Genomic DNA, 63,392 nt, shown 5'->3' with positions numbered 1-63,392 from the left:
AGAGAGAGAGAGAGAGAGAGAGAAAGAGAGACGAAAAGGGAGAGGGAGAGAGAGAGAGAGAGGGAAAGGAGAGAGAAGTGGGAGAGAGAGAGTGAAGGGAGAGAGAGAAAGAGTATGTAAAAACTAATTTTAAAGTATAAATAAAACCAGTTTTAATTTAGTTTAAAACTAAACTGAACCATAAAAACTGGTTTTTAATAAACTGGTTTTCATAAAAACTATGGTTTCAGTTTAGTTTCAATTCAATTCAGTGAAACCAGTTTTTTTGCAAACCCCTAGTGATAATGCATAGAACAAACATTCTTCTCCTTCCTTTTCTTCAAAGAAATTTGTGCGATGATTGATCTTCATCCTGCAGTCTTTCTCCATATGTCCGAACCTTTTGCAATTGGGACATTATGGTTTTTCAGGATGCCAATAATCTTTCTCTAGGTGGTTGGATTTCTTGCATATGCCACATGGAAAATATTATTTTCTATTTTCAGTTTTATTTTCTATTTTCCTATATATGTCTGTCTTTTCAAAATTTTAGTTGTCTTTTTCCTCCTCTTCTTTTATTTAGATTCTGAGACTTTATATTGAACTTATACTGAAGTGCATTTTCTATTAAATCTTCATTGTCTCGACTTGCATGCTTGTTTAAAAGAGTGTAATGAGTTTATTAACTCTATTATTATTATCTTTGATAAATCCTTAGTATCTTTAATTGTAGAAAATTTAGGATCAAATTTGGATGATAAATTAATGAGTATTTTTTCCATTAACCTTTTATCGGACAAGTTCTCTCCATAAACTTTTATTTCAGTTACTAAACTCATTAATCTTGTATAGTAACCATTTATTTTCTCAGAATATGTCATTTTCATATTTGCATATTACTTTCTTAGAGATTAGAAGAGGATTGTGTGTATCTTTATGTCGCCTTTGAACTTTTGCTCAAATTTTTTTCACACTTTCTTAGTTAACAATATTCTTCTTATCCTTGAGAGAATTGTCTTTATCATGACTTGTTGAAGGAAGCATAGAGAAATATAATTTCTTTATTTCTCTTCTTTCAATTTCTTTTTTCTACAGCAAAAAGTGTTTTGCTTGATTATCTAGTATGGTGAATCCTTCGTGAACAACATCCATATGTCTTGTGCTTGTAGAAAGATTTTTATAATTTTATTTGAGAATACTATCTTTATAATTGTCTTCTGACAATATGAGCACGAGAATATTTATAGTTGGAATAGTCATGGTTATGAAAAATTTGTTTGGGTGGAATATAATATGATAAATATGTATAGTTGATAGATTAAGAAGAAAGATTCTACCCCAATAGATGACCAAATATAGCTCTAATGCTAATGGCACTGTTAGCTTTATGAATTAGTTTAAAATTGGTTTTGTGTACTATGAACTTGAATGTTGTTGCAAGAATAGTAAAGATAGTTTTGATGAAGAAGTAATTTTAAAAATAATGGTTTGAGAAAATTGATAGTTATAATATTGATGGATTGATAAGACAGTACAAAGGCTGATGAGACGTTATGTGTTTATTAGTTGATTATAATAAGTATTACAATAGCCTATTTATAGACCTCATAAATTAGTTATAGGTCCTAGAAATTAACTTAGATATATTTTAGATTTTTTTAAATATTATCCTAGATATTTTTAACACTTGAATTATTTATTTAATTTCTAAACTTCTCCATCATAATATCTAACTATTTATTTTTATTAAATAAAAAATTTCACAAATATTTAGCATAATCAATAGTAAGTAATATAGCCCAAATTTTTATATTTTTGTACAACCATTTACCAAATACAACTTCTTTTGTATTGATGGCTAAAACCAAAAAAAAAAAAGAAAAATTCTTTTGCGTTCGCTAAAAAAATTTAAGGACAAAAAACTCCAAAAGTTGAAGGTTATGGCTTATGTTTTAATTGATTTATCCCTTGTTATCTTGAAAGACTGATACTTTAAGATAAAAAGAAATAGAAAAACTGATATTTCAATTTGGTTCTCAAAGTGACAATTTGTAAACATCAAAATAATTAGAAGTTTAGAACTCAAAAGTTGAGACCAAAAGAAATAAATAATCAGAAGTTAATATTTGTTGTTGAGATCAAAACGATTTTATAATTTGGGAATTTCATTTTAAGGACTAAGTTAATTTTCAAATGATGTTTTGCTCATTTGTGTAAGCTTCTAGTTAAACATTTTGTAGTTGACGAATATTTAATATTTAATATAGAATAAAGTAAGAATTAGTTTTCTAAAAATTCGACTATAAACTAATTAATTCTTTAAGAAGATCTAGAGTTGTCTATGTGTTGTATTATCTACAATGATATATTTCATTATTATCACATGAGCATATGGAAATTATGTTATTTTAGAGAATAAATTATTGGTCATCTTCTGAGTTTTTAGTTGTAACTCTCATAAGTTACTCTATATTTACTAGGAAATTTAATAAATCAGGTAAAATTTCGTTTTAAAAATTGTTATCTCTATAATTCTATAACAATATTCCATAAATAAACTTAATAAATAATACGCATAAAAGTTGAATTTTATACGATAAAATGACAGAAGATATAACAATGTATTTACCGTTTAATTTGTTATCATAAAAAAATTAATTAATAACTCTTTTTTTAAAATTAATTAGTTTAAAGTCAAAATTCTAAGAACCTAATTATTACTTTATTTTTTAATATATTATAAACCTTGCTCACCAATCTAGAAGGTTGTGCAATATGGTACTACTTTCTGAGAGAGATGCCAGATCCTATACGCATAACTAGTATTGGGAAGTAGTGAAGAAAAAATAAATAAAATGAAGGACTGATCTACAAATCCCTTAAACCACAGGAGATGTCTCATAATTCGTGATATCAAAACTAAAATTAACATATGCACAGTACTCCATTTAACACAAGAACCGGACAATGACAAGGAGGATTATTGATTAGATGAGATCAAGGAGCGGGGTCCCAATCCCACAAATTAGAAAGGCCTCAGCTATGAAGCATGAAATGAATCATATCACAGCAAATGAGCATATAGTCCTAATAATTCCACTTCTTTCTTGGTACAGTTTAATGCAAGCCAAGCAATAAGTATAAAGTAAAATTATATAGCTGCAGGTGCAGGTGACATAGTTTCAACTTTCAAGGGCACTTGGGTCCTCCACGCTTGGTCTTCCAGTTGTTGTAGCAGGGGCAGACAGCCTTGTTGCCATAGTAGCCAGGAGGAACACAAAGGCACTTAGCACAACATTTTTGGCAGAAGAACATGCATGGCTTGTGGTACTGTGTCTGCCCACATCTTCTAGCACATTGAGATGGGCACTCTGATGATGATCCAATCAAATTCACAAACAATCAAACAACCATTAATTACCATTATTACTTAAAGCAAAATATATTAATTAGATTGTAACTCACGGTAGCTCTTCAGACTTCCGGGACCATAACTACCCTGTAAATTAAATCAATTATTAAAATATATATGACGATATTTGCAGCATTCTTTATTGATCTTGCCATTAAGTTACTAGAAAAGCATTAAATATGTTTTAAGAGCTTCCAAATCAAATGTTTGGATAAAAAGAACAACAAAAAAGAGAAGAGATATACTCACACTGTCCAAGTGATACTGAGCAGCCTCTTTTGCCATAACCTGCTGAGATATGAATTGGAGATTTAAAGCAAAATGTTATATACTTGAATTGCATAGTACAAAATAATAGCTACTGGCTAGAGATCATATATATAACGACTTGATAACATGATATATATATATATGCATTTTCACGGGAGTTATGTTAGGATGGTATAGGGACTAATAAGTAATAACTTATAACCTGAGCTGAGATCGCGGAAATGGCAATGAGTAGTGCCAGAAGCAGAAGAGAGACAAGCTTAGCCTTGGCCATGGCCATTGCACAAGATTGTATCTAGGAAGCTAACAATTAATAATAAGATGAGGGGTCCTCTAGTTTTAAGAGGCATCAATGGGTTTGGTGCGTTTGGTTTGGTTCAGACCAAGGTTTTAAAAATCGAACCGATGATTAAACTTTTTAGTTATTAGTTTATTTGTTTAACTGATTTAATTACGGTTTAATTGAAATAATCGTTTTATATTAAAATAATAAATAAAATATAAATAAATACACTAAAATATAATTATAGTTTAATATGAACCATTAAATGTCATCCAAAATAAAAATATTGAGCTAATATTAAATTTGGTCTCTAAACTTGTATACAAGCCTTAATTTAGTCTTTGAAGTTTTAATTGTTTTTCTTCGGTCCCCAAACTATGCAACCGTGACTCACATTAGTACTTCAAACAATTTATGGCATAAAAATGTTAATGAAGTGCTAACATGGATAACCAAATGCCATATTGGAACTTGTAAAACAACGTCGTGTTGGTTTTGGCGCTCAAATAGCCCAAAAATGACACCGGATCACTTGCTTTTGGAGGAAAAGTTTCAATAAATACCACTAACGATATATTTTTTTTTTTTTGCTATTTGAGTGCCAAAACAAAAATAACGTCGTTTTACAGAGTCCAACGTGGCATCCGACTTCTATGTCAGTATTCTGTTAATGTTTGTGCGTCGAAAATGATCCCGAGGACTAACATAAGTCACATTCACAAAGTTTGAGGACTAAATATAGGCAATTGAAACTTTAGAGACTAAATTGAGTCTTGCGTACATGTTAAGGGACCAAATTAAATATTATCTCAAAAATATTACATCAACTAAAATATTATAATCTCATCCAAATACAAATTTAATAGTCAAATAACAAAAGAAATATCTAAATATCAAATTCCAACATTAAAATTTGTCATCGAAATATCAAAATATCAAAATTTTAATATAAATTTAGTTTAAATTAAATATATTATATTAATATCTTAAAGATAAGTATAGTTTATTATATAAGAAAAAAATACATTATTATATGATATTTATTAGTTTAATAATATCTTAATTCCTAATTTTTTTTCTTAAAACAAATATGTTTTAGTAAATAAATATATTTTTAGAAGTAAATAAATATTGAAAGAAAGTTTGATGAAGGCAAAAAAAAGAAAAAAGAAAAAAAGAAACACCCCAAATGCGGCACAATAGCAACAGTTCGACAAAGAGAAAAAATCATAATCTGATGAGGCAAAATTGATACACTCAAAAATTGGCAAGTGTACTAAATCGCATCAACTAATACCATAGTGAGTAGATATCGTTCCCACGAGAATTAACAGATTGAATAAAAAAATGTCTAATTGAATCTCTAATAAGATCAATCAAACCTTGGCAAGAGGATTGTGAATCTTGAAGTAGAGCAAACAACAGTAAAGAGAGAATTGTTTGGACCGAAAAGAGGTTTAGAGATCTATGAAGGTAATCAAAGAATGGGAATGAGAATATAATGTTAAAGGCTTTGGAAATGTTAAATTCTTAGAAAAAGCAATGCTTATGTTTTTCTACTTTGATTCGTGTAGAAATCTTTTCACAGCAAATCATTTATACTCAAATTCCAATTCTTTGATAATTTAATTTCTCTTAACTTAATTAATCGCTAGAATCGACTAACTAAGAGAAGAGGTAAAGAACGGTTTTCGATTTTAAGCCACATAATATTCAAACATTATCCCTAGCTGGATTAAATATCACACATTTAAAGACTAGTTCTAAATAATTGAAGATTATGAGATGAGTTTCAAGCTAATTCCGATATTAAATTTCATAAAGTAATAATAGAATCCAAAACAGAATTAGAATATTTTCTAATACTTCTAACCATTAATGATGAAGAACGAAATTCAATCTTGAAAATGTAGAAAAGTATGAATCAAAATAAAGAAAAAATACTTGCATTACTAATCCGTAAAATAAAATAGAGCTCGTAATATTTAACAAGAGAGGTTTAGTTACTCATGATAGAAAAAAATAGCCTAAAACTAATGAGGTGCTGGATGGCACTAGTGACTATTCACTGATTAGAGATCAAAGATAATTCTTATGAATTGTGTTCACTTATTTATAATCTAACTTCCTAACTATTTGAAATTCAAAAACTAATCTTATTTTCCAAAGAAAAAGATAACAACTTATTCAAATTCTAATCTAATCTAAATCCTAACAACTAAATTCTATCTTTCTAGAAGAAGTTGTTGCTAACTAATCGTTTAAATCTTGAATCTTGAATTGAATTCAGAGCTTCATGGGAGTTGACTTGGTATTTGGCGCTAGGCTCCTCATTTGGGCACTAGGCTTGAAAACATTGGTGCTGGGCTTGATAAATTTTGAACCACTGGAAGTGAAAATTGTACTTGGAGCTGGGCTCCGAATCTTGGCGCTAGGCGCCCAGTACTTAAGAATTTGGTAGGGTTGGGCACCAGTCCACTTTGCCTTCTCCCAAGCACGAAGGTGCTGGGCTTGAGGATACTGAGCTAGCACTACTTCCTTGGAGTTGGGCGCCCATCTTGGAGCAAGGGCATTGGACGCCAGTCCTTGAAGCTGGGCTTTGGATTTTGGGCACCCAGCTTATAGTTTATGTGTTGGGCTTGGCCTCCTTAAGCTTGGTGCCAGCTTCTCTTGAAGTACACTTGTGTTTTCTTCTAAATTTTATCCTGATTTGCTTAATTATATCCTGAAAATAAAATCATTCTAACACAACTCCAAACATATGATTAATCATTAAAACTTCTCTAAAAACATAAGAATTTTGATTTAAATCTAAGAAAACCAATAAAAAAGAAACCTAAAAACAACTAAAGATACCTAGGCATCACAACACCAAACTTAAAACTTTGCTTGTCCTCAAACAAAAAAGAAAAGTAAACAGAGCTTATCTTAATGAAAATAATTGAAGAGTTTATAAATTCAAGTCCAAATCAAAGTAGGGTTTGCAATGAGCTCTCTAATTATAAACAGACTTCTCTTATCTTAATGAATCTTGCATACTTAGGAATCAAGAATATTCAAAAACTCAAATTCAAATTGTATTATGAGAATTCTTTTAGACTTGTATAATCCTTGAAGCAGTTTACTTTTCAATTCAACCGAGGGAAAGATGTTGAGGTTCTTGACTCTAAGTGTTTTGTCTTATGACAGCTCTTATCAGATTTTCAATCGATAATCCCGAGCTAGTTGGCCTAAGTTATCGGGTGATAAAACGTCCCTCGGATCTAATTACCCAAGTCTCTCCCTGACACAGTCACACCACAAGAACATAACTAGAAATTTGTTCATTCAGACATCGATGCCCAGAGCTTATTTAGACCCTAAATATTTTGTTTCAAGGCAACTCTTTAATGTGGACTTTAAATCGATAATCCCAAGCTAGTTGACCCAAGTTATCGGGTGATAAGGCACCCTTCGAATTTAATTGCCTAAGTCTCTCCTTAAAACACAAATATCACAGGAACATAACTAGGCTCCAATCATTGGTGCTTAGAGCCTTGCAACTTTGGGTTTTTCGATCTTTTCATACTTTTTTTTTCAAGTCACTGCTTCAAGGTCTTGGATATTCAGAATCTCATAATGTCTCAAAACTTTTGTTTCTAGAGATTCTGTCTTTCTTTTCCTTAAGATTCATTCAAATAATTTAAGTCCATGGAATATAATCATATTACTAATGACCATCACTTTTCAATTAGACTTCCTAGTTTATTATTCATTCCTTTTCATTAAAAAGCTACTTCCTTTACGTCAGTGGAATGTAGTGGACAAGTACTAGGAGTAATCACTTAAAGGAAAAACAAACAAAAGAAAGAAACTGAAAAGACAATAATGGGCCTTGCAAGTTTGATGGCGGTGTATTGCTCAATGGACACCCCAGCAGTCTCACAAAGATGATAATGAGGCCCGAGAAACTAAGCCTTGACCTTGAATTGGAGCTTTGTGCCATGGTTTTTATGTGAGGGAGAATGAGGTTCTCTACTCTAATCTCTCTCCTAATTATGATATAGTGGATTAAGATCGCTCAGTCTACTGTCACCTCGGAGTTATTGGAGGTAGGAACAAGTTAATGTTGGATAAAATCCAACCACACCATGGCGACATGGACGAGGTCCGACCTTCTTAATTGGTTCGGTATCCCCCTTGTATTAAGTTTCCATTGGGTCCCAGGGACACAAATATCATGGAGCACATCTTGCTCCCTTTTATCAGTCATCATCCTCATGTTGTGTCGGCAGAGCGAGGTGGAGGAGGAAGGCAAAGAACCTTTCGAATACTCCGAGGCCCATAGTAATTGGGTTGGCCTCGAACATAGCTCATATAAGCTAGTTCCTCATCTTGAGCCTCCTCTTCATGGCTCAGCCAAGTATTAGCATAGAATTTATGGACCAAAGTAAGGCCCATATTCTTCGGTGGACTTGTCAAGACAATCCACTTCTAGCATGAGATCTCGGCTTAAATTACCGGATCTTCTTCCAGTTTCAAGTCAAACTCACATCGAGAATTACGGCCTTCTATTTTACCATGTTCTATATTGATTTTCATGTAATTGGATTCAGAACTGGGTTATGTCAAAAGATAGAGTAGCCGGTTCCTTCCCTTTTTCTTTCCTCTTCTTGTACAAAGGCATTTTGAATTTTGTTTAACACTTGTAGTGATATCAACCACAACCACAACACCAAACTTAAAGTTTGGCCGTATAAAAAGAAAAATAGAATGTAAGTGAAGAAAGAAGATAATGTTTAAATGTGTTTATGCTATGTGATGGACGAAAAAATGCATGTGAATTTATAGTGGAATAGAATGTGAATGGTATGGTTATGAATGCTCGGTGGAGTGTGTAGTGTGCAAGTGTGTAGAAAGAATAAGTATACAACAAAAAATAAATTCCAATATTCAAACTATTAAGAGTTGAAAAAATAGAGTATGCAGAGGTAACATGCTAGACTTTCATGCATATGAATGAATAGAACTAGCTTGAAGTGATATATCATGCATGCTTAATAATGAATCCTTCGGACATAATAATTTATGGTGGTAGTGAAGAAGTTAAAAAGAAAATAGTATGCATGTGATGATTTTTAAAGAAAGCTTTTTACTAAAAAATTAAAAAACAGAAAACAAGAAGTTAAAGAAAATAGAATTAAATTTTTTTTTTTTGAGGAGGATGCATGTCCTAGGTAAGGTTGGCACTGGCCCTTCAAGAAACAATGAGGGATACTGGGCTTGGAAAGTGGGTGCTAGGTGCCACTTCAAAATTATGCCCCTAGGAGCGCTCAATGCTTGAGCGTTGGGCTCCCATATGTGGCGCTGGGTGCCATCCTCTTTGGGAGTTGGGCTTCACATTTATCCCTTTTTTTTTTAAGAAAAAATTTGAAAAATAGCGTAAACCAAAATGAGGAAAGTGAAAGAAAAATGCAAAAGATCAGAGAATAAAAAGAAAAATACAACTATAGAATGATAAATGAAAAAAGAAAGGAAAAATACTAACCATGGTTGGATCAAGGGCTCTTCTAATGTCATTAGCTTGACATATGAGTCTTCTAGGTTGGGAGTCAGATTACTTCATGGCATCTTCCTCCAATGTCATCCTCCATTAATTGTGCATTTTCCAGCTGCTCTTCCTCTTCCTTGTCTGTTACAAAATCAATGTGATGTAGAAGATCTTCAATGGCTCCTTTGTCCACAATCTCTTGGACTAGGGATTCAATTATGTCAATCCTCATACAATCTCTGATTCATTAGGGTGTTGCATGGCCTTGAAAACATTAAACACCATATGCTCATCATGCACTCTTAATGTTAGCTCACCCTTTTGGACGTCTATGAGTGCTTGTACAACGGCTAAGAATGGTCTTTCCAAGATTATGGAGGCATCCTCATCTTCTTTCATTTCAAGAATCACAAATTCATCCAGAAAAATTAACTTTCCGACCTTGACCAATGCATTTTTCACTATCCCATGTGAAAACTTTATTGATCGGTTGGCTAGTTGTAATGAGATTCTTGTTGGCTTTACTTTCTCAATTTATAGCCTCCTCATCATGGATAAAGGCATCAAATTGATGCTAGCCCCTAAATCACAAAGAACTTTGCCAATGGTGACATCCCCAATGGTACATGGTATGGAAACTATCGAGATCTTTTAACTTCTGTGGTAGTTTCTTTTGAATAATAACATTACACTCTTCGGTGAGGATTACCGTCTCTTCCTCTTTTAGGGTTCTTTTCTTGGACAATAGCTCTTTCATGAATATGGCATAGAGTGGCATTTGCTCTAGGGTTTTGGCAAAAGGGATGTTAATTTGTAGCTTTTTAAACACATATAAGAACTTGGAAAAGTTCTTCTCTTGATCTTGTTTCTTTAGCCTTTGAGGATATGGAATCTTCTGTTCATAACCCTTTACTATTTCCTTCTTGGTCTCTATTGGTGCAGGAGCATTTTCTTCCTATATGACCTCCTTCTTTATCTCTTTTAGAGGTTCTTCAGTTTTTTGCTCATCTTCCTCGGGAAGTTTCTTGTTGATCACTTTTTCGCTCCTTAGAGAGATAGCCTTGTATTCCTCCTTAGGGTTTGGGATGATGTCACTAGGAAAGGAATTTGTAGGCTTTTTCTGCTAATTGCTTGGCGATTTATCCCACTTGCACTTCTAGATTTCTAATTGAAGCTTCTTGATTTTTGAAATTTGCTTTTGTTTCTTCTATGAAGCTTCGATTTTGTTGCATGAAAGAGGTAGTGGATTGGAAAAGATTCTCAATAGCAAGCCCAAGAGATGATGGCTTTTGATAATTGGCTTGTTGTTGATAAGGGACATGGAAGTTTCTTTGTCCTTGATTTTTTTAACCAAAATTGGGATGATTCCTCCAGCCGGGATTGTAAGTTTTAAAGAATGGATCGCTCTTTGGTCTTGAGGAATATCCCATGAATTTTACTTGCTCAATGAGTGGATGGTCTTCCTTACTCAACTCACACTCCTTACTCGAGTGTCCTCCTCCACACAAATCACATGAGGGTTGAATTCTAATGGCTGAAACTTGTCCATGTCTGAGTTGTTTTATAAGTGCGGAAAGTTATTGAGTCATGAGTCTATTATGAGCTAGAATTGCATCCATTGTGTCCAATGCCAACACCCATTTCGTGGACCTTTCGAATGTGTACAGGAAATTATTCGCCGCCACTATTTCTATCAATTTCAATGCCTCTTCAAGAGTCTTTCTATGTAAAGAACCTCCAGCCGATGAATCAATCATCATTCTTAAGGCTTGAGAGACCCATTATAAAAGGTTTGGATTTGAAGCCACTTGGAAAAGGCATGGTGTGAACACTTTATGAGCATCTCTTTATACTGTTTCCAAGCTTCATAAAGTGATTCTCCCTCATTTTGAAAAAAAATTAATATCATTCCTCAACCAGGCTAACTTCTGCGAAGAAAAGTACTTAGTTAGGAATTTTCTAACCAAATCCTCCTAAAATGTGATGTTGTCCAAGGGTTGAGTTTGGAGTCATTGTGTGGCTCTATCTCTTAAAGATAATGGGAATAGCCTTAGTTAGATGGCTTCGAGACTAACCCCATTACTCTTCACTGTGTCACATAACTGCAAAAAGATAGCCATGTGTTTGTTTGGATTCTCTTGTGGGTTACAACCGAATTGGTCTCGCTATACCAATTGGATTAGTGATGGCTTCAGTTCAAAATTATTTGCTTGAACTGTGGGCATGAATACTATGCTACTTTTAGAGCTATCAGTGGTAGGTATACTGTAATTGCCAAGAGTCTTTGTCATATTATTATTCTCGTTTGCCATTCTTTCTTCTTCTTCTTTCCTAGTCCTTAATCTCTTCCTTACTTGTGCAAGCGTCTTCTCAATTTATGGACCAAAGAAAATACAACTCTCTTTCCCTTGCATGCACAAAAACAACAAGAAATCAAACATACTGTGTGGAATAAAGAAGAAGAAAAAAGAAAAATTACACAGAATAAAGAAAAGAAAAGAAAACAAGATAAAGTAAAATAAACAAGATCTAAATTAGTGATTTAACCGGACGTATATTTTCAATCTCAATTAATCTCTGGCAACGGCGCCAAAAACTTGATGAGGCAAAATTGATACGCTCGTAAATTGGCAAGTGCACTAGATTGCATCAAGTAATACCACGGTGAGTGGATATCATTTCCATGAGGATTAACAGATTGAATCAAGCAACTTCTAATTGAATTTCTAATTAGATCAATCAAACCTTAGCAAGAGGATTGTGACTTTTGAAGTAGAGCAAAGAACAATGAAGAGAGATTTATTGTGACCCAAAAGAGGTTTAGAGATTTAGGAAGGTAATCAAATAATGAAAATATTAAAGGCTTCGGAGATGTTAAATTCTTAGAAAAAGAAATGCTTGTGTTTTCCTAGTTTGACTCATGCAAAAATTTTTTCATAGCAAATCATTTATAATCAAATTCCGATTCCTTGGCATTTTAATTTCTCTTAACTTAATTAATCACCAATCCTTTGGTCAACTAATTAAGAGAAGAGGTGAAGAGCGGTTTCGATTTTAAGCCACACAATATTCAAAGACTATCCCTAGCTGAATTAAATATCACATATTCAAAGACTAGTTCTAAATAATTAAAGATTATGAAATGAGTTTTAAGCTAATTCCGATATTAAATCATCCAAAGTAATAACAGAATCCAAAACAGAATTAGAATATTTTCTAATACTTCTAACTATTAATGATGAAGAGCAAAACTCAATCTTGAAAAAGTAGAAAAGCATGAATCAAAATAAAGAAAACACTTGTATTGCTAATCCATAAAATAAAACAGAGCTCCTCAACTTTAACAAGAGAGGTTTAGTTACTCGTGGTAGAAAAGAAAGTAGCCTAAAACTAATGAGGTGCTGGGTGGATCCAGTGATGATTCGATGATTAAAGATCAAAGATAATTCTTGTGAACCTTGTTCACTTATTTATAATATAACTTCCTAACTAATTGAAATTCAAAAACTAATCTTATTTTCCAAAGAGAAAGATAACAACTTATTCAAATTCAAATCTAATCTAATCTAATCTAAATCCTAACAACCAAATCCTATCTTTCTAGAAGAAGTTGTTGCTAACTAATCATTTAAATCTTGAATGGAATTCATAGCTTCCTGGGAGTTGACTTGGTACTTGGCACTAGGCTGCTCATTTGGGCACTAGGTTTGAAGACATCGGCACTGGGCTTGATGGATTTTGAACCACTGGGAGTGAAAATTGCATTTGAAGCTGGGCTCCAAATCTTGGTGCTGGGTGCCGTGTACTTAAGAATTTGGTGGAGCTAGGCGCCACTCCCTAGAGTTGGGCGCCAGCCCACTTTGCCTTCTCCCAGGCACGAAGGCGATGGGCTTGAGAATAGGGAGCTGGCCGCCAGTCCTTGGAGCTAGGCTCCAAATTTTGGGCACCCAGCTTAGAGTTTAGGCACTGGGCTTGACCTCGTTGAGCCTGGTGCCAGCTTCTCTTGAAGTACACTTGTGTTTTCTTCTAAATTTCATCCTGATTGCTTAATTATATCCTGAAAACACAATTATTCTAATATAACTCCAAACATATGATTAGTCATCAAAACTTCACTAAATACATAAGAACTTTGATTTAAATCTAAGAAAACTAATAAAAAAACTAAAAATAACTAAAGGTGCCTAGGCATTAGCGTCAATCAAATGACCACCGACAACGCAATGGTGAAAAATGGCGACACGATGGATGGGCGACGAAGTTGGATCAGGCAATGAAGCATGCGATGCGACGTGAAGAAGTTGGCAAAGAACGGAAGAATGATGACCTTGAGAAGGACGCACGGCAACAACGATGAATGCTAAGGTTTCGGTTTTCACCTTTTTTCTTTCTTTGTGAGAGGGAGCTTGACACTAAACTTTGACGGTGAGAGAAGGAGGGAGGAGGAAGGTTCGAGGAAAATTTTTCTAGTTTTATATTTCTATTTTTTTTAATTCAAAACAATAACGTTTTTAGAAAACCGGTTGAGTCCCAATTCAGTCCAACTAATCGATTCCTAGATGATTATCGATTTCTCGCTAGTTTCCTGATCGTTGGTTATCCCTCACACACCAAACCGCTAATGTTTCCGTTTTCTAGTCGAATCGATTAGTCTGATTCGATTCTCAGAACTTTGATTTAAATAAAAACTTGTATGTACTATAAATATATGCACTTCAGTTTAGTTTGAAGGTAGCATATTATTGGATAAGTCGAGTGTTGGATTCTGTAATGCAATTATAGTATATACTTGTTGTTATTGTTGTTGTTGTTGTGAAATTAAGATGGATATATAGAATAGAGCTAGAAAATTATAGGAGAGAGTAAAAGAACATTATTATTAATTTCAATATATGTCACTCAATATAATATACCACATTCACACTAATATTTCATACACTATTCTTTTCAAAAGAGTTAAAAGACTACTTGAGATAGGTAGCTATATGTGTTCTCTCTATGTGTTATTCTTGGTGTGTTGAAACCTTCTCTTTAGCATCTATTTATAGATGATGGTTTTGAATTAAATAATAGTATGGTATTATTTACCTAACCCACTTACTAATTAGTGAAAATACATTATGGAAGTCCATTCCCCATTAATTGATAATGTTCCATAACACGTTATGAAAATTCATGTCCTATTAATTGATAAAGTTATATACTCCATTATGTATGATAATGCTCCATTATATGACATCTAATCATTTTATAACACTCTTTTATATGATTAGTGATATGCCTCATTAAAAATTTTGTAAAAAAAAATCATGTGGGATAAAAATCTGATTAAGGAAAAAAGAGTAATAACCTTTGTAATAAGAACTGTCTCGTTAAAAAATCTCATTAAGAAAAACTCAATTGGGATAAAAGCCTTATCAGGAATAGAGTAGTCTCTCACCCTCTTAGTAACATCATATAAGATCTTGAAAGTAACGCATTCCGATTTTGTCTACCAGATTTTCAAAGGAGGATGTCGGAAGTGACTTTGTAAATAAGTCTGTTAAATTATTACTTGAACAAATTTGTTAAACGTCAATTGTTTCTTGATTTTGAAGGTCGCGTGTGAGAAAGAACTTGAGAGAAATATGCTTTGTTTGGTCATCTTTGATGTATCCACTTTTGAGTTGAGCAATACATGTTACATTATCTTCATACAATGTTGTAGGGGTTGTCTTCTTATCAGACAACTCACATGATGATTGAATCCAAAAGCATTCAGGACTTGCCTCATCATGTATTGCAAGTATCTCGACTTGATTGGAAGATGTTATAGCTATAGTTTGCTTCATAGATTTCTATAATATAGTGTCACTAAATGTAAAAAAGTATTCTATTTGAGATCTACTTTTATAGGGATCAAATAGATAACCTGCATCTGCATAGCCAATCAATTGTGATCTAAATTCATAAAGGATAAAATAATTTCATATCAGTCGTTCCACAAATATATCGAAACACATTTTTTATTCCATTCCAATATCTTCTAATTAGAGAGAAACTGTATCTAGCTAATAAGTTTACAACAAATGCTATATCGGGACGTGTATTATTAGCAAAATACATTAGTTTTCCCAGCGCATTAAGATATGGTACTTTAGGACTGCATTTCCATCTTTTGGTAAAAAAGGATCCTTCTTTACATCTAGTGACCTGACAATTATTGGGATTCTTACTGAATGTGATTTGTTCATATAAAATTTCTTTAGAATTTTTTATGTGTAAGTCTTTTGATAAATAAACATCCTTTTGTTACATACTCAATCTGAAAGCCAAGACAAAATTTGGTTTTCCCAAGATCTTTAATCTCAAACTCTTCTTTTAGAGCATTTATGACCGTTGGGATATCTTCAAGAGTAAATCCAATGATATTTAAATCATTAACATATTCAGCAATTATAATGAATCCAAATGCATTTTTTCTTACATAAACACATGGACAAATATTATCATTTTTGAACACCTTGTTCATCAAATACTCTACAAGGCAGTTGTACCATATTTGTTTAGATTGCTTTAAATCATATAAAGATCTTTGTAATCTAATCAAGTATAATCCTCGAAAATTATCTTTAGATGATTCATATATCTTTAGTCCTTCAGGGACTTATATAGATATCACAATCTAATGACTTATATAGATAGGCCATGACCATATTCGTCAGGTGCATATTTAGCTTACGTATGCAGATAAACTAATCAAATATCTCAAAGTAATTGCATCAACTACAAGAGAGTAGGTTTCCTCATAGTTTGTATCAAGTCTTTGTGAGAAACCTTGTACTACAAGTCGATCTTTATAGTGTATAATTTCATTATTTTCATTTCGTTTTGGTACAAGTACCCATTTATATCCAACAAGTTTCATGGGGCGAAAAAAAAGAAAGAGAGGGATGGGATTTTTCTTGCTTTTGGCAACTGTAGGTCAAAAGACTCCACGTTTTACAAGTGAGTCTAATTCTTTTTTCATGGTTTTTTTTTTCTATTTTTGTCAATCAACCCTTCGTCAACATTCTTCGATGATTTTTTGTTCAAAATCCTCATTTTTATGTATAATATTTAGTGCTATATTATATGCAAATATGATGTTGACAATTTTTTCTCATCAGTTCCATTTGCCCCTGTAAATATATAGTTTATTGAAATCTCATCATTTTGTAATTTTCAGGTACCTAAATATCTTTCGATGTTTCAATTATAACATGAGTTTGAAGAACTACAAGTATCCTAACTATGTCTTTATCCTCCTCAATAGGAAGAGTATTTGCTTTTTTATCACAATTTTCTCCTCTTCTTTTGCAAGAATTTTTATTTTTAAAACTGACTAATCTACTACACTTTTGGCATGTGTCTGCATTATTAACCATATGTCCAACTGGGATATCAATTTAAATTGGAGCACTTTCAGCTAGTATATAAAATTATGTTATTCTTTTTGTATCAAAAAATGTATCAGGCAATTTATTTGTAATTTTCTATAAATGTATAATCTTTTGAACTTCTAATTCATATTACCTTGATCGAGGATCCAAATGTATTAATGATAATGCATTTTAATTTAGCTCTTTTGCCAGCTGTTTATTCTCTCCTTTTAATGTTAAAATATTGTCTCATTAAAATGACAATTTACAAATCAAATTTTAAATACATCTCATGTTTGATCCAATTTTTGTAGGACATATGGATAACTATTTAGAAGTTACATGTAAAATGTTGCTCAATCTTTATTCTACTTTTTTTCATTCTTTAAAAAAAATTTGGTTATTCATACAATAATAATAATAATAATAATAATAATAATAATAATAATAATAATAATAATAATAATAATAATAATAATAATAATAATAATAATAATAGAAGTAAAACCAACAAATTTTAATGATGAAAGGTCATTTTTTTAATAATACTTGCAAAAAATGATCAAAATCTAATTTCTAAAGCCCTTTTTGAGATTATATAATATTTTTGCTATACTTTTAAATATTTTAAAAACTTATTTGTCGTTTATATCTTTTAGAATTATGTTTGTACTTTTAATAATTTACCTATTTTATTATTCGTTTTTATGTGCTTGCATTGATCTATTTTTGTAGTTAAATACGTTATATATAGTTATAGTTTTCTCTATAAAAATGATATTTTTCTCATTTTTAATTTGGTACTTTTTTTAAATATCTATCTTTCTCATTTATTATAAAAAAATGTATTGTTAAATTATCAATTACATTTTTAACTTATAAAAATATTAACATTTATTATATTATTGTTAATTAATTAAGAGTTTTTTAATCATATTATCTTTAGAATATTTTTAATTTTAAATATTTCAATAATTGTGTGTTTAGACAAAGCTACATATATATGAAAAAAGTATAATTTGTCGGAGAATAATGTTAGATAATTAATTTTTTTTCTGTCAATAGTAGTCAATATTTTAAAAACTATTTTATTTATCTAAAATTTCTAATTCCTAAATCATAAATTATAAATCTACACATTAAAGTTAGTTAATATTAGCTAAATAAAAATTAATTCCCTATATTTTGTTTTTGTCAAAACTAGGCAAGCTTAAACATGCATGCTGTAGTGATTAGTATGGTTGTTGAGTGGGACTGGATATTGGTCCGAGGAAATAATGGAGAAATATAATTGAATTCATTGCAAATGGGTATATGATTAGAGACAAGATTTGAATGAAACGTAGATCACATGGGAAGGGGAATGTGGTTGAAAATTGGGACCCCAAAGGGATGAGGATACATATATCGTATAGTATAGTATCATATGATTAATTGTACAATAATAACTGAAAGGGAAAGAAAGAACGGTAAGCCATGTGCATCAGGCGGAAGGTGCACATGCCAAAGATAGAGAGCACACAGAGGCCAAATGTGTGACAGCGTTGCGCACGTTCCACTGTCACCACCACACCCAATTTCCAATGACCTTCACTATGTGCTCTTCAAGGTAGTAATTACTAATTAGGGGTTCGAAACCGGCCAAACGGCCTTTAAGGGCCTCTACTACGTGATTTAGTCCTTTGTTAGTTTGATTTGTCAAAAGAAAATATCACATTTAAGCCATTTTTTTTTTTTGCCAAATGGATTGAATAACCCAAATTCTAGGTATCACAACACATACACCCACACTTTGAGGTTTTATCAAACCTCATCCCAGTCTCAGCTGGGGTTCAAATTTGGTGCAGTTTGATTAAGAGGCAATATGATTGCTACTTAGTCTAGGCCTTCGCTGCGATTTAAGCCATTTCAAACGTTTAGATTTCGCCGAGACTGTGTTCCAATGACAAAATTGTTTGTCTCCAAAATTGACAAACTAGGCTTGAACTATGGTTGGACAAAAAAAAATCTTAAACTAGACCATTTTAAAAAAAATTAATATTAAATAAAAAAATCCAAACCAAATTAGTATGGTTTTTTGTAATTTGGTTTTTATTTTTAAACTATTTAAACAGTTTTAAATGATTCAGATCTAAAATAAAAATTCCCTAATCTGAATTTGAGACTGAGTCCACTTTTACAGTTCACCGTTCACACACACAGCCTCTTCTCTTTTCGCTTTCTTCTATCGTGTTGTATCTGTCGCTACTTCTCTGGTCGTTCTTTCACCGCTTTTGCTCTTGCTGCGGCCGCGTAAGCCTCTTAGGATCGTCGCCGCGCCGCCGCTCTGTTCTATCATCCACCTTTCCTCTTGGGGCACCAACACTCTGGATAAGTGTTGATAGCTTTGTGGCTTTAAAGATCGTGACTTGCAGAGAGTGAAGGAAGTAGGTAATGATGTTTGGACTTACTTTTATTGAGACTGAAAGCTTCTACCCTAATTATTACGATTGGTCTTGAAATTCATAAATTACGTGAAAATTAGGGGGTCTTTGGTTGTTTTGATATTGGTGCCCCTCTGATTGTAATGTGAAGGGCGTTGAGATGGAATCATGAAATACAACAAAATATAGAAATTTAAAGTTGTTTCTCTCTTTTTAAGTGGTGTTGTATTGATTTAAACATGCACCAAGAAGTTCAAACCTGAAAGATGTTTAAATTTATATGATATTTGCTAGTCTCCATCAAGAAAAACTATTAGCTTTCGATGGTACTTTTTTACTTTGGGGTGTTGAATGAAAATTTACAGCTCTTATAAGTTTTATTGATGGTTGGTGCAGTTTATAATGATAAATTGATAATTGATTGCTTACTAAACAAGAAAAAAATCAAAGTTAAAATCCTGTCACTTTGGCAAGGTCAAGTTTAAAGAAATTATTCATAATTTATTGTTGGAAAATCCTATCATTTATTGTTATTTTTGATGTGATGGACCGTGGTTCAAATGTTTGTAACGTGCTTTTGTTGTTGTCAATGGTAGAACCGTAGAAGTGATATATTTGTCAACTTTTCACCCATAAAAAATGCTCTGAAAATTCATGCTTTGTTGCAGTTCAATCTTATAGTTATATCCGTTGATGTATTTGTCAATAATCCAAAATAAGAATAATTAGATTCTTGGGAAATTTAAATTCATAATAATCCATTTTATTGATTGGTGTCCCACATCTTCAATAAAGTGTTATCATCGTCATATTTATCTTAGGTAATGGATTAAGTCATATGCTTGCTAATTCAATTTCTATTTTTGATTTGTTACCTATATGTAAAATTCAATTCACGTTCGTTTTTTTATTTTTAAATTCATGAATTATAAATTATTCTATTATTTATAGTGTATTGTTGTATTGTATTATTATTTGTTAGACTTTTCATGTTTATTTATCTAATTAAAATAAAAGAGTGAACATTAAAAAAAAAAAACAAGTTGGTGTTATTAATATTGTGTTATATTATATACAGAATAAGATGAGTACTAATATTGAGGCTATTCAACCATTTTTTTTATTATCAAATAGGAATAAAAATTGGTCAATTGTTTGGTATCAATTTAAAATAGAGAATGCTACCAGGAAAAATGCTAAATATAAATATTTTGGTAATTTAATACAATACGGGAATGAAACTAACTCAAAAGGTAGTCATTTGAAAAGATGCAAACGAAATTCTAACTGATTCAAACAAAAGAAGAAAAAACAATGACCATATTGAGTATAGATGAGCGTGGTGTTTCAAATTCACCTAATGCTCTCAAATTTGACCAAGAGACTTGAAGGGCACTTCTGGCAAAAATTTGTTGGGAAAGAGATACCATTTCGCTTTGTTGAGAGATTGAAATTCTGAAGTTTTGTGCATGTCCTATAAGTAAGGTTCAAAGTTTTTTCGCAGACTATATTAGCACGTGACATTAGAGATCTTTATACTGAAAAAAAAACGAAGTTGCAAGATTTTCTCTCAATAAATTGTGCTAGAGTATGTCTAACAACTGACACTTGGACTTTAATATAAAATTTTACTTATGAGATTGACAGTACACTTTGTGGATTTGTATTAGAAATTATGTAAAAAAATACTTAATTTTTTCCAGGTGATAAGCTATTCAAGAGAGGTCATGGGAGCAACAATTAAATATTGTTTAAATAAATGGAATTTGAATCGGATATTTAGTTGATAATACATCATCTAATGATAATGATATTGCAACTTACTATCTGAAGCAGCAATTAAGTTCTTGGAATAGCATTATTTTAAATGGTGAATTTATTTACATAAGGTGTTTTACACATATTCTACACTTAATTGTAAAAGAAGGGTAAAAAGAGATTAGTAAATCAGTCTTGAAGATTCGTAGTATAGATCTTTTTCATTTAAAGCTACTACGTTTTTAGAAAAAATTCAATATAAAGACTTATCTTGCATAGATGTTGAGACTAGGTAAAACTCTACCTTTTCAAATGTTAAAAGATAGCTTTGAAGCATCATAAAACATCTTAGTTACTTGTATTGAAAGACAACACATATACAAGAGAGTTGAGTGGAGGAAAAAGAAGAAGGTGTGCCTTCTGATTTAGATTTGGAGTATGATGAGTCAATTGTACCTTTTTTGCGAATGTTCAATGATGCCACTATACATATTTTTCCTTATATGTTACCGGTACTATGTATATGAAAGATGTATATGAAAGAAGTGTTTGCAATTAGACGATGTATTTATCATTCTTGTAATCATTCTGTTGATTTGAGTACTGTCCATGACAAAAAAGATGAGGGTTAAATATGAGAAGTACTTGGATAATCTTGATTTAGTGAATATGTTGTTATTGATTGTTGTCGTACTTAACTCAATGTAGAAGATTAAATAAGTTAATTATTTTTTGGATTACTTATTTGGAGAAGAAAAGGGGATCGAATTGAAGTAAAAATTGTCCAAGTGCATAAAGTTATTTAATCACCAATACCAAAGTTCCGAGGAAGCAAGTGAAACCGATATATAAGATATTCAAGCCAGCAACATTAATACCGATATTCATGGTACGAACTTTTTTCTGCAAGCAACTGATCGTAGAGCAAATACAAGATCTGAACTTGATAGATATTTACAAAAAGATTATGAGACGTACTCCCATAAATTCAATATCTTAAATTAATGGAATGTCAACTAACCCGATTTCTACGGCAACTTCGGAGCCTGCATTTAGTAATGGAGGGAGAGTCTTCAATCCATATTACAGTTCTTTAGCACCTAGAATAATGGAGGCCTTAGTGTGCACAGGCGATTGACTTAAAGAAGATTTTTTCTCGACTTTAGACGGTGATAATGGTAAAGTTCAACAAGTTGATTAAAATATATAATTTTATTCATATTTCTTCTCATTTTATTTTATTTTTATATTTTTTGTTATCTTGCTGTTTTAGAAGTTAAGTATTACTTATCAATTAAAAGTTAGATATCACTTAGAAAATAAAATTTGAACTAAGAAAAAGTTGCTTTTATAATTATTTTATTTTTTTGAAAGATATTTTTTTTCTAAGGACAATGATTGTTCTATAGCAACATCTATTAATCCTCTTGATGATGACTAGGTATGCATGGTATTCACATTTGTTTTGGAGAGATTTTTGGATGACATTTTTTGATATCTAGATTGGTTATTGTTATTAGATTTATAACGAATTAAATCATAGTTGTAATGAACTTACATAGTTTAAAAATATTTTAATATTAATTTTATCTTAAAAAATATTAAATTTTAAAATTTACAGCAAAATATCAATTTCAAAACTAAATTTTTGGTAGAAAATATACGGAGAAAATTGAATTTCTAAAAACTAGTTTTAAAATCGAATTTTTTATACAAAAATCTGATTTTAAAATTGGATTTTTTAAAAAAATCAAATTTAAAAGCGATTTTTAAGTAAAACCGGTTTTAAATTTTTAAATGATTTAAAAATTTAAAACCGATTTTACCCACAAATTGATTTTTTGTCCGAAAATTAAGAACCAGTTTTTAGAAATCTACTTTCCAAGTTATATTTTTTCTACCAAAAATTTAATTTTAAAATTAATGTTTTGCTGTAAAGTTTGAAATTCAATATTGTTTAAAGATAAAATTAATACTAAAGTCTTTTAAAATTATATAGGTTGATTATAAACTAGGATTTAATTCTTTATAAATCAAATGACAATAACTAATCAATATAATTAGGTAAAATATCAAAAAATGTTATTGAAAAACCTTCCCAAAACAAATGTGAATACTGTTACTAATCGTACCTAATCATCATTAAGATGATCAATAGATGCCGCCATAGAACAAGCACCATCATTAGAAAAAAATATATCTAACAAAAAAATAAAATAATTATCAAAGTAACTTTTTCTTATATCAAACTTTATTTTCTAAATAATACTTAACGTTTAATTGATAACTAATACTTAATTAACTTCTAAAATAACATAACTAATACTTAATTAACTTCTAAAATAGCAACATGACAAAAACATAAAAATAAAATAAAAAGAGAAGAAATATAAATAAAATTATATACCTTGATCGACTTGTTGATGAACTTCACCATTATCACCCTCTAAAGTTGAGAAAAAATCTTCTTTAAGCCAATTGCCTGTGCACACTAAGTTTTCCAGCACTACTATAGTAGAAACAAGTATAGCTAATACCTCACAAGCCATATTTTCAAGAATTGAGATCGAGTTAACCTTCCATCAATTTAAGATATCAAATTTATGGGAGTATAGCTCACAATCATCTTATCAATATCTATCAAGTTGGGTCTTGTATTTGTTCTATGACCGGTTGTTTGCAGAAAAAAACCCATACCATGAACATGGGTATTAATGTTACTGATTTGAACATCTTAGTATCAGCGTTACTTGCTTCCTCAGAACTTTGTTATTGGTGATAAAATAAACTTTATGCACTTGGACATCTTTGACTTTAATTCGGTCCCTTTCTCTTCTCAAAAATTAATCGACATACTCAATCTTTTTTATTGGGTTAAATATGATAGCAATCAATAACAACATATTTACTGAATTAGGATTATTCCAATACTTCTCATTCTTAACAATCTTTTTTACCATTGACAAAGTACTCAAATGAACAGAATGATAACAATAGTAACAAATACATCATCCAATTGCAAACACTTCTTCGATATACATATCACTAGTAATGTATAAGGTATCAGAGATATGTATAATGACATCATTGAACCCTCGCAAAATTGGTACAATTGACTCACATTTATATGTGTTGTCTTTTGATAGAAGTAACTCGAATGCTTTGTGATGCTTCAAAGCTCTCTCTAACATTTTAAAGATAGAATTTCACCTAGTCTCAACATCCATGCAAGGCAAGTCTTCATACTGAATCTATTCTAGTTCAAAAAATTTTTGAAACCTAGCGGCCCTAGATGGAGAAGATTTGACATATTTTACTGCAATATGAATCCTCAGGACTGGTTCACCAATATCTTTCCTTCCTTTTACAATTAAGTTTGGAATATGTGCACAACACCTTATATGAATAAATTCACCTTTCAAAATAATGCTATTCTAAGAACTTAATCGCTGCCTCAGATATTTAATTGCAACATCATTAGATGATGCATTATCAAGTGTCACACTAAATACCTGATTCAAATTCCAATTATTTAAACAAAATTCAATTGTCGCTCACATCATCTCTCTTAAATGGCTTGTTACTTAGCAAAAATTAAATATTTTTTTATATAATTTCTAATCCAAATCCACAAAATGTGTAAAATTTTGAATTGAAGTCTAAGTATTGGTTGTTAGACATACTCTATCACAATTTGTAGAAAAAAAATCTTGTAACTTTTTTTTTTCAGCATAATGAGCTCTAATATCACATGCTAATGTAGTCTGCAAAAAAATTTTGAATCTTGCTTGTAGGACATGCACATCGGAATTTCAGACTCTCAACAAACCAAAATGGTATGTCCTCCACAACAAACATTTTCAAAAGTGTTGTTCGAGCCTCTTTTTGGTCAAATTTGAGAGCGAACTAGATAAATTTGAAACACCACACTCATTTATACTCAGTGTGATTGTCTTTTTGTTTCTTTTGTTCGAATCGGTTAGAATTTAACATATTCTTAAATGACTACCCATTAAGCTGGTTTCATTTCCATATTGTATTAAGTTACCATAATATTTGCATTTAGACTTTTTCTCGATAACATTCTCTATTTCAAAATGATCCCAAACAATTGACCAATTTTTACAAACATTTGACAATAGAAAAGATGGTTGAGTACTAGTGGACAATCATGGTGCCTCAATATTATTGTTATCAGTTGTTCATATCCTGACCCAATGGATAAAAGACAAGCCCAATAAAGAGAAAAGGTCCGACTCACAGAGGGGGGCCTCCAATCTATACCCGACCTCTTTAAGGAGGTCGAATACCGTGAAAAGAGCCCAGCTCTGCTTGTCCAAGCAAGTAACTGCCTCCGCGAATCTTTTCTACTATCTCTATCTTCTCTAAAAGATATGTCTCAACAACTCCCAAGATAAAGGAAACAATCATCCACCCATAAAGGTGGAACTACTCCAACAAAGGTGGTTAGCATTCTACTATAAATACACTGACATTCCTGAACTATAATTTACGTTCTAATCTAAAAAAAACCTGCCTAAAACCCTAGTTGACTTAAGCATTGGAGTCTCTTGCAGTTACCACCTCCACCTCCTCACGAGGAATTCAGACGGCGGCACCTCGACACCAAATAAGTCGAACACTGTCTCATAAGGGATCTAGACCTCACGTTCAGGCTCATATTAATATTTCAGAAGACCAGAGGACCCTCGGAACATCAGTCATCTTGTTATGCATATAATATAAGGCCAATATTAATAAAGCCAACTTATTTTTCTTTTTCAGTGTTAACTCTCTTTTAATTTAATTAGACAAATAAAGAAGAAAAGTCTAACAGGCAATAATACAATATAAAAATACACTATAGCTAATACGATACTTTATAATTCATGAATTTAGAAATAAAAAAACCAACCAGGAACGTGATCTAAATTTTACATATAAGTATCTAATCAAAAACTGAAATTGAATTAGCAAGCAATGACTTACCTAAGGTAATTGCTAGCAAGAGCAAATAGGACAAGGTGATAACACTATTTGAAATGTAAGACAACAATCAATAAAATTGATTATTATGGATTTAAATTGCACCATGAATCTATCTCCGGTACTCTTTGGATTTAAATTACACCATGAATCTCATTATCCTTATTATGGATTATTGACAAATACACCAATGGATATAAGATTGAACTGCAACAAAGCATGAATTTTCAGAGCATTTTCGAGGGGTGAAAAGTTGACAAATGTATAACTTCTACCACAGACAACACCAATAGGCACATTACAAACATTTGAATCAAAGTCCATCACATCGTAAATAACATTAAATGATAGGATTGTTTTGCGATAAATTATGAATAATTCCTTTAAACTTGGCCTTGCCAAAGTCAAAGGATTTTAACTTTGATTTTTTTTTTTTGTTTAGTAAGCAATCCGTTATCATTATAAAATACACCAACCATCAGTAAAACTTATAAGAGCTATAAATTTTCATTCAACACACCAAAGTAAAAAAACACCATGGAAAGCTAATAGTTTCCCTTGATGAAGTCTAGCAAATATAAGGATGTCAATGAGGCGGGGCGGGAGATGCCTCCCCGTCCCCGTCCCCGCCCCCAGAATTGATCCCCGCCATGGGGGGATAATTATCCCCATCCCCGTTTCCTGCGTTTCCCGTGTTTTCTACAGGGACCCATTCCCCATCTCCCTATGTTCAACATTTATAATTTTATATGAAAATTATAGTAAAAATTTTAAAAACAAAAAATAAACTACAAAACATTATTACAAAGACACAAACATATTTTATCCAAGATTATAAGTCCAGAAATACAACATAGCAAATCATATTTCATAAAACATAATCAATCAGCAAAAACGGCAAAAACAAAGAGGGATAAACTATAAATCAGCAAAAACAACACATAATAGAGAAGATTATACAAAGAACACATAACAGATTATACAAATTAAGATTTTAAACTGCAATAAATCAGTAAAAAAGGCAAAAAACACAAAGGGATAAATTATAAACTTCAATAAATCAACAAAAAAACACATAACAGAGCATATTATTCAATATTCAGAAAACACAACTGATTATACAGAGGAGGAGTATGAAACCCTAACTATTTCATAATTATAAACCCTATATGTCTAATTGTTTCGGATACATAGAAGGAGAGAGAATCAAACCTGAAGTCAAGTGGATGGAGAGGAGGAAGAGGATTGGAAGAGGGGCAACCGGTGGCTGCTGCAATGTCAGCAGCGATGCTCTCCAGTAGACAACGAGCAGCGAAGAGAGGGCGGAGCAGTGGAATGCGACGGTGGAGAGGGGAGAATGGACGCGGCGACAGTGACGAGAATGGACGCAATCACGCAGACGCAGGAGTGGAGAGGGGAAGGACACCGTGCCTGAAAAGAGAGAACGACGCGGTGAAGCTGTGAGGGTGATGGCTTGGTAACGGTAAGCATTGAGCAGGAGGAGTGACCGGTGGCAATTGGCAAGGAGGGTTTGGTGCTATGGCTGTGACTATGGACACAGCTATGGGAGTTTTGAACTTTTCTGGAGAGTTGGGGTTTGGGGACGGTGCTAAGTGGAGTAGTAAGAGAGAAGGGAAGACATTCAATAAGGTAGGGTTAGGATTTTCAATAAGTGAAATTACTAAAAAGTTCCTATATTAGAAACAAATTAAGGGTATTTAAGTAAAACTCAAGAATTCGGAGAATTATCTGGGACGGGGTGGGGATCCCCACTGGAGTCCCCGCGCCTATCTTGGGAGGATTTTAGTCCCATCCCCATCCCCACTGGGAAAATTCCCCGCCTCCCCATTGGGCGCAGTCCCCACGGGGATCCCGCGCTTCGGAGAATTTTGATACCCTGCAAATACTATATAAATTTGAACATCTTTTAAGTCTGAATTTCTTGTTGCATATTTAAATCAATACAGTATCACTTAAAGAGAAAAGAAGAGCTTTAAATCTATGTTTTCTGCTCTATTCATGATTCCATCTCAATAACCTTCACATTACAACTAGCAATTAGGGGCACCAAAATCAAAACAAGCAAAGACCCCTAATTCCCACGTAATTTATGAATTTCAAGACTAATCCTAATAATTAGGGTAGAAGCTTTCAATCCCAATAAACATAAGTCCAAACATCATTACCTACCTCATTCTCTCCCTCCAAGTCTCATTTTCCGAAGCCACAAAGCTATCAACACTTTTCTAGAGCGTTGGTACCCCAAGAGGAAAGGCGGATGGCGGAACAGAGCGGCGGTGCAGCGACGATCCAAAGAGAAAGAAGAAGAGGCTGTGTGTGTTAATGGTGAACTGCAAAACCAAACTCAATGTCAAATTCATATTAGAATTTTTTTTTTTATTTTGGATCTAAATTTGGATCTGGTTCTGGATCCAGATCTGAAACAGTTTAAATGGTTTGGATTAAAAAACTAAACTACAAAATCCATATAATTTGGTTGACTTCTTTTTATTTATTACTGGTTTTAAATTTGGATCTTTTTGCCCAGCCCTAACAGTGTTATGACCAAAAACAAAACCATTAAGTGTAAGTTAACATGTCAAGCCAAATTTGTAAAGCAATTTAGGCAGTCAATTAAACTAGCCCAATCAATAAGCATACATATAGAGTCAATAGAACTATCTCAAACATAATTTTCATTACATGGAAGAGAGGATCTTTCTTGTGGGAATATTTCCGAGGAACAAAAACTGGAAGTCGCAAATTCTCGTGGAAGAAAGAACCTAAACTCTAAGCACCTCATAGAAAAAATAAATAAATCGTGATTTCAATTCCAAAGACCAAATTGACATGTTTGATTACTAAACAAAGTAAATGCTAACACATTGACACTATGTCACTAACAAAGCTTCTACCTTGGCTCACTACAATCTAAATGGCAATCCACATGCTTCATGCCTCTGATTTCTGGTGCAGAAGCTGCGTAGTCCAGCGATGCAACGAAGCCAACTGAACAATAAAATATTCTCTTTATATTCTGCATTGCAGACTAGACAGTAATGAAAATTCAGTATCACAACACACGTTTCATTCGGTTTCTTGCAATGTCTCTTTGTTGGAGATGTGTGGAAGAGTTAAATCTGGCATCTCCTCAATGTCCTCTGCAGGCTAATAAAGTAGAAATGCAAGTAGTATGCTTATAGGCTAAAAACATAAATAAGCTAAAAATGGCAAGGATATCTAAGGCCACTAGCTTACCTGCCATAGTTCCAATAGCCGCCAAAACAAAAAATCAACTATCATAACCAGGAAAAACAGCTTGCCTGCCCACACTCCGCAATAAAGGTATCTGACAGAACATAGACTATCAGTTTCTACTAGAACTAGCCCCTTCATTCCTTAAGTATGCTTTGATATCCAATTGACATCAATCTTTGAATGGAAGAGAAAAATCCAGAAATAATAATCAGCTTCATGTTCTGTTTCTTAATTTAGTAATCCAAAAATTTGTCCGCATAGCAAGAATAAATATAATAGTGTAGATACTAAATGAAAAACCTAATGATTCCTTGCTTTGCCAGCTACCAACCCAACTAAACTATGTTAGAAGCAGAACAAGTAATTTTATCCTCAAGTAATCAACAAATCACATAAAAAGAATAAAAACCAGATTTCCCTTTACAACTTTAAAGTGAAAAGTATACAATACCATTACAATGAAATTCAACATATAATGTTAAGAATGTACCGTGAGAGCCGTTCAAGTAGATTTTGATTGGGGCACTTCAAAGCACGATCATATACAATTTCAGTCCTTTTGGCAACATCATGCCAGTTATAGAGTTCCCTCATCTACAAAAAGGAAAAAAGAAAAAAAATTAAAAAAGAACTAGTTTTTACCAATTGAATCAGGGACGTATCCCTCAAACAACAATCACCCGGTGGTGCATGACTTGTGGATCAACTTTTGGCAGCATTGATATTGCCCTTTCAATCGCAAGCACCATATCACCAGGATCAGGTTCTGCCAAAATGATCATGTCATCTGGTAAAACCTATACAGCAAAGAAGTGAATCCATATCAATCCTTGCAAGACAGCATTCCAAAATTGTGGAATTGGAAAGAAACAGATTTTTGTAAGAAAAATTAAACTAATCAAAGAATAAAGAGCATTTATTCTCATACTGAACAGGTAAAAGAAGGAAAGTTGCACCCACCTCGGGAACTCCTCCAACACGTGTGCTAACTGTTAACAATCCACAACTAGCAGCCTCTAATATGGCTATACAGAAAGCTTCAGTTAAGGAACTGAAATAATTCAAACATTATTAATGAATGACAATAGATATGGATTGTAAAATGACCTGAATGTTGAAGCTCTCAAAATGAAAATAACATAAGCTTCCAACATTGCTTGAATTCCAAAATTAGACAACATGGTGACATGTACAATTCTAATATCATCATTGGAAAGCTTAAAAAGAGGAAAATATAAGGAAGCAGAACCTGTTTAAGAAGATGTGTCCTGATATTAGAACAGATCGGACTTGTGCATGTGGCACGGCTCCCAACATTTCAACTCGATCTTGAAGAGAATGTTTTTCTCTCATCTCCTCCAACCGCACACGCTTAGGTCCATCACCTCCAACAATGAAACGAACCTACAATTCCAATTATCATCAGAAAGCAATGTGCAAACTCCTTGGGAATGCTGTGGCCTCTCAAGGTTCTATAGGTACTCACATATTTAACATCCCACTACAGCTTTGAAAAGCAGGATTTAGACTTTTACACAAAAGCAATATAACTTATACGGAGCAATAATAGGGCAAGAACCATAGAGAAATTGAACCAAACAAAAACATTGCAATTTGAAGTACCGCAGAGAAAGGTCAAACCATTCCCACAAGGGACCTTAGCATGGAATTACACTCAAAATATGTCATCCAAGAAAAACCAAAAATTTTTTTCCTTTTTTTTTCTATCATCTACTCACATTGGGATGTAGACGGCATACATCTGGAATGACTTCAACAAGCAAATCTGCTCCCTTGCGATAAACCAACCGGCTAATAACAACAATAACAATCTCCGAGCGGCTCGGCTGCACCACCGCTGGCTTGAACATTGCAGTGTCCACAGCATTAGGTATAACAAAAACCTTCTCCGGGGGCAGCCCCGACCGCAACACTGTATTCTCCTTGCTCGTATGCGAAACACATATGGCCTGACTCACATCAGCCAATGTAAACTGCAAGACCTTGTTCATATGTATGCTTCCAGCATCCGAAAATCCATAGAGAGAATGATCCGTGAATACAACCCTGTACCCCATGGTTCTAGAATGCATGAGAGCTTCATGACAGAGAGTGGAAAATGCTTGATGTCCATGGACAATAGTGATTCTTTCTCGAATGAGAATGGTTCTAATAATGGGGAGTGAGGGAAATAGGGTTGGGAATGAGTTCTGCATAACAAAAGGCCTCCACGGAACATAGTAAACTTTCAAACCACCAGTCATGTATCTAACCCCAGATCGGTTTTCATATGCATGAGTTACAACCACTACCTGAATTCGATAATACTCGTATCATATATTTTTCTTTTAATTCATACAAATTACGAAAAAGAAATTAACAGCATAAGCAGTAGATCATTAACTAACAAATTGATTGAATTACAGAGAATGTGATTATGACCTTGTGGCCTAGCTTGAGTAAGCACTGAGAGAGATAATAGATGTGGTTCTCGACGCCACCAAAGTTGGGATAGAAAAAATCAGAGACCATCATGATTCTGTGCTTTTTTCTATCCATTGATTAACCTGCTAGGCCAGTCTTGACACTCGTTCGTTGGGATTATTGGAGAAGATGCCTGAGACTAAAATTTGATTGGGAGAATTAGAGAAACAAAACACACGTGAAGAGAAGATGAATAAGAAATAAGATTGTGAGTGAAGTGTCTCCCTGACCCAACCCAATCATAGAGTTTTTCATCCAATGGGGGATATAATTTATTTCATTTGGGCCTTGCTAGCGAATAAACACACGAGCCACCAGACCTGACACGGCGATCCATCTCTCTAGCGAATCTCGCCGGGAACAGCGCCTTGTCGAGCCTTGCGGAGAACGCAAAGTCGAACGCACCGTCGATGAACGGCGGGTTGTGAGGGTCAGCGCGCTGGACGAACGGCGGCGAACTAGTGGCTGGCGCCGGCGGAGACGCAGGGAACCTTGGAAGAGAGGAGAAGCAGCAGTTGGAGGCAGAGGAAGAAGGTGAGGCTGCTGAGGTCTAGGGTGAAAAATGAGGGTGTTTAACTTAATCTCCTCTCCTACTTGTATATTTGCTGTGGAACTTTCATCCAGGTGTCAACCTCACAAATTTTACTATTTTAGGAATAAAAAAAAAAGAAGGAATTAAAAAGGTAAACCACCGGGATCTTTTCCTCTCTCTGGCCTGCTTCCTCTCACTCTCTCTTTGGTTCCGCCCCGTTGCACTCCGAGCTGCGCCGGCATTCCTTCGTCGCCGTAGCACCCTACCGCATCGACGACATTGACACTTCTCTCTCTGCCTCTCTGGTCTGCTTCGTCGCACTTCATGTCGCGCCGGCTTTCCAAAAATGGCGAACACTTTCCATTTGTTAGATGACGACGCCGAGGACCCTTCACAGAAAATCGCCGCGGCGGCACCGGCGTCTCCACCCGAGAAGGGTTCAGCTGCGGCGGCTCAGCAGCAGAAGCAGCAAACTCAGTTGCCTTCTCAGGCTGGCGAGCATTCATGAAAATTGAATTTTGAAATTTGAAACTCAGCGGGGATTTTCCCAAAAGAATAGCTACATTGGATCCAGCAGCTACATTGGAAAGAGGGGAGAGTAAAAAAATGGAAGAAGAAAAGTAGTAGAGGGAGGAAGCAGAGAACGCGGGGGAGGAGGGAGCTCCTCTGCTGCCACAAGCGCCTGCTATTCGCCATGGTCACCGCCGGATAGAAAACCCTAAAGAGTTAAGTATTTTATCTTCACACCAGTGGATTTTAGAATTTACTTATCACATTTATTTCTTCAATTTTTATTTTTGAACTGTTTTGACCACTTCAAGAATGTTGGAATGCTTTTTCTCGGTGCCATCTCTGCTGCCGTCTTCATCTGGATACTCTATATTGGAAAAGGTTACTATTCTGAATTCCTGTCTATTGATTATAGTGTTGGATTGTGATTACAGCTGTTTTTATCTCTTGATTTACTTTTAGCACTATGTAGGGGAATGAAATAATGAACACCTAAATTTTTTAAATGGGTTTATGATGATTTGCGTTACATCCCTGATAGGTGTTGTTATTTTCGAATGGTTTCATAGTTGTCTATTTTATTTTCTTCTAACATTAATCCTCATGGTTTTTCTCATGAATTGGAAAACGGATTCAAGGCCTGTTTGCTGTGATATCAGTCTTTAATAAATTAATCTTCTCTTAGATATGAGTGTTCCATCTACTATAGTACTATGTAAGGCTCTGAATTGATATATATATAGTGAAAATGAAATTGTGATTGAATCAGAGTAAAAGAGCTTTGGTTCTGAGAATGTTGAATGTTATTACCGGAGGAGGAACCAATGGAAAAGTGTAGGAAAAAATCATTTGTATATATTCAGTTTCAAAGAATAGCTTGAGTAATATTGAATCTTTCCCCATTTCAAATCCAAGATTTGAATCTCTCTCTTGCTCTCATTCCTCATTTTGCTCTGCAGCTCTGAAGAAGTAGCTTCAAATTTTTTGGATTCATTTGGTGTTTATTTTCATTTGCTCCCCGTATTGGCACCGTCTACCTCTACCGCCTCAGATGATTTCCTCTCTGTCGAATACAAGAACTACAACAGCAACGCCAAAGTACAAGAACTACCAGCATAGGGTAGCCTGGTCCGACTCGCAGAAAGTACTAACCTTAACCTTACACAGTTCGCACTTCTTCATCATATCTACCTTCTCTGTTTTGAACCGTGTTCATCATGCCTCAACCTCAAAGAAGATACATTCAGGTGAGTTTTTTTCACTATTTTTCTTTTAAAAGCTTATATAATTGTTTACATCTACCAAATACTCTGTTATAAGGCTCTGAAATGGCAAATATATAGTGAAACACTACGTATTCTTTGCAATTGTGATTGAATCAGAGTAAAAGAGTTTTGATTTTGGTCAAAATTACCTATCTTTACTAACCCATGTTCCCACCGAAACAGATAAGAAGAAAGCTAGGGGCCTTCCACGAAATGGAAGCCAAGGTTGACAAAGAGATGGACGGTGTTTAAGGTTTTTATTTTCCCCTAAAATCAGATTTTCATTTATTTAAGTTGATTTGTTTCATCGTATCTGTTAATTTTTATTGAAGATGGAAACCTGACTTTTACCCTTCAGGAGGCAAATTGAGACAGTTAATTTCTTTTCTCAATATTTCTTTTCTATATGTGAAATCACTTGATATGTTGTGGTATGTAATTCTAAAGGTGTAAACTAGACAAAATTTAAATGGAAAAATATAAGCTGATTGTTGATAAGCTGTGATCTGTGGTTGGAAAGTGTGATGGAATTGACTGAGATTATAGTGTTGTGGTAACATGTCGGTAGATGAAGAGATTATGCAGAGTTCCTAACTAATGCTATTTCTACGTATTTTTAAAATTAAATATATTTTCTCATATCTAATTAATGAGCTTTGTTTTTTATAATTGCAGCTGGATTATTAGTATCAAGAAATTAAATATATTCTCATATCTAATTAATGAGCAACATTGTGCGTTGGATTGGACTGACAATAGCTTAGTGGTTAGTAGAATCACTACTTTTCTTGACAAATGATATTTGAGAAGAGAAAAAATCTCATTGATCTTGAGACAGATATGAGGAAGAATAATTTTACTAACTTATATGTTTAGTTGTAGATAATTACCAGCTAATTGAATTTAGCAAACAGCTTTCTTTTAACATAGTAATTCACAGAAATGTGTATTCAAGCTGTGTGTGTTGTCACTGTATGTCCTTCAAGATGTTATTTTACAGTTATAAGTTGGGTTTACCCATGACTCTTCACTAAACAAAGCTCAAAGCTGCAAGAATGCACATTTATGTCAGAAAAGGCAGTCAAATTATTAGCATAGCAAAGATGCGCGCCCTGGGAGAGGAACGAGAAATACCCAGGTAGGAATACAACAATCTTTCTATAAATCTTGGATTATGAATTTATGAAAAGTAAATTATATGATAGAATCTAGCATACGGAGTACATCATTTTCTGTAAGATACATTGACTATGTGGCTAATTTACAAGCATGGAGGATAAAACTTTTGAAACATAAAATTAAAATTAAATATCAAAATACATGGACCACTGCAATTGCAAAAATACATAGACCACTAAGTTGAACATTAGAATTTACTACCAAATTGTGAATATTTTGAGCTTTTTTTTTTTTTCATTTGTTTTAGACACTATCTTTTTGGCTTTTGAGATGATGCATGATGATAGGATACTATTTAGCATTTTTGAAGAAATGAATTTATATATAGAGAATATGATTTTATATGAAGAAATCTTAGACTATAAGACATGGTATTAACTAGCCTTTTAATTACATATATCTTACATTAGGATTGATTTACTTCTCTCCTTTTCTTTTCCCGTTCTCTTTTTTGTACTTCTTTGGACATCTGTTTGATTCTACAAAGCGATATCAATGCAAGTTTATAGATAGCTATATTAATCTGTAAAAATTAATTCAAAGCATCCAAACAATAGGAAAAATAAAAATGGTTAATATTCAAAATGATGCCTAAAGAGATCATGTATATGTTAATGAAGCTTTTCAAAAACTGTCTAAATTTAATTTACCAAATATATTAACGTAAGTCAAGTTTGTCTTTTAATTAACTTTTTATTAATACAAGTATTTTTTATTAAATTGAAAGTTAAAATTTTCAAAAATCCAATTAAATTATATATATAGTTTTTGTATAGCTGTAAGGTTAGTGATATGTAATGATATGGCAGCAGATGGGAGAATACACATATACGAGGGGAAGAAAAAATTGCTTGGTGCAATTTCCTTCTATGCAGTTTAATAACAAATTGTGCTCTGTAATCGTGTATTTCAATATTAAAAACAAAATAAAACTGATTAAATGGATTGCCAACGAAGTCTTCTTTGTATCCTCTGTTGTGTGTGTGATCGTAGTAATGCTACCGAATGTAGTAGGCCGATGCTGCTGTTAGAAGAGTGTCTGGTGAAGGAAAGATGGTGGCAAGTGGAAGATAGAGTGGTTCAGAAGAAGAGGAGAGGAAGGAGGAGCCAGTTGAGGGTGAGAACATGATCAAGCACCAAATGAAGACTGCTTTATAGTTGGAAGTTCTGTAGAAAACTTATGCTGGTAAGTGAAAGTATTTTAGCCATTTTTGAACAGTATTGTAATATTCCTTTTCTTTTGTTGGTTTTTTTCCACTGTTTTAGTGGGTTGTGAAGTTAATTTTTTGTTGAAACATGACACTGTTGTAGTGTTGTGCATTTCTTTGGTTCGGGGAGGCTTACCTTTCAGAGTTGTACATGCAAGTGCTCAATATTCATGGTAGGTAGATTTAGCATCTTAAAACAAATATTCCTATATCAGCAATTCCACTCATCTATTTAATTATTTTTTACAGATTTTTTAAAATAAAAAAAACTAAGATAACATTCTTAGCACACTTATATGTCCATATAGGACCAATGTACACAGAATTTTTTGTTGTTATTTTTCAGCACATCTGAAATTGTGCAATTCAGATTGAAAAAGTATTAATTGAAATTGTCTTAAATAAACAGTAATTTTCTATTATTAGAAAGTTAAAAAGTTAAACAAGCTTAGGCATTTCTGATGAATCTTCAATTGACTTTATTTATTTATTTTCTCGGTTTAAATACCTAAATGTTGTAGTATGAACTGTGTGATACTGTGGTCAATCAAAGAAGGGGAGGACCTTCATTGTTTTAAATACAAAATAAGGAGCAGCATTATAAAAAAGGTGAATAGGATGGACGAAATCCAAATAAACAAATAGGTTAACTAAAATTAATAAAGACTCTTACTGAATGGAAAGAAGTCAACAAATAAATCCGTGTGGGCAAAAAAACCTTTTTAAATTCGGCTGAAAACTTTTGCTACCTCTTTTTAAATTCGGAACTTCAACTAAGAAACAGATTCAATTCGTTGACTTACTATAGTCGTGTAAGTGATGTTGTGAAAATACTTTAGTGACGGTAACATCATTATTCCTTTTGCTTGATTCTTTAGGTTACACTTAGTAAGGATGAAAGTTATTACTTTATAAATGAGAATTGAAACTTAATTTGTAAACAGGACACTTGGTTGCTGACAAATGAATTTATGCCGGTATAGAAATTATCAAATGATCAATCGTAGTATAGTCTAAACCGACGCAAAATCCTTTATCAAACAAATCTACAATCTATATCCGAGAGTACTAGTCTCCCGAGTCGTTCTCCCTTGGAATTGCCAAAGTGTGCATCTTATTGATTTAGTAAGCCTTGTTGGAATTCTTTGAAGGTTTTAGCAAAGTAACGAGAAACAAACAATCAATTATCAAAAGACTTGGTTTAGGGTTGGCATTAGAAATTCTATCCTTATAGTCCATTCAATGTTGACAACAATTAGGCCTTGCTTCATTTAGTTATCCCCTAGGTATAGAGGGAGGTCAAATGAAAGCAATCAACTTGAGTCACAAGTCCTAGCTTCACCTTATGGGAATCTAGCTTTAGTGCACTCCAAGCCAACTAGCAATCCCTAATTCCAAATCAACTATTGATACAACTATTCAACTTCTTCCAAGGACCAAACCCTATGCCAAGTGTGAAAATTCTACTCCATAGCTAGTGTTGTCATTTTATCAAACATGTGATGAGCAATAAGGAAAGTCATAGTAAAATGAGAAGGAAAGTCAAATTGAAAGTATTGCAACACAAGGATCTAACAACAAGTCTCAAAGGAATCCAAAATTACAAAGTTGAATTCTACATCTATGAGAATTGATCAATTGCATCTACTACTTGAAATTGGAGAAGAAAATCTATGACATGAACAAAGTGGAGTGAGAATTGTAGTGGATCTCACCAAAAAGTCATTGAAAATTCAGAAATTGGATGAGGATGAACCCTAGTGAAGCTTGGAATCTCCCTCTTCTTTTCCCCAAAGTGTAACTAACTCTCCTCTCTCTCCAAAATATCTAGATCTAGAAAATGAACTAACTAAGTGTCCTCAACCCTTGTTCCTTTGGTCTTCTTAAGCTTTTCCCGCCAAGGTGTTTCTCCAAGAGTGGGATCCTTAACTGCCTCCACGCCTAAGTCACGTGACTTCTTAAAAAATCATATTCGCAAATCGGCGCGCACGCGCCGTTGAGACGTCTTGTAATGTGCGCGGAGGCGTGATGTACGCGTGCGCGCCCATGAAGATCCTGGCTTAGCCGCTTCTCAAGCCGGCTCTTGGCTTTGGCTCCACGTTGCCCTATCCGCGCGGGCGCGCAAGGTGCGCGCACGCGCCCATGCGGAGATTTCCAAAGCTTAATCCTCATGCTTCCTTCCTTTGTACCCGTCTTCCTTCTCTCTTTCGGTCCATTCCTACTCTATATCCTGAAACCACTTAACACACAAGTCACGGCATCGAATGGCATCAAGAGAAGATTAGAAATGTATCCATTTTAGTGCGAAATAAGCATGTTTTCATTCATGAGGCGAAACTAGGAAAGGAATGCAAAATCTTGTATTTTCATATAGAAAGTGTGTGGAATCATTGATAAAACCCCTGAAATCATCACAAGATAAATCCTCAAATTGGGGTTTGTCAACCTCCCCACACTTAGATTCTAGCATGTCCTCATGCTTAGAGAAATGCGAAGAAACACAGAAGACCGAGGGATTGCAAAAGTATAAGACTCATGAAGTGCAACCTACTTATATGCATGCAACTATGACTAGTGCCACTATCCACTTGGTTAGGAGCAAATTAGCCTTCTTAGGACATATGCGAGCACATGGGGTACGATGGTGGTCAAAGCATAGGACTTGCCACTTTCTAAGCATCAAATGCAATATGCGCAACCTTGCATGAGGAATGCTCGCGAGAGCCGGGAATCAAAGGATTGAGCATCGAACCCTCGTCGGAAGTGTTTGCACTCTAATTACTCGGTGTTTGGGGTTTATTCTCTCAATTCTCCCCTAATCATGCTTTCCAAGATTTGTTTTTCATCTAACAATCAACAATTATTCAGTGCATGCATACAATTATCATGAGGTCTTTTCCTAGGTTGTAATGGGGTTAGGGTCAAGGTATGGTCGTATATGGCTAGTGGACTTAGGATTTGAATCTTTGATTAACTTGAACTTTTCCCACCTAACCTATATAATGACCTATACAATTAAGTGCTAACCTAACTACCCATTCCTCACTTTTCCACATACTCATGCATTTTCTTTTCGTTTCACTATACTTATGCATTGATTCCTCTTGAGCTTCACGTTGGGGCTTTTTGTCCCCTTTTCATTATTTTTCCTCTTTCTCTTTTTTTTTTCTTTCTTTTTCTATTTTTTTTCTTTTCCATATTGTTTTTTTTTTCTTTTTTTTTTCTTTTGTTCTTTTGTTTTTCTCATTTTTTTTTCTATATACAAGAGCGTCAATGCATAAGGTTTTACATTTGATCAATACATGAGTATGTACCCAATTCCCAATATTTTCAATAATAATACAAAATACCCTCTTATTCACCCAATGTCCCAAGGTTCCCACACTTGAATGATACTCACACACACTAGCCTAAGCCAATCAAAGATCCAAATAAGGACTTTTATTGTTTTCCGCTTTAAGACTTGTAATGTGCTAAATTAAGAACAAAGTGGGTTAATCATAGGCTCAAATTTGGCTAACAAAGGAAGATAGAAGGTAAGGCCATTTGGGTGAGTGAGCTAACGAAGTGATGGCCTCAATCATGTAAATGCATGAATACACCAAATAATGGACATAAAGAATCAAACAAATCAAAGATCACAGTCATAGAGAGAGAATAATGCACACAAGAAGGAAAAATAAGTGGTTATAAGATGTAACCACACCATTAGGCTCAAATCTCACAAGCTTGTGTTCTTAACTTCAAACCCATGTTCCAAAATATAATTCTTCATGCAACTTTGGCATCCAAGCATTTAAAATTTGCAATGCCATGGTCGCCCCAAAGTGTTGGTTTCCTGAGAGAGAGTTTCATTGTTCCAACCAAGCAAACTTATCATGCGAATGGTGCCAACTAAAACCTAATCATGCAACCTATCCTAATTTATTCAGATTTATTCAGATGTTACCTACGGAGATCGGTCGGCCGACCTCCCCACACTTAAAACTTAGCACGGTCCTCCGTGCTAGAGGTTAGGCGCACGGGGTGGTTGAGCTCCGAGTGTGTCACATCTCCAATGCCATTGCTATCTCCGCTTGAAGTCGCGGTGGAGGTGGAGATATCGGGTTCCTCCATAGGCGGGGTGATTATGCTTAGAAGCCTCTTCACATGAGCATAGCGGCGTTGGTTACGCCTCTCATAGCGGTCTAATTTGTTGTGAAGGTCTTCAAGGCGTTGGGCGGCCGATTTTTGTGATGTAGATGAAGTGGTAGCGTGGCCAATTGGTGTGGGCATTTCAATGTCCTTGGTGGCTTCCGGAGGCTTAAGGCATCTCTTGGTCGGAATGATATCACCATTGACCGGTATTGAGGTTCGCCTATCTTTAGTCTCCCGGTTGACGCCGGCTTTCGCAACTAATGCCGTCACTAAAGCGGGGAATGGTAGATTTCCCTTGGCATGAATGCGCCCCATGGATTGGCGAATGGCATGCGGAACGTCGACCGGTTTCTCGGTCAAGATGCACCATATCAATAAGGCAAGCTCGGCGGTGATGGATGACCCATGTGTGCTTGGGAGCACGTAGTGAGCTAGAATTTGGGCCCATGCCGTGGCTTCTTGAGTGAGGTGGCGGACATCTAAACCCTTGGGTCTTCGCTTTATGGTCCCCCGAATCCAATATGCGTCGGGTAAAGCAATGATGCGGAGGATCGCACTCCAATCGAATGCGCGGTCAACGCATGTAGCCAAGACTTCTTGGTAGGCGTCATATGCATCCGTTGACGGTTCAATCCCAAGGACTTCTCGGATGGTTTCCACGGTGACCGACACTTGTTTTCGGCGCACAAATATTGATGTGAGATGAGGTGAGTGGAAGTTGGAGTAGAATTCCACCACCCATGAGAGATTGGCCTCCATTGGTTGCCTCAAGAGGAATCTCCAATGCCTCCGGTCAATGTGTGGCATCACAATCGGACTTAGGTGAGCCGGTAAGACCAGGAGGGGTTCCGGATGGTAATTCCTTTCAATCATTCTGGAGTAAACAAGTTCGCAGTAACGGTTGGGAAACTTGTTTGAATCCTTAGGAGGGTTGTCCTTCTCTAGAATGTCAACGGGGCCCTTGGTCTTCTTCAGGAGGGGCTTGGCGCACTCTATTGGAAGCGGGCTTCTTGGGGCCTTTCCCGTTGTCCTTTTTGATGACCATCCTGTGGAAGCAAGAAAGGGAAAATATCAAACTCAAAGAAGTGAAGGTACATGAGCTCTATGTAATGAAAAGTTATGCCATAAAATATGGGTATCTTTGTTACATGACAGCTGCAACATGTAACTAGGATAATGTGTGAAGAGCAAGGCAAATTATTTTCCTGTGGTGCAAGGGTAGTTTAAGCATGCAAGGAAGAGGCATGAGAAGCACACACCCTTAGGGACCATAAATGGAAGGCAAGCTAAGAAAATGGGAAAGAATGGTTTGTGGAAAGTGGGGATGCACTCAAAAGTGGTTGGTTGAGAGGCAAGGTAGTCGCAATGAGTCCAAAATTCAAGTGTGCCTTTCATCGAACACTTGGTGTGCATCCTTCAAGTAGTATGTGATTATGTGAAAATGAGAGCAATGTAACATTCCACAATCCATTATTAACGATTATAATGCATATTCATTGCAAGAAAAGTAAGTAACACCATTCATCTATTCATGTAAGTGAGTTTGGGACCTAAGTGCTCATGAAGAACAAAGAAGAAAGAAGGAAGTAACTAGAGAAAGGAGGAAGAGAGAAGAAAAAAGAAGAAAGAAGCTACCTAAAAGATGGTGCAACTAAATGAATGAGAACTACAAGAGATTAATGGACTAAGAGGGAGCCTAGTATAATACCTTGTGAGCTGGAGAAGGATATGGGAGAAGAAGAGCAGTGAAATGAGAATGAAGGGGTGAGTGTGCCCCCTTTTTGTTTAAAGAAGGTGTCGATCACCGGCGCGTGCGCGCGCGGTGCGCGCTCGCGCAGGGAGCGAGGTGGACTAGGGGCGCGCGTGCGCACAGTGCGCGTGCGCGTCCATGCGCTTGGGCTGGTGGCACAGGGGAGGCACAGGAGTGGCATAACTCTCTGGACGAAGTACCAGAGATGGCTTCAGTGCTTGTTGGCGCGCGCGCGTACAGTGCGCGCGCGTCCTCGTGGTTGTGCCCCAGGCATGAGAGGGGCCTGGAAGGGGCTCAACTCTCTGTGAAATGGCCCAGAGAGGAGTGCAGAATAAAAGGGCGCGTGCGCGGCTGCGGCGCGCGCGCGCAATTCGTGCTCGCCTTGCATGGACGCGTGCGCGCCAGGGGCGCGCACGCGGCAAAGGTGCTGGGCCGGTGGCTTAGTGTAAGCTTGAGAGTGGCTTAACTCTCTGTGGGATGTACTAGGGGGGTCAGCAAGGCAGTCGGCGCGGACGCGCACAGTGCGCTTGCGCGTCGATTGGTAGATTTTGCTCATGTGCGCGGACGCGCCATGTGCGCGCATGCGCAGAGGGGTGGTTTTTTTTTTTTTTTCTAATTTTGCAAATGTTTACACCACTTTTGACATTTCAAAACCCCCCCCCATACAGCCACTTAAGCACTATAGCAGGGCATTTTACTTGGTAAACTATCAAGGAAGTCAACAAATGAAGGGGAGTTTTCATTAAAATCTAGCTAACAAACATGAAGTCAAGTGTCTATGTACAAATCTCAAAGGAAGATCTTACCATGGTGGGGTGTCTCCCACCTAGCACTTTTGTTTAACGTCCTTAAGTTGGACTTTCAGTAGCTTATAGTGTTTATTCAAGAGTCGCATCCCTCAAGAGGAACACTTCAATTTCCTTGGCGTTCTTTCTTTGCTCACCATGATACAATTTGAGACGGTGCCCGTTTACCTTGAAGATGTTCGGGCTTGATGGGTGGCGCAAGTGGTAGACTCCATAAGGTTCTACTTTCTCCACTTGGTAGGGCCCATCCCACCTTGATCTAAGTTTTCCGGGTAGTAATCGCAACCTTGAATTGTAGAGAAGGACTAGGTCACCGGGTCCAAATTCTCTTCTCCTAATGTTCTTGTCATGGATGGCTTTCAACTTTTCCTTATAAAGTCTAGAGTTGTCGTAAGCTTCCAATCTCAAACATTCTAGTTCTGCCAATTGAAGTTTTCTCTCTACTCCAGCCCCACCCAAGCTCATATTACACTCCTTTACGGCCCAATAAGCTTTGTGTTCAATCTCCACCAGTAAGTGACATGCTTTACCATATACAAGCCGGAAGGGGCTCATGCCAATGGGTGTCTTGTAAGCCGTTCGATAGGCCCACAGTGCATCGGAGAGTTTAATGCTCCAATCTTTCCTATTCGGCTTTACAATCCTTTCTAACACATGCTTGATTTCCCGGTTAGAGACTTCGGCTTGGCCGTTTGTCTGAGGGTGGTAAGCCATGGCGACTTTGTGGATGATGCCATATTTTCTCATGAGGCCGTCTATTCTTTTGTTGCAAAAGTGGGATCCTTGGTCACTTATGATTGCTCTTGGGGCGCCAAAGCGACAAATGATATTGTTCCTCGCAAAAGAATACACAACATTAGCATCATTCGTTCGGGTGGGGATTGCCTCCACCCATTTTGACACATAATCGACGGCTAACAAGATGTAGAGAAAGCCATTGGAATTTGGAAATGGTCCCATGAAGTCGATTCCCCATACATCAAAGATTTCGCAAAAAAGCATATTTTGTTGGGGAATTTCGTCCTTCTTGGAAATATCTCCAAACCTAATACATTGGGGACAAGATTTGCAATAGAGAGAAGCATCTTTGAGGAGAGTTGGCCACCAAAATCCGCAATCAAGGATTTTTCTTGCCGTTCTTTGGGGCCCGTAGTGACCACCTCCTTCGGAAGCATGGCAAGCGCCCAAGATTGCTTGGAATTCGGTTTGAGGTATGCACCGTCGCATTATTTGGTCCGCTCCACACCTCCACAAATAGGGATCATCCCAAATATAGTATTTGGATTCGCTTTTCAGCTTATCCTTTTTGTTTTTGTCGAGATTGGGAGGGAAAGTGTGTGAAACTAAATAGTTTGCTATTGGGGCATACCAAGGAACCACTTCCGAGATTGCATGCAAAGCGTCTAAAGGGAAGGAATCATTGATAGGAGTGGTGTCGCCTTTTGTGTGTTCGAGGCGACTTAAATGGTCCGCCACTAGGTTTTGGGAACCGCTCCTATCTTTGATTTCCAAGTCAAATTCTTGTAATAAGAGCACCCAACGAATTAATCTCGGTTTTGATTCCTTTTTTGCCAACAAGTACTTTAGTGCCGCGTGATCCGAGTACACTACTACCTTGGAACCAAGAAGATAGGCTCGGAACTTGTCCAAAGCAAAAACAATAGCTAGGAGTTCCTTTTCGGTAGTAGTGTAGTTGGATTGGGCTCCGTCTAATGTTTTGGAAGCATAAGCTATGACATAGGGAATCTTACCCTCGCGTTGTGTTAACGCGGCTCCTATCGCATAATTCGAAGCATCACACATGATTTCAAAGGGTTGAGTCCAATTGGGTCCTCGTACAATAGGGGCTTGTGTCAATGCTACCTTGAGTTTGTCATATGCTTCCATACATTCCTTGCTCATCTCAAATTCGGTGTCTTTTTGTAGTAATCGGGAGAGAGGTAAGGCTACCTTGCTAAAGTCTTTGATGAATCTCCGGTAGAATCCTGCATGTCCAAGGAAAGAACGGACTTCCCTCTCGGAGGAGGGGTAAGGTAAACTGGATATGACATTTATCTTTGCCGGATCTACGGAGATGCCTTCCTTTGATACTATGTGTCCCAAAACAATGCCTTGTTTGACCATGAAATGACATTTTTCAAAATTTAAGACAAGGTTTGTTTTGGTGCATCTTTCTAATACTTTTTCAAGGTTATCTAAGCAATGCTCAAATGACTCACCATACACGCTAAAATCATCCATGAAAACTTCCATCGATTGCTCTAGAAAATCCGCAAATAAGCTCATCATGCATCTTTGAAACGTTGCCAGTGCATTGCATAGGCCAAATGGCATACGCTTGTAAGCATACGTTCCGAAGGGGCAAGTAAATGTGGTTTTTTCTTGGTCTTCTAGAGCAATATGAATTTGGAAGTATCCGGAGTAGCCATCAAGAAAACAATAGTATGATTTACCGGCTAACCGATCAAGCATTTGATCGATAAACGGTAGTGGAAAGTGATCTTTTCTTGTGGTCGCATTCAATCTTCGGTAGTCTATGCATACTCTCCAAGAATTCTGCACTCTTGTTGCTATAAGTTCACCACTTTCGTTTTTGATTGTTGTCACTCCGGACTTCTTTGGCACTACTTGGACCGGGCTTACCCATTCACTATCCGAGATAGGATAGATGATGTCCGCTTCAAGTAGCTTAGTGACTTCTTTCTTCACCACCTCAAGAATAGTTGGGTTAAGTCTCCTTTGAGGTTGTCGGACCGGTCTTGCTCCTTCTTCAAGAAATATGCGGTGCTCGCATACTTGGGGGCTTATTCCCACTAGATCCGCCAAGCTCCACCCAATTGCCCTTTTGTTTTTCCTCAATACATTAAGCAATTTTTCTTCTTGTTGAGGAGTTAATTCTTGTGCAATTATCACGGGTAGCTTTTGGGCTTCATCAAGGTATGAATACCTTAAGTGAGGTGGTAGTGGCTTCAATTCCATCCTCTTGTCATTCCTTGAAGTTTGAGTTTCCGGATGGTTTGTATGATGTGTGGTATTTAGTTCGCTTGACTTTTCATTTGCTTCGTCGACCATGCACTTCTCATCTAGTCTTGCAAGATGCACTTCGGCTACTATGTTGTCGATTGGGTCACACCGAAATAGAGAGTGGTTCTCCGGTGGATGCTTCATTGCTTCCTCTAAGCTAAAGCTTACAATTCTTCCATCTATTTCAAATGAGTAGTTCCCCGAGTAAGCATCAAGCTTAAATCTAGAAGTCCTCAAGAATGGCCTTCCAAGTAGGATAGATGATGCTCTTTCGGTTTCGCCTGACGGCATTTCAAGGACATAGAAGTCAATTGAAAATACCAACCCCTTTATATTCACCAATACATCTTCCGCAACACCCGCTACGGTTATTATGCTTTTATCCGCTAGGACAAATCTTGCCGTCGACCTTTTTAGTGGTGGCAACTTCAATACCCGGTAAACGGAGAGCGGCATGATGCTAACACATGCTCCGAGGTCACACATACAATCTCTAAATTGAACTCCATTGACGGTGCAAGTGACCATACAAGGGCCCGGGTCATCACACTTCTCCGGTAATGTTCCCATCAAAGCGGAAATAGAACTCCCCAATGGGATGGTTTCCAATTCAAGAATTCTATCCTTGTTTATGCATAAATCTTTGAGGAATTTGGCATATCTAGGAACTTGATGGATGGCATCAAAGAGGGGGATGGTTACCTCAACTTTCTTGAACATTTCTACCATTTTGGGGTCGAGTTCCATGCGCTTTTTAGCTTTCTTTGCAAGTGTTGGAAATGGAAGTGGTTGAGCAATTTCTTCTTCCAAGGTTCTTTTGGCCTTGGTTGTCTCCCTTGTTGGTTGGGCTTCATCCTCAACTATGGCTTGTGGTGTCTCCTCTTCCACTACCTCTTCTATGTCTATTCTCTCTTCCTCTTGGGCGGTTGTGATAGGACTTGGGTCCTTTGCTTCCTTTTCTTTTAGTTGTGTACCGGATCTAAGGGTGATGGCATTGATGCCCCCTTTTGGGTTTGGTTGAGGTTGAGAGGGAATGACACTTTGGATTGGGGGTTGAGGAGTGGGGGTCGATGGTGTGTCCATGCGTGCAAGAAGAGCTTGTAGTGTAGAGGTGAGGCCGGAAGCAAGTGTGTTTTGTAATTCCTTTTGGCCTTGGATAATGGTCCGGAGTGTTTCGTCTTGGTTGGAGGGGGTGGTTGCATATGTGAGTTGAGGAGTTTGTGATTGGTTGGGTGGTGGTCTTTGATGTGGTGGTTGATATGTTTGGTAGTTTCTTTGTGGGTTTTGTTGATTGTATGGTTGATTTTGGAAGTTGTATGGTCGGTTTTGTGAGAAATTTTGCGAGTTGTTATTCCATCTTTGACCTCCTCCATTGTTGTTGTTGTCCCTATTCCCTTGTTGATGATTGTCTTTCCAATTTTGATTATTGTGTCCACTTCCTTGGTTGTAGCCTCCTCCTTGATAAGGGTGTCCTTGGTTAGGATTACCTCCTTGGTAGTACCCTTGATTAGGGCGGTCATAGAAATTATGGGTAGCCACCAAAGTGTTATCTTCTTGAAGGCTTGGGCACTCATCCGTGTGGTGAGAGTAGCAAGAGCAAATGCCACACACTCTTTGAGGGACCAATTGTTGGTTGTGTTGTTGAGGTGGTGGAGGATGTTGTTGATATGATTGAGGTTGTTGTGGTTGTTGTTGGTTCAATTGGAGTTGCCTCAAAACGGATGTCATCTCATTCAAGGATTGAGTTAGAGCAGTGGCTTCACTACTAGTTGATACCTCGTTCACGGTCCTTGGACGGTTGACTCTTCGCCTCATATGTTGATTGGATTCGGCTAAGTCAATAATAAGTTGCCATGCCTCCTCCGCGGTTTTATATTTGGACAAAGAACCATTGCTAGAAGTGTCCAAGAGGGTTCTATCTTGCTCTCGCATCCCTTGACATATGTATCCAAGCAATACTTGAGTGTCGATCATGTGATTGGGGCATGCATCTAATAGTTTGCGAAACCGTTCCCAATACTCATAGAGTGGTTCCGTCTCACCTTGCACAATACAAGACATTTCCTTCCTTAGCCTATCCATCTTTTCCGGGGGCAAGAATTTATCCAAGAACCCCCTTCTAAGTAGGTCCCAATCGGAGGTAACTTCACTAGAGAGAGTGTAGAACCATTCTTTGGCCTTGTCTTCAAGAGAGAAAGGGAAAGCAAACAACCATATAGCAACTTCATCGGACCCTTCCCGTCTAGTAGTCGAGCATATGCGATGGAAGTCCTTGAGATGTCGAATAGGGTCTTGTGCGGGAAGCCCATGAAACTTGGGTAGGAGGTTGATCAAAGCGGTCTTCAATTCAAAGTTCGCATTCAAATTGGGGTGAGTTACATGAAGGGGTTGAAGGACATAATCCGGTGCACCCGCTTCCTTGATGGTAACTCTCCTTGGAGCGTCCATGGTATTAGTACCTAAAACAAAAGAAGAATTGTTAGTGAGATTGATGGGAGTATGATTAATGCCTTCTTTGAGTGACGGTTCAATGTTCACTTCTAGTAAGGTGGTTGAGGTGGTGAAAACCTCTTCCCCTTTTCCAAATCTTAGCCGCCTCCGAGCTTGTCTAATATGAAACAAAGTTCGTTCTATTTCCGGATCATAAGGGGCTAAGCTCGGATTCGGTTGTGAACGCGTCATGCAATGAAGGGGAAATGGAATTCATTGTAACGATGAGGGGTTAGTCAATTGAGTAGTTCACAATGAAGTGCAACTATGTACATATATACACGCTTAATCCAAAACAATAACATGGCACACTAAGCAAAATCCCCGGCAACGGCGCCATTTTGACAAATGAATTTATGCCGGTATAGAAATTATCAAATGATCAATCGTAGTATAGTCTAAACCGACGCAAAATCCTTTATCAAACAAATCTACAATCTATATACGAGAGTACTAGTCTCCCGAGTCGTTCTCTCTTGGAATTGCCAAAGTGTGCATCTTATTGATTTAGTAAGCCTTGTTGGAATTCTTTGAAGGTTTTAGCAAAGTAATGAGAAACAAACAATCAATTATCAAAAGACTTGGCTTAGGGTTGGCATTAGAAATTCTATCCTTATAGTCCATTCAATGTTGACAACAATTAGGCCTTGCTTCATTTAGTTATCCCCTAGGTATAGAGGGAGGTCAAATGAAAGCAATCAACTTGAGTCACAAGTCCTAGCTTCACCTTATGGGAATCTAGCTTTAGTGCACTCCAAGCCAACTAGCAATCCCTAATTCCAAATCAACTATTGATACAACTATTCAACTTCTTCCAAGGACCAAACCCTATGCCAAGTGTGAAAATTCTACTCCATAGCTAGTGTTGTCATTTTATCAAACATGTGATGAGCAATAAGGAAAGTCATAGTAAAATGAGAAGGAAAGTCAAATTGAAAGTATTGCAACACAAGGATCTAACAACAAGTCTCAAAGGAATCCAAAATTACAAAGTTGAATTCTAGATCTATGAGAATTGATCAATTGCATCTACTACTTGAAATTGGAGAAGAAAATCTATGACATGAACAAAGTGGAGTGAGAATTGTAGTGGATCTCACCAAAAAGTCATTGAAAATTCAGAAATTGGATGAGGATGAACCCTAGTGAAGCTTGGAATCTCCCTCTTCTTTTCCCCAAAGTGTAACTAACTCTCCTCTCTCTCCAAAATATCTAGATCTAGAAAATGAACTAACTAAGTGTCCTCAACCCTTGTTCCTTTGGTCTTCTTAAGCTTTTCCCGCCAAGGTGTTTCTCCAAGAGTGGGATCCTTAACTGCCTCCACGCCTAAGTCACGTGACTTCTTAAAAAATCATATTCGCAAATCGGCGCGCACGCGTCGTTGAGACGTCTTGTAATGTGCGCGGAGGCGTGATGTACGCGTGCGCGCCCATGAAGATCCTGGCTTAGCCGCTTCTCAAGCCGGCTCTTGGCTTTGGCTCCACGTTGCCCTATCCGCGCGGGTGCGCAAGGTGCGCGCACGCGCCCATGCGGAGATTTCCAAAGCTTAATCCTCATGCTTCCTTCCTTTGTACCCGTCTTCCTTCTCTCTTTCGGTCCATTCCTACTCTATATCCTGAAACCACTTAACACACAAGTCACGGCATCGAATGGCATCAAGAGAAGATTAGAAATGTATCCATTTTAGTGCGAAATAAGCATGTTTTCATTCATGAGGCGAAACTAGGAAAGGAATGCAAAATCTTATATTTTCATATAGAAAGTGTGTGGAATCATTGATAAAACCCCTGAAATCATCACAAGATAAATCCTCAAATTGGGGTTTGTCAGTTGCCTATCTTTTTCAACCTTTTTTTCTGAAATATCTGTAAAAGCTACTTGGATCCTTTTTTTTTCATTTCTTGAATATCTTGGTGAATAAGTGCATTGGTTTAGCTGCTGCTTCTATCTTTTTGATCTGTCAACTGAAGTATATCCACCTACTGGAGGAGGGGTTGAGAGTGTTTATATGTGGTACCCGTACTTTGTTATTTATTTTGTTTATTCGTGTCCATCTATATCTTAGGGATAATCATCTCCTTTTCCTTTCTGTTTCACGACTTATAAGGATTATACCATGCTTCAACTTCTGAAAAATTTGAGATTCGAGATTATTGATGCTGATATTCTGGACAAACAATGAAGTGAAAAAAAGCAAACAGAACTTCACAAATACAGAGTTTCAAGGTAATCAACCAAATATTTATCAGTGATAAGTTATCAATCTTTTATCATGAGTACATTGTAAGCTGGCTCCCAGAATCTTTTTAATTAAAGATTAATCTTTAAAAATTGTGTGGGTAAAGGGAAGGAGGTCATAACAGTTCATTTGATATGTTTTTTATAGTACTCCCATATCACATCAGATTGAAAGTGTCTACAACAAAAAAATTTTGCAGCAAGTAATATCAAAATCAGTTTCTATAATTCTTTAGTTAGTATCTAAGATCATAATTCACTTTTTTTTTATTTTTGACATTTTTATTGTTGATCCAATTTGGTATATTTAATTATATCTTACAAATGTGATATTTATTAAGTTCTGTATTAGTGGATTTTGTCTTTGATTTATTTTGTTTATTTACTTTTTTTTAGGGGTAACCAGGCTTCAAACATGACGCTATTCTTCTTTGGGAGCAAAATTATAATTATCTATTAAAAAAACTATTGAACATATAAATAGCAAGCGAAGGATTTAAGTTTTTCATTCTATTGATCTGTAAAAGGACATATCTTTTGTTATGATAGATGCATGATAAAAGTCCTTAAATTATTGAGTTTCATTTTAAATATTTTTATATTCCTATTTTTCATATTTGGATGGAAGGTAACAAAAATAATATTTATTGAATGTCTCTAAGATATTGAAATGGTAAAAAAACTAATTCGTTAATTTTATAAGATTTATATATGCTTTCTTACTTTTATTTATAAATAACAATATGAATTAACGAATTTCGGTAGTCGTTTGTTAAAGATTATGAAAAAAATTATATTATATTATAGTCTATATTAATTGCAAGGACAATTGGCCAATAGTTGATTTTAAAAAATTTTACTATACCAATTTTTCAAGCATAGAATTTTAGATGTATAAGTTTTTTTTGCAATGGTATACTGGTAAGTTTAGATAAAACAAGTTCATTCAGTTATATGTCTTAAGAATTTAAGAAGAGGTGAAAGTTTAACATAAATGATCTTTTGCTTCTAGAAATAAAGGAGAAAGAAAACTAAAAAACATTGACACATCAAATAAAGAAAAAAATAAAAGAGAAATAAAAAATAAAAAAACTAAAAAGAATACGAAAAGTGAAAAATTTGAACAAAGTATATATTTTTTTTTGTTCACTTTTATATTATTGTCAATAAAAAAGTTATTTTTTAGCCATGCTAAAAACATTCATTGATAATACTTTAATATAATTTAAATTCTATAAGATAGTTAGCTCATAAAAATTATATCCTTTGAAAGTTTGTGTGTGTAAATTGGTTAAAGTTGGTATCATGCATGATTATGTTTGTGAAACATTAATCATAAATGACGGTAAATTCTCTCATTTATATTTTTCTGTTATTGGATAAAAATTATAAATAATTTGTTCATTAACTTTTTTACGTCTATTTGTTATTAGGAGCAGAAAAGATGTAAGTTAAAAAATATTTATCAAATTAAACATCAATATAATAAAAAAAATTGAGAAAAAATGCTTTTGTATACTATTCTTTCAATAAATATATATGTTAATGTTTTTATATACAAACTATACATAAATATAGGAAAGTAAATTAAGTACAAAATTTGTGTGTAATACAAACTATACATTAAAAGGGTCTAATAATATAATTAAACGTTATTTATATTAGTTGGTATACGTATATTGTACGATTACAATATAAACTATTTTTATTAAAATTTTAATTTTTTTAAATTATATCACAGTAACAGAGTGTAACAATATTTATTTAAATATAAAAATATAATAACTTTGATTTAAGTAGAATTATTTTGGCTTCTAGAAATAGAAGATGCAATAATCTTACATATTAATATATTATACAATAAATTTTTAATTTTTTATACATCAAAATTTTTTTGAATTAAAAGTAACAACTATTATTATCAATAAATAAATACTAATAAATTTTTATAATAGAATAATATTTGGTCTGGGCGTAGCCCGGATTTTACACTAGTATATATTTAAGGTCAGGTTTGTGAGTCAAAGCAAGCCCGATTTCAGCCGGCCATAAACACCCTAATGAGAAAAACAGCCCTTTTAAAACCCTAAATCGTGAAACCTTCTTCTTCCTATATAACTGCAACTGCTACGATTCTCTCAAGAGACCAACTCACCTCCCCAACAATGGCCACTTCCGCCGCAACAACCGCCGCAGTGTCGCGCCAGCTCTCGCAGAAGGAGCAAGACATCCAAATGATGCTCGCAGCCGAGGTTCATCTCGGAACCAAAAACTGCGACTTCCAGATGGAACGCTACGTTTTCAAGCGCCGCAATGATGGTAACCCACGCTTCTTTTGATATTTTCTTTGGGGTTATACGACTAGTTTAGTTCTTGAAATCTAATGAAGAACACATATTTGTGTAGTTTCTTTCGGGTCTAGATACTCCTTGCTCTTCAATGGGTTTAGCATTGTTTCTTCTATTTATCTTTTCGTGTGTAGGGTTCTTTTTTTGGGAGACATTTTTATTAGTTTGTTATAGACTAGTGTTTGTCAATTGTTCTCGATTTGGTTTGTGCTATTGATTGAAAGGGTCAATTTAATTATTAATAAGGATTTTGACATGAATATGTGTACTTGCATTACCACATTGTTTCCAAAACAGCTTATTATCATAATTTTACCAATGAGTTTCTGATGAAAAAGCAACTTCTGTCCCAAAATTTATGAAACATATACATGCCTTTAATCTTTCCGATGCTTCCCTTTGCAGTAGGAAAATATTTTTATGGCTTGGTTGATTTTTCGTATTCCTTGTCCCCAGGTATTTACATAATTAACCTTGGCAAGACATGGGAGAAGCTCCAACTTGCTGCTAGGATTATTGTTGCCATCGAGAACCCGCAGGATATCATTGTTCAGTCTGCTAGGCCATATGGTCAGAGGGCAGTCTTGAAATTTGCCCAATACACGGGTGCGAATGCAATTGCTGGAAGGCACACTCCTGGAACATTCACTAATCAGATGCAGACATCCTATAACGAGCCTCGCCTACTCATTCTGACTGATCCAAGGACTGATCATCAGGTGCCACTTTTTTTAGACGTTTGAAACTTATTTTATTCACTTGTGTTGAGTGTAGTGGTGTATGTTGTTTCACAATTAACTGTCAATATGTTTTTATGGGAGTTTGAAATTCTGTTATTAGTTTATCTCATTTTGAGTTTGCTTTTCTATTTTTTTTTAAAAATATGTGCAGCCCATTAAGGAAGGTGCTCTTGGAAATATTCCAACCATTGCCTTCTGCGACACTGATTCTCCGATGCGCTATGTTGATGTTGGCATTCCTGCCAATAACAAGGGGAAGCACAGTATTGGTTGTCTGTTTTGGTTATTAGCAAGGATGGTTCTGCAGATGAGGGGTACTATTCGTCCAGGGCTTAAGTGGGATGTGATGGTAAACTAATTTTTGCTCTTACCGGGTTGAACTATTGTTATTTTGTAGCTCTTTTAGATTTATTGTGTTTCACAATGTTTGCATTGCAAATGTCTCATCTCGTATGCACTTATTTAGAACAATCTTTCTTGCAGTACATACAGGTGTAAAAAATTTGGGTAATTCACATGATAAAATAGTTTGGGGTTCAAAATTATGCAGATGTCCTAAACCAATTTTGTTACACGCCTGTCCTAAACACCTTTATGTAATTTACTACTCAGCATGCTAAATCGAATTCATCTAATTCGATTTATTGTTGGAGAAGCGTGTAATATGTAAATCGAATTAATCTTATTTGTCTTACCACTATTCGATCTACTATGTATATGTTGTATAGTGGTAAATCGAATCAGATTAATTCGATTTACATATTACATTTCGATTTACATAAAGGTGTTTAGGACAGACGTGTAGCGAAAATTGGTTTAGAACATCTGCGTAATTTTGAACCCCAAACTTTTTATTCATCTGAATTACCCAAAAAATTTTATATTTTATCAAAAGATCGTTGTCTTATTATGTTGTTTCCTTTGAACCTTAGCTAAATTATGTCAACTTTTCATGTGTAGGTGGATTTATTCTTCTATAGAGAACCTGAAGAGGCCAAGCAACAAGAGGAAGAGGAATTACCAGCTGCCCCAGAATATGCCATTCAAGATTTTGGTGCTGCTGGCATTGCCGGCTTCCCTGCAGCTGATGGGGAATGGGGGGCTGTTACAGCTGAACAATCCTGGACTGAACCAGTTCCTCAACAACCCATTGCAGCTGCTCCTGCTAACTGGGCCCCAGACGCTGGTAAGAATAATTGTTTCCACTCTGGATCTGTTAGTCACACACTTAAGTTCAATTTTATCTATTGAAATTTTCTATCTATCAAGTCTTTCTATTTGTTCTCCCATTAGTCTGTTAAATTTGATGCAACATAATTGTTGTATTTGCTTCTAATATGTTCTAGTCAAATAATTCTGGGCTGTTGTTGTGTTGAATCGTTCTCCCTCAATAGTCAATATGCAAGAAAATCGGTACACCTTAACGTAGTTCTGTCGGAAACTGTGATGGCAATATATTTGACCCAAGTTCTTTTGTATCCGCAGCTGCAGGTGATTGGGAGCCAGTTCCAGCTCCACAGGCTTCCGTTCCTACACCCGGAGGTGTTGCCCCCACTGGCTGGGAATAAGCACTCTTAAGATTTAAGCAGAACTCGTCAAAACTGTTCTGAAGAATTTTCTCTTCCTTTAGTGATGTATATTGACACGATTTTTAACAAAACTGTTATTTTAGAGTAAAATTTTGTTTTATGTTCTGGTTGATCCTTCAAAGATACTCAATATATTGAGAAAATTAGTGATCAATATCCGACATTCTTCGTTCTAATCAACATTACCTTTAAAGTAGCATGGACATAATTTAGAATACTGTTTAAAACAGCGCTCTCTGATATTGCATTGATGATCAATTTTCTTTGCTGAAGTATTTCTTGTATTTCTTTAGGGTGTCTTTGGAAATTCAAAGAATTGGAAATAATTTAATTTGTAAATCAATATAAGAATTGATTTGATTTTTAAATATATGAAATCTACAATATAATTAAGATCAAGTTTGAGGCAGCAGTTTTGGGGGTGTTTATTAGTGGTGATGAAAAAGTATGGGATAAATAAAAATTAAATTATTATATAAATATTTAAATCAACTTAATTTTTATTTTTAATTCATTTTATTTTGAACCATATGAAACTGATTTTAAAAATAGTTTCAAATACACTTTTAAGAAATGTACACTAACGAGCCAAAATTGATATGCTTGTATTATTGGCAAGTGCACCAAATCGCATTAAGTAATACTACGGTGAGTAGATATCGTTTATACGAGAATTAACGGATTAAAGCATGCAACGTCTAATTAAATTTTTAATTAGATCAATCAAACATTAACAAGAGGGTTGTGGATCTTGAGTTAGAAGCAAGAACAATGAAAAAGAAAATTGAGAGAGAACTGAGAGAAGGTCTAGAGAATTAGGAAGTAATCAAGGATAGAGAATGTTAAAAGTTTGGGAGATGTTATATTCTTAGAAAAAGCAATGCTTGTGTTTTCTTACTTTGACTCAAGCAAAATCTTTTTACAGCAAATTATTTATAATCAAATTCTAATTCCTTGACAATTTAATTTTTCTTAATTTAATTAATCGCCAATTTCTTGGTCAATTAATTAAGAAAAGAGGTGAAGAACGGTTTCGATTTAAAGCCACACAATTTTCAAAATACTATTCTTAGTCAAGTTAAAAATCATGAGAAAGAGTTTAGAGCTAATTCCAATATTAAATTTTCTAAAGTAATAACGGAATCCAAGACAGAATTATAATATTTTCTAATACTTCTAACCATTAAAAATGAAGAACGAAACTCAATATTGAAAAACTAGAAAAATATGAATCAAAATAAAAAAGACACTCGCATTACTAATCTATAAAAATAAAATAGAGCTCATACCCTTTAACAAGAGAGGTTTAGTTATTCATGGTAGAGAAAAAAACAACTAAAACTAAAGGAGATGTTCGATCAAAGATGGTGTCTATTTTGTGAATCTTGTTTACTTATTTATATCTAACTTCCTAACTAACTAAAACTTAAAAACTAATCTTATCTTTTAAAGAGAAAGATAACTTATTTAAATTCAAATCAAATCTAATCTAAATCCTAACAACCAAATCCTATCTTTCTAAAAGAGGTTGTTGCTAACTAATCATTTAAATCTTGAATCTTGACTTGAAGTGAAGCTTCTTAGGAGTTAGTTAGGCATTTGGCGCTAGACTTGGTGTACTTAGCACTGGGCTTTGAAGCACTTTGAATTGCTGGGAGTGAAAAGTGCACCTGGAGTTGGGTGCCCAATACTTAGAATTTTGGTGGAGCTGGGCGCCAGCCCACTTGTACTTTCTCCCAGGCACGAAGGTACTGGGCTTGGGGGTGTGGGAGCCGGGCACCAATCCTTGGAGCTAGGCTCCTGATTTGGGTGCCTAGCTTGGTGTTTTAGGCATTGGGCTCAGCCTCTTTGAGCCTCGCGCCACCAAACTTATTTTCTTGTTGATTTCATCTTGATTTGCTTAATTATATCCTGAAAACACAGTTATTCTAACACAACTCCAAACATATAACTAGTTATCAAAATTTCATTAAAAACATAAGAATTTTGATTAAAAACTAAGAAACTAATGAAAAAGAAGCATAAAAACTACTTAAAATAACTAGTTATCACAACACCAAACTTAAAACTTTACTTGTCCTCAAGCAAAAAAAGATAAACGGAGTTTAACTTAATGAAAAAGAATTGAAGAGTTCTTGAATTCAAGCCCACATCATAAGTGAGTTTTTGATGATCTCCCTGATTATAAATGGACTTTTCTTATCTTAATGAGTCTTGTATATTTAGGAATCAAGAATATTTGAAAAACTAAACTTCGGATTGTATTATGAAAATCCTTTTAGGATTATGTGATCCTTGAAGTAGTTTTCTTGCAATTTTAATCGGGAAGCGATGTTTGAAGTTCTTGACTTTAAGTGTTTTATCTTAAGGTAGCTCTTAGCAGGTTTTCAATTGATAATATGGACTAGTTAGCTCAAGTTATCGGGTGATAAAGCACCCCTCGAATCTAATTACTCAAACCTCTTCTTGACACAATCACACCACTAGCACATAATTAAAAATTTGTTTATCTAGACATAGATGTCCAAAGCTTCCTTGGACTCTAAATAGTTTGTTTCAAAGCAACTCTTTAATGCGGGCTTTCAATTGATAATCCCGAGCCAATTAGCCCAAGTCATCGGGTGATGAAGCACCCCTCGGATTTAATTTTCCAAGTCTCTCCTTGAAATATAAATATCACAGGAATATAACTGGGTTCTAGTCATTAGTGCTCAGAGCCTTATTGCTTTTGAATATTTATAATTTTTCCAACTTTTTCTCTCTTTCTTTGTTTCTCTCTCTTTTTTCTTTTTGTTTCAAGGATTTTGGATTTTTGGAATCTCATAATATGTCTCTAGAACTTTATTTTGAAGATTCTGTCTCCCTTTTCTTCAAGACCATTCAAATATTTCAATCCATGGAATATAATCATGCTATTATGGACCACCACATTTCAATGAAACTTCTTTGTTAATTATTAAATTTCTTTTATTAAGAACCACCCTCTTTACATCACTGGAGTACCTAAGAACAAGTACAAGTGATAAGCACAAAAAGAGAAAAAAAAAAAAAAGAAACAGAAACATAATGCAAAGAAAGAAAAGGAAAACAAAGGAAACAAAGATAAAGTAAAAGAAACAGAAAACGAAAGAAGAAAAACTAACTACCACACACAAATAAAACTACCAATTTCATCATACATCATCATCTTCATTCTCGGTCTCGACCGCTTTCTCCAGAGTTCTTGGTCGCCATCTTCTTAGTCTTACACTTGTCTCCTTCCATGGCCTCTGAGCTTCCTCTTCTCTTCTACTTCGTGTCTACTCTTGATGTAGATGTTCAAAAGGGAAAACTTGCTGTGGGTGTGAGTGCTGGACGGCAGCATAGAGATATCCTGTTCTATCTATAATGTCCAACCAGAATTGTTAGAATCCTCGATAAAACACCTCCACGTCAATCCCATGGGTTTGGGGTTCATTGGGCCCAACTTGAGGCTTAGGTGCAGGAGGAGGAGGTTGCTGCTATGGTTCTTCTTATTACCCCTCAACATGGTATCTTCTTGCTCTTCTTTCCATTACGGCCACGGTGATAGGCCTTGGAAGTTTGATAAGAATGTCTTGCTCAATGCACATCCCAACAACCTCACAAATACGGTGGATGAGGTCCGGAAATTCGAGCCTTGACCTTGAGTCGCAGCTTTGTGCCATAGTTCGGATGTAAGGGGGAATGAGGTTCTCCACTCTAATTTCTTTCCCAATTATGATCGAGTAGATAATGACAGCTCGGTCCACTGTCACCTCAGAGTTGTTAGAGGTAGGGACAAGTGAGTGTTGGATAAAATCCAGCCATCCCTTGGCGATAGGGATGAGGTCCGACCTCTTCAATTGGTTTGGCAGTCTCCTTGCATCAAATTTTCATTGTGTTCTAGAGACACAAATATCATTGAGCATATCTTGCTCTCTTCTGTTGTTCATCATCCTCAAGGTATATTCACAGCAGTTTGGATCGACTGAGCAAGATGGATGAGAAAAGCGAAGAACCCTTCGGATACTCTGAGGCCCATAATCAATGGGTTGGTCTCGAACATAGCTCTTATAGGCCGGTTCCTCACCTTGAGCCTCCTTTTCGTGGCTCAACCAAGCATTAGCATAAAATTCATAGACCAAGGTAAAGCCCATGTTCTTGGTGGATTTGCTAAGACTATCTATTTATGGCGGAAGATCTCAGCTTGAATTACCGGATACTCTTCCGATTTTAAATCAAATCTCACGTGGGAGATTATGGACTTGTGCTTCACCCACGTTCTATATTGGTTCTCATGAAACTGTATATTTTCTTCCCTTTTTTTTTCTTAAACAAAAATATTTTTGAGTTTTGTTTACAGTTAGAAAAGTATATGGCACAACTACAACACCAAACTTAAAGTTTGGCCATATGAAGAGAATGAAATATAAATGAAAAAAGAAGAAAATGCTAAGTATATTTGTTCTGTGTGATGAACGGATACATGCATGTGAATTTGTAATGGAATGGAGTATGCATTGTGTGGTTATGAAGCCTCGGTAAAGTGTGTGGTATGAAAGTGTGCAGAAAGAATAAGCATACAACAAAAACTAAATGCCAATGTCCTAACTATTGAAAGTTGAAAATATAGAGGTACAGAGGCAACATGCTCAGCTTTCAATGCATGTGAATGAACATAATTAATCTTGAAGTGATATATCATGCATACTTGATAATAAATTCTTTGGAAAAAATAATTTATTGTGGCAGTGAATAAAACAAAGAAACAGTAACTATGTATGTGATGAATTTTTAAAGAAAATTTTTACAAAAAAATTTAAAGAAAAAATGTTAAAGAAAATATTTTTCAGAGGATGCATGTTTCAGGTATGCTTGGTGCTGGGCACCAAGCCTCGGAGTTGGGTGTTGCCCTCCAAGAAAACAATGGGGGTGCTGAGCTTGAGGAGTGGGCGTAGGGCACCACTCCAATTTTGTGCCGTTGGGAGCCCTCCTTTGCTTTGGGCGCTAGGCTTCCATAAGTGGAGCTGGGCACCACCCTCTTCACCCTTTGAAGGAGTCTGACTTCCTCTTTGAGCGCTGGGCTTCACACTTATCCTTCTTTTTCTTTCTTTTTTTTTTTGAAAAACAATGTAAACCAAAAAGAAAAAGGTGATAGAAAATTGCAAAAGAACAAAGAAGAAGAGAAAGAAGAAGAATGCAACTATGAAATGCTTAAATGAAAAAGAAATGCAAAATACACTAACCGTGGTTGGGCCTCTCAACAAACACTCTTTTAACGTCACTAGTTTGACATTAAATCTTTTAGGTTGGGAGTTGGATTACTTTATGGCATCTTTCTCTAATGCCATCCTCCATTAGTTGTGCATTCTTTAGCACTTCTTCCTCATCTGTTTCAGAATCTATGAGTTGAAGAGGGTTTTTAAGAGCTCCTCTGTCTACAATCTCTTGAACTAGCGAGTCAATTATGTCAATCCTCATGCAACTCTCGGATTCACTAGGGTGTTTCATGGCTTTGAAAACATTAAAAACCACTTGTTTATTATGCACCCTTAGTGTTAGCTCATCCTTTTGAACTTTCATGAGTGCTCGTCCGGTAGCTAAGAATGGTCTTCATGTTTTCTCCTATCAAGGATCACAAATTTAGCTGGAAAAATGAACTTTCTGACTTTGACCAATGTGTTTTTCACTATCCCATGTGAAAACTTCATTAGTCGATCGGCTAGTTGCAATGAGATCCTTGTGGGTTTCACTTCTTCAATATATAATCTCTTCATCATGGAAAGGGACATCAAATTGATGCTAGCTCTTAGATCAGAAAGAGCATTACCAATAGTGACGTCCCTAATAGTGCAAGGAATTTGGAAACTACTGTGATCTTTTAACTTCTGTGGTAGTTTCCTTTGAATAATGACACTACGCTCTTTAGTGAGAATTATTTTTTCATCTTTCTTGAAAATTCTCTTCTTGGATAACAGCTCCTTCATGAATTTGGCATAAAGTGGCATTTGTTCTAGGAATTTAGCGAAAGAGATGTTGATTTGTAACTTTTTGAAGATCTTTATGAACTTAGAAAAGTTCTTTTCTTGATTTTGCTTCTGTAGCTTTGAGGATATAGAATCCTTGATTCATGACCTTTTGCCTTTTTCTTCTTGGCCTCTATTGGTGTAAGAGCTTTTTCTTCCTCTAGGTTCTCCTCCTTTATCTCTTTTGGAGGTTCTTCAGTTTTTTTCTCATCCTCCTTGAGAAGCTCCTTGTTGATCTCTCTTCTACTCCGTAAAAAATGACCTTGCATTCATCTCTAAGATTTAGGATTGTGTCAATAGGGAAGGAATTTGGAGGCTTCTTGCCAATTGCTTAAGAATTTGCTCCACTTGCACCTCTAGGTTTCTAATTGAAGCTTCTTGATTTTTACAGTTGGCTCTTATTTCTTGCAAGAAGCTTTGTGCTTGTTGCATGAAGGAGGCAATGAATTGGGAAAGCTTTTTGATGAGCAGATAATTTATACGCTTTTTGGCATTATTTTTACATAGTTTTCAGTATGATTTGATTAGTTTTTAGTATATTTTTATTAGTTTTTAAATAAAAATCATATTTCTAGACTTTACTATGAGTTTGTGTGTTTTTCTGTGATTTCAGGTAATTTCTAGCTGAAATTGAGGGACTTGAGCAAAAATCAGATTCAGAGGTTGAAGAAGGACTGCAGATGCTGTTGGATTCTGACCTCCCTGCACTCAAAATAGATTTTCTGGAGATACACAAGTCCAAATGGCACGCTCTCAATTGCGGTGGAAAGTAGACATCCAGGGCTTTCCAGAAATATATAATAGGTTGATACTTTGCCCGAGTTTAGATGATGCAAACTGGCATTCAACTCCAGCTCTCTGCCTTATTCTGGAGTCAAACGCCAGAAATAGGTTGCAAAGCAGAGTTAAACGCCAGAAACAGGTTACAAACTGGCGTTCAACTCCAAGGAAGACCTATACACATGAAAGCTTCAATGCTCAGCCCAAGCACACACCAAGTGGGCCCGGAAGTGGATTTCTGCATCATTTACTCATTTCTGTAACCCTAGTAACTAGTTTAGTATAAATAGGACTTTTTACTACCATCTTTGGATTATCTTTTGATCATGTTTTGATGATTGAACCCTCTTTGAGAGGCTGGCCATTCGACCATGCTTGGACCATTATCACTTATGTATTTTCAACGGTAGAGTTTCTACACACCATAGATTAAGGTGTGGAGCTCTGCTGTTCCTCATGAATTAATGCAAAGTACTATTATTTTTCTATTCAATTCAAGCCTATTTCTTCTCTAAGATATTCATTCGCACACAAGAACATGATAAATGTGATGATTATGTGATGCTCATCATCATTCTCACTTATGAACGCGTGCCTGACAAACACTTCCATTCTACATGCAAACAAGCTTGAATGCATATCTCTTAGCCTCCTGATCTACGATCAGAGTCTTCGTGGTATAGGCTAGAATTATTGGCGGCCATTCTTGAGGTTTGGAAAGTCTAAATCTTGTCTGTGGTATTTCGAGTAGGATCCGGGAAGGGATGGCTGTGACGAGCTTCAAACTCGCGAGTGCTGGGCGTAGTGACAGACGCAAAAGGATTACTGAATCCTATTCCAGTATGATCGAGAACCGACAGATGAATAGCCGTGCGGTGACAGCGCATCTTGGACCATTTTCACTGAGAGGATGGGAAGTAGCCATTGATAACGGTAATGCCCTACACAAAGCTTGCCATAGAAAGGAGTATGAATGATTGGATGAAG

The 63,392-nt window shown here is 35.5% G+C and overlaps 3 protein-coding genes across 5 annotated transcripts; 1 reads left to right on the top strand and 2 right to left on the bottom strand.

The window, feature by feature from the left end:
• Positions 1-2,942: 2,942 nt before the first annotated feature.
• LOC112773148 (gibberellin-regulated protein 6) lies at positions 2,943-4,065 on the bottom strand. 2 transcript variants are annotated; one of them, XM_025818207.2, is made up of 4 exons: positions 3,864-4,065; positions 3,641-3,682; positions 3,445-3,478; positions 2,943-3,350 (listed from the first exon to the last, which is right to left on the bottom strand). In XM_025818207.2, the coding sequence occupies exons 1-4, from the start codon at positions 3,939-3,941 to the stop codon at positions 3,169-3,171; spliced, it is 336 nt and encodes a 111-aa protein (XP_025673992.1). In that variant the 5' UTR covers positions 3,942-4,065; the 3' UTR covers positions 2,943-3,168. The 2 variants fall into 2 exon arrangements, with proteins under 2 accessions (XP_025673992.1, XP_025673993.1); XM_025818208.2 differs by having other exon boundaries at positions 3,641-3,679; positions 3,864-4,045.
• A 23,966-nt stretch (positions 4,066-28,031) lies between these two features.
• On the bottom strand, positions 28,032-31,963 carry LOC112772688 (phosphatidylinositol N-acetylglucosaminyltransferase subunit A). Of its 2 annotated transcripts, XR_003187598.3 has the most exons (9): positions 31,742-31,963; positions 31,039-31,611; positions 30,549-30,703; positions 30,260-30,350; positions 29,980-30,096; positions 29,790-29,893; positions 29,300-29,390; positions 28,957-29,209; positions 28,032-28,392 (listed from the first exon to the last, which is right to left on the bottom strand). XR_003187598.3 is itself a non-coding variant. In XM_025817658.3 (8 exons), the coding sequence occupies exons 1-8, from the start codon at positions 31,856-31,858 to the stop codon at positions 29,129-29,131; spliced, it is 1,329 nt and encodes a 442-aa protein (XP_025673443.1). In that variant the 5' UTR covers positions 31,859-31,963; the 3' UTR covers positions 28,651-29,128. The 2 variants fall into 2 exon arrangements, 1 of the variants encoding a protein (XP_025673443.1); XM_025817658.3 differs by lacking the exon at positions 28,032-28,392 and having other exon boundaries at positions 28,651-29,209.
• Positions 31,964-53,087: 21,124 nt separating this feature from the next.
• On the top strand, positions 53,088-55,578 carry LOC112771596 (small ribosomal subunit protein uS2-like). The gene is made up of 5 exons (XM_025816377.3): positions 53,088-53,241; positions 53,727-53,989; positions 54,162-54,359; positions 54,971-55,196; positions 55,496-55,578. Exons 1-5 carry the CDS (start codon positions 53,088-53,090, stop codon positions 55,576-55,578), a joined length of 924 nt encoding a protein of 307 aa, XP_025672162.1.
• Positions 55,579-63,392: the final 7,814 nt, after the last annotated feature.

The sequence above is a fragment of the Arachis hypogaea genome, chromosome 18 (assembly GCF_003086295.3).
Source record: "Arachis hypogaea cultivar Tifrunner chromosome 18, arahy.Tifrunner.gnm2.J5K5, whole genome shotgun sequence".
Lineage (NCBI taxonomy): Eukaryota > Viridiplantae > Streptophyta > Magnoliopsida > Fabales > Fabaceae > Arachis > Arachis hypogaea.
The sequence above is the reverse complement of the archived record's forward strand: the minus strand, read 5'-3'. Positions and strand labels throughout refer to the sequence as shown.

What these genes read in the sequence shown, in the direction of transcription:
- LOC112773148 (XM_025818207.2), bottom strand. Translation starts at nt 3,941, where the DNA reads ATGGCCATGGCCAAGGCTAAGCTTGTCTCTCTTCTGCTTCTGGCACTA. An exon ending in CTCAGTATCACTTGGACAGT is followed by an intron (nt 3,479 to 3,640) that starts GTGAGTATATCT and finishes TTTAATTTACAG; the next exon opens with GGTAGTTATGGTCCCGGAAG. An exon ending in CGGAAGTCTGAAGAGCTACC is followed by an intron (nt 3,351 to 3,444) that starts GTGAGTTACAAT and finishes GATCATCATCAG; the next exon opens with AGTGCCCATCTCAATGTGCT.
- LOC112772688 (XM_025817658.3), bottom strand. Translation starts at nt 31,858, where the DNA reads ATGGATAGAAAAAAGCACAGAATCATGATGGTCTCTGATTTTTTCTAT. An exon ending in GGACACATCTTCTTAAACAG is followed by an intron (nt 30,351 to 30,548) that starts GTTCTGCTTCCT and finishes GAATTATTTCAG; the next exon opens with TTCCTTAACTGAAGCTTTCT. An exon ending in CACAAGTCATGCACCACCGG is followed by an intron (nt 29,894 to 29,979) that starts GTGATTGTTGTT and finishes TCCTTTTTGTAG; the next exon opens with ATGAGGGAACTCTATAACTG.
- LOC112771596 (XM_025816377.3), top strand. Translation starts at nt 53,088, where the DNA reads ATGGCCACTTCCGCCGCAACAACCGCCGCAGTGTCGCGCCAGCTCTCG. An exon ending in TTTCAAGCGCCGCAATGATG is followed by an intron (nt 53,242 to 53,726) that starts GTAACCCACGCT and finishes CCTTGTCCCCAG; the next exon opens with GTATTTACATAATTAACCTT. An exon ending in TAACTGGGCCCCAGACGCTG is followed by an intron (nt 55,197 to 55,495) that starts GTAAGAATAATT and finishes TTGTATCCGCAG; the next exon opens with CTGCAGGTGATTGGGAGCCA.